This window comes from Schistosoma mansoni, chromosome 7 (assembly GCF_000237925.1).
Source record: "Schistosoma mansoni strain Puerto Rico chromosome 7, complete genome".
In the NCBI taxonomy this organism is placed as follows: Eukaryota; Metazoa; Platyhelminthes; class Trematoda; order Strigeidida; family Schistosomatidae; genus Schistosoma; species Schistosoma mansoni.
Window position 1 is genome coordinate 4051181 of NC_031501.1, and position 72089 is coordinate 4123269.

The window sequence follows — 72089 nt, forward strand, 5'->3', positions numbered from 1 at the left end:
ATAAAACCATACTTGTTCATTCGAACAACTTGATGAATATTTGATAATTCTGAATTTGATCACGTATAGTGTTTTCAGAACATGTTTGTGAAGGTTCTTTTTAACATTGAACAATTCTTCACCTGTTACATCTCTTTATGATAGAAAGATCTACTGTATAATTATACAGAATCTTTAGTAAACCACTTGTATATGTGTTGATATGACCTTTCCATGTGTACTAGTGTGTGTGTGTATACATATATGACCATGTTTGAAGTTCGTTGCAAAACAAATAAAAGTACACGAATACATATGATAGAGGCAGTTAAATGAAGATGGAAGTTATTACTAGAATAATAACAGCTGACTGTACTGTTTCTAATAATCAAATTAAAGTACAATAATAGTTTACTCTTTTTTGGAAGATGAATATATTTCTTTTCAGATTGTAAAATCAATTAAAGATAGCTGTTTTCATCTCCACGTTTTCCTTTTTTTGGTATAATCAACTTGACAGTGTCGAACTGATTAAAATATAACCACATAATTTAATCTAATTGGGGGTAGATTTACACATTAACGATTTATTTGATAAGAGTGAAATTAAAAAGAAAAAAGGAAGACCGTATCAACTTTCAGACTCATTTTTTCCCTTAAATTGTTTATGATGTTATAACTCGTGTGCCTGCCTGCTTGCCCAGTTTATATATGACGTGATAAGACCGTCAATTAGAGAGCAGTGGTTTATCGATCGGACCAGTGACACACGAACCTCGAACGAGCAGTCTAGAGCACTTGTCGGTCCTGCTTTCTGCCTAGCCCAACCAGTTAAGTTCAGAACACCAATAACAGCTTCTGCAATATGAATCATTATTCCCAAACATACTGAGTTTATATATCAAACAGACTGACCACAACGTACCGATAAAATAGAAAATGACATTTGTACAAGATTCAACGAAATGTGACTGTGAATGTGGAAGGCAGTAGTTAATAGACTGAGGATAACTCAAGAACGGTAAATCTCATAATAATAGTTCATAGGTCAAAATAAAGCTTATAATAAGAGGAGCATGAATATGGATACTTAAGTTAATTAACAATTAAACATTAGGAAATATACGTATCATATTGGTCCATAAATAGTTCTCTTCGGGATATAACAAATCCGTATTTTAAAAAAAATCTTTGATTATAATTAGTTGCTATATCAGAATAGAATCCCGACTATTGAATGCTGTGATCAGGTTCAAGATGGGATGTTTTAATTGATCCATTTTCAACCAGTCAGCTCTAGCGTATGAATCGATATTTTACAAACTCTGTTGTTCGTATTACGAGAATATATATAGTTGACGTGAACCGCGAAACAAGAAGCCTTAACAAACTACGGTGGCTAATTCATTTAATTCAAAGCTTTTAAAACTGTAACATTTACTTTTACCCCTAGTCTATTCTACAGATCATGAGCTTTCGTTTGATGTATAATTCACTGCCATAACATTTTCTGTTCCAAAGCTATTGTAATTTAGACGTAACCTTTTGTACTCTATTTTTTACTACAATCCCCCAGTTTTGGACATAATTGTAATTTCCTAATTATTGTACGTTGTGGTCAGGTTATTCATCTATTTATTCATGTATCTTTTGACACTAATCTGAATTCGGAATTCGAGTGCTAGATCGGGATTGGAATAAAGTGATTAGTGTTCCAGTTGTCCTTGTCTTCTCTCTCTCGCGCGCGTGCTTGCCAGCCAGTCAGGAATAGAATAGTTTTCGTCTCTCTACCCCAACATCGAACTCACGCATACTAGCCTCAAGGTTAAGCCAGTCAGCCTATCGTGTCAATGTCTTAATCTACATTACACAAGTTATACTCGGCACTAAAGTGGGTAGACAGATTCAAGGACGTAACAATAGTGTTCCGTTTTAATTATTTTTTTCTAGTATAGAAAGAATCGAACGAAGCAACAGGGTCAGAGAATATGAGCTAATAAGAGAAGATAACGTTAACCTTCGAATATTGTTTTCTCTTCAGTAATTTGAACATTAGGCTTTAATTCGATTTGGTTAGATCATTGTTTGGATAGTGTACTAAATATTGTTGAATTAGTCGGTTAATTTATTTAATTATACCGGCTATCATAAGGATAGATGATTTGAACGTTGACAAAATTAAGTAAATTAAAAATTCTCAATTAGAGAAACAATCTATTTAGCGAATAGTTATTTCATTTTAATTAGCTTGTCATTATGGTTTTGTAATTAAATTTTTTCTCATGTGAAGTCGTAGACTCTGAGATGTCCTACACAATTTTGGTGGAGTTTCGTTCTTTAAGCTGAATGGTTTGGTCGTGGGGCTTTCATTGTTCTACTGAACAATATCTCGATTGATTATTGTTAATCTTTAACCGGTCATTGTATCTCCCAATCGAGGTCCACAAGACAAGTTGTGAGTCATATGTGGAGAAATTTAAACAATTCACTTCTATATGAAGTTTGTGCTGGTGATGTTGTTCAATAGAACGATGAAAGCTCCATGGCCAAACCATCCATCTCAGAGCAAAATACTGCACCGAAATTATCCATCTGAGCTACCAATCTTCTCCACCATCTCAAAGTCCTACACAATTACGAAACATTGGTTTGATGTTCCTTGATAGTTGACAGTTTTCCAGTCTATTTCACTAGACTGAACGATCAGCACGTAACCATCCATTGTGTTTACAGAGAAGAGGTTGAGTAAGGCTAAAAAATGATGCTCATATCAAGAGAAAACTTGCTATCCGACACTCTTTTCATTGAATCATAAAAACACACCACTAACGAAGTTATCTATCTTTCTTCATATTAACCAAGTACTTATGTTTCACTCTATTTTACTGTATTCCCAATTGATTTAGAATAATTCATGATTAAATATAACCTTGAACAGATTGAGCACACAATTACTGAATACATCAGAAGTGTCTTATTCACTGATAAAGTGCATATTTGTGTAAAGCACATCAACGTTTCCAAACCTTTAACATTTGTTTTATGTTGACCTCTCTATCTCGTATAAGTTGGTCAACTATTTACACAGTTATTAGTGCTAATCAATAAATGTCCGAAATTCCTATCATAATAGAACTGAAGAAAGTAGTGTCATCTAGGAAACGATATAAAAAGAAAATGTGCACTTGTTACAAATGAGGGAAAAATATTTTCCACTACAGCAATTATATAGTGATAGTTTCATCTTTGCTTATGATGCTTGTGAATTAAGGCTATATCGAGGCATTACGCACAGTATGCACATATGCTAATAAGAGACTGACCAGTTGCAGTCCTAAACATCGATGAGAAGATTCAAACAAGTATTACAAAGTGAATTATATACTATGGTTGAGATTGATGAAAATTTTTTTTAGAAAAGCTAGCCACATGAAGCAAGAATGATGATCACCATAACTCGTAATATCTATACATGATTCCATATTTGATTGATAGTGCTATGAATTTTATTGAGTGAATGCAAGTTTCTTGATCGGTAAAAGTAAATGATTATGTTATAGATAGCATATTTTGGCATCGTCTGTTCTTTTACAATATCAGCTTATCATTCTTTCTTCCGTATAGATAAATTATAGTGTATAATCTTGATCGGTTGGGATTGGCGAAATGATAGCAATCGACGGTTAGAGACCTTGAGTGACATGGCTCAAAAACATTTACAATGGCGTAGGTGTATCCACTGTTCGTGTTCTCCCAAATCCTCCATGTCTCTATCTTTTTCTCTTTCCAAATTTATTTCACTCTTTCAATAACATCTTCAAACCCTAATCTTTCCGATTACTCTTACTACTTTTACCACTATGGGATTTAAATCAACAACTGCATCTCTGTGTTAATGTGTTATGGCAACTCGAACTGATGTACGTACGTACGAAGTTCTATGTTGTGACTGACTGACAATCTTGATTGAAACACATTCTTTGAAGTGAGATAGATCTAGTATTCATTGAAATTACTGAATTAATACTTCGTGTAACTCACCATCGTATGGTTTTATGTGTCGTTTTTTATCACTTTAATTAGTCCTAATATGACCACTTTTATGTGCTTAATGAACTTCACGGCCTATCTTGAATAGATCTGACAGATTTTTCCAAATGACACATAATACATTAGCAACACATATTTATTAGTACAGGGATATTTTGTGGTATGATCACTGTTTTAAGATAGGTTTTAACTGGTTGATTGATTAGGGTGTGCACGTGATTTATTACCTGGAGGAATCTATCATACTGGGAAGTAACTCCAAGAAATATCTTTTTGTGTTGGGATCTCTTTAGAATTTTCAAGATCAAGGTGGCAGTCGAATGTACCAAAACCAAACCCACAATGTTTAATTAGTCACAGATAAAACCTAAGCTTGGTAAGTCATAGCTGGAACTCATACTTCAAGATACGACAGAAATTTTCCCTTCTTCTGTTACGCCATTGATAGGCTCACTATAATACCACGACGGTCCATCTGAAATTACAGCATTCAAGATTTATTGACAATTTGCTAGAACGGTCTTATGATGAGTTTCCGTCGACAATGAAAACGAACTCAGTTCCTTAAAGCATTATATGTTTCATCGTTTTTTCTTTTGACTGATAATGCAAGCTATGACAAGTGCTTTTGTACTAACAAAAGAAAAACACGTGACTTGACTTTGATATGTATAACGAAAAACTTATTAGTATTAGCATCTAACGCATTAAAACTAATATCGACAGGTACACACTAGCAAATAATTATTTCCTATTGACAAAATCAAACCTGATACAACCTACACTTCGTTCATTTAAGATAGCCAATTTTTTAATCGCAATCTTAATCAATCATCTTTACATTTAAACAGCTAGTTTGTTAGCAGTGTTATGAGAATCTAGTCAACAATCCGGCTGCAGATATTCAAACCAAGTAGCGTGTAGTTATAGGAAAACTAACACAAAACAGTCTATTTCATTCGTTCTCGGTTAATTATCTAGTTGTTGATATATTTTCGACTAGATTTTGTTCAGTCTCAGTTGACATATGTGCATCCAGTGCGTATTGCCTTGATATAACCATTATTTCGTAAGTTGTGAAGCGAAAGTTACTGGGTTTATGTCCCGATATGAAGATCAACACACGGATGCTAGCCATTATCCATCTGCCGGCGGCCATTCCACGTTGAAAGCACCGGTTCTCATCTGATCACCGCAGTTACGCAACGTTATTATTTATTTATTTATTTAAACACATATATATTGGTACAAAAGGGCACCAGGTACATATGCGCCACACAACGCAACGTTGGGCTTGATCAGTACTTGCATGGGTGACCTGCTGGGAATACCGGGTTTCGCTGGCTAAGGTACAATAATTGGGACTTGGAGGAACACACGGTTAACATGGAATTCTCATCAAATAAAGCCATCAATATCTTACCTCAGTATGGAAATGTAAATGCGATTGTTATTATACATCCAGAAACTTATAATCCGACTTAAGTTTCACAAGTGCAACATCAAGAGAATAAAGCTCGTTTGATAAAAAAATTTTAAAATGTAAGTCTAGGAACTTTTTAACCATCTTTGTGGGAAGTTCCGTGAATCTTTCAGCGTTGTTTGACCACCAAAAATAGTACTTTCCTGAACCCTCTAGACAATAGTGATCAGAGTGTGCTTCATTAGGGATTGTTGTTTTGGAGTGACTCTGACTCTTTAGCTAATTGTCAAAGTACCGATGGTAAGCTATTCATAGACCCATAAAAGACGTTACACAATAGGAACGCAAAAATATAGCTGCTCGAATACATATTCGACATCACTTAACTATCATTCGATATCCTCTTTCTAGATTGAGACTACATAAGATCCCAACAGTAAGAGAAGATCAATATTTGCAAAAGGTTATAACCATACTTTGTTCTCTACTAACATGACTTATGTTAAGTCACTGATGAAATAACGTCTTAGATGTCAATCTTTGTGCAACCTTTTCATCATAATCATTGATCCGCATTATTCACCCCTGCCTTGGATTTTCCTGTTCGATTCACACTTCTGTTTCAAAACTGCTTCTTAACGAAGGGGCTATTTTCTGAGAATACACAAAACAGGCATGGAAATACGCACACAACAAACTCTGTTCTTGGTTGTAACTAGTGGAGACTTGTATGGACTTCATTTTGTCTATCATGATTACTTCCATAGATTCAGCCGTCTAAAATCCTAATGAATTACTTTAAGATTGTCTGAGATTATGAGCATATATACATTAATGGTGAAAAATCTAATTTCGTCGTGGTGTTAAAAATGACGAGGCATATTGGTCTAATAAAATCATATCATAAACATCTGGTAAGTATTTCGCGAAGGGCTAGTCGACCCTCAGTCCTATTAGAAGTACATACTGATTTGAATGTCAACTGAGATTCTAGTTTAGAAACTCATCTTTACATCAATTATATTCAAAGTAGATGAATGAGAGTGACCACTGGCAAATAACGGGAACTCACAACTCATATTGTGAAAAGGGTGTGTAGATATAAAAGCCACTTATAACTGTAATTAGGATAAGACCATTCACATGATTAACAAAGAACTATTATTTCAAACAAGATTTAAATCTGTTTCATAATGGGAAGAGCAAACGGATTAAATATGTCCTCATAGTAAGTTTGGATACTTGTCAGAATCCAGATTTATATCCAACATGTTGCTTTAATCGGTTGTTTTGTCAGGATGACCACTTTTTCTGTTGATTTTAGTCAACGAGATGAAATATTCTAACTCGAAGTTTATTGTGAAGCGAATAAGCATAGTCAATACTTATTTAAGTTTGAACTGAGAAACATAACCGACGACAGCCTAAACCAAAGTAGCATGTTAACCCAGGATTATATGGCTTAAGGTCAATCACCAAGCTATTACTCCACTGGGAATTAGTTTGAGCAGTGACTGAAAACAAACGGAAACTATTGACAAAAGGTATGGTGGCAGAAAGGACATTATAAGCCTATTGCATCCGAAGACACGAAAGAAATTAGACAAACATGCTTCATTATTATGTTAATATGTTTGCACTAGTATTAATTTTACAAAAAACTCAGAAATTGAATTATCATAGTATATTGACTTCAGAAGAGATCAGAAATACGCAAACAAGAGTATTTATTTTCACGTACTCGGAAGCTCAGGCTTTATGTTTCTATACATATCAAGTTAATTAAAGAACTGCTACAACAAAGTAAAATCTAGAAATCAGATATTTAGAATATTCTTATTTTGTTGCTTCTTTAAGGTAGGAAATGATATCATTGCGATCAGTGTCTTTCTTTAAACCAGCAAAGACCATCTTTGTACCAGGGATAAACTTTTTCGGATTTTCCAAATACTCAAATAGAGACTGCTCATTCCATATGATACCTAAGCAATAATGAAAGAATTAATACTATAAGTGGAAATAGTTAGTGGTTCACGAAATAAAGAAGCCAAAAGTATGTTTTCACCTTAAGTACTTGACTTGCTTTAATAAATATTAAATGAATTAGCAAACCTATTGATGGTTTATGCGATAATGCTGTTAGTAAAAAATCTTTCACAAGTTTGTACATGTGAAAATCACCAGTGTTATTTGTAATTTATAAAACACAGATAATCTTTGGAGCCTGACATGTTTGTAAACAGAGGATTGTTAAAGTGCGCAATGTTTGCTACCACTAGTAAATAACTTCCTAAATAAACATCACTTTTCAATCCGATTTACATCTTTTATACACAGCCTAGGCGGACATAATCTACTGGTAACTAGAAGTCATAAGAATAAAAGACGTCGAATCAGCGGGTGGGCAATACAAATATGTATAAAATACCAATAATTAAACATCATCAATTGAAGGGCAGTTTTAACAATGACAATGGTAAAGAAAAGATATTTTTCTGCTCGTTAATGACAAAAATGCGAAGTGGTACCCAGTAGCTAAACGCACATCCCATCATATGAGATGATTATATTGATTAGGAAGTCATGCAAAATTTAAACATCAGAAGTAACGTTTGGAATGATATAGAGGCGAAAGAAATTACGTCAATATAAAAGTTGCGTAGCAATATTTGGGCTGAGATATCAGAACCTCAAGAGAACCACAAATAGCTTCTATCCTAGAACATGAGTGGTCGCCAAACCACATTATCCCGCGAACTTATGAGTGAACCGTATCAAGCCAGGTGTCAACCCGAGAAGAACCGACTTGTCCCACGACTCCATACCGAGAAATAGCGGACTTAATCCCACGGAACAGTCATATACAAGGTTAAACAGATATGCATCAGTCAAAGTCGTTACAATTTGAATAAGTAGGTAAAGAAATTAGGAAGGCTAGCAAAAAAGTAGTAATTTTAATGGTGATAAGAAAGAGAGTGGATTTTTATAACAAGATGCTATGTGACACAATATTCGATCATGAATACAAATTGTCGGTCTCGAGCGAAAAATTTGTCTGTTTGTGCGAATAAGTCAACCTTCGAGATTACTGAACTGATAAGACTGTGACAAACAATGGGCTATAGGGTAGCTGTTGAAGCTTGCAACAGCTCACAACATATTTATCCATAAGGTTTAGACTCAGGAAACTTTCTGTTTGTTTCGTTGATGATACATTCACACAATGTGGGAATTCGTTAGTCTGGCTACTGTTAAAATATGCGAGCTATGATTCCTGGAAACTTGAACAATAATTTAATTACTTTAATTTTGATATTGAAGCATAGTAAAAAATAGTAACAAACAAAAGTTTTTGAAGATTACCTTTACTTATGTTGGCAGCAGTGTAGGTATACCCAGGAGCTTGACCAGTTTTACGACCAAACAGACCACTTAAGTTGGGTCCCACTTTGTGAGGACCACCCTTCTCGACGGTATGACACTGACTACATCTCTGAACAAATAGCTTCTTTCCTTTCTCAATATCACCTTCGGAGAACCCCATCGAGAACTAGAAGTCGAAACAGCCTCTTCAAGAAGAGTGAAGCTGACTAAATAATTTAAACAAGGTGTTGGATTTCAATGTGATCTTCATCTCAAAGTGTGTATAGCAAGCAAAATATCACTTTAACGTTTCATCTAAAACAATGCCTTTATTTTCTGAATAGCATATTTGAAAACATAACATCTTTCATCATTCCTTAAAGCATTGGATGCTACTAAATGAGTGTTAGAGATCACAATCATCACTTTGTAGTGATTGCATTCAAACACTTTATCTTGCCTTACAACCATTTTTATTTACAATTCTAAGAGTTGGAGACAAAAATTTCACACTAGTTAAAAAAATAAAATTACTCCGATATTTGGCAACTTTTGTTCACTGTGTGGATAACCATAGTTTAATTAACGTTTGAAAATACTTGAGAAATTTACGTAACCATCTCATGAAATTTTTGTAGAGGCCCCTGATTTTATCAACAGACACTGATTTATTTTCTAAATTTATAATATGAATTTATGCAAAGATTTCTGATAATGTTCCACCTTTCAAATATCAAATCTTAACAGCTGACTGTTTTTAAATTTTTTAACTATCAAATGCCAGCTTGGTGCGTTAAGGGCAAAGGGCCCTCTATGGGTTCCAGAGGTCCTGAATTCAGTCCCCAGCGTGAGTTGTGGAAGTACATTGTTGAAGAATCCCATACTGGAATTAAACACTTGTCAAAATCTTCCTGGTTTTCAGTGGTGATTTGATTACCATTTGTCCGTGATGTTAGTTATGAAATATCTAACTCAGATTATATTCTTATCACGAAAATATTGTTCATGTTTCGACCACTTCTCTTTAAGTCTTCAGAAAGAGTCATTTTAATTATTTTCAAATTAGTTCTCAGCAGTTTTGTTCGGCCTTATTAAGGATATGGAAAGTTGGTGCTTCCTTCTTCATTCCGAAAAGACAAGAATACCCCTGAACTCATTCGAAAGTAAGGGGTGAAATCATTTGAGAAGGTTAACTTCCAATCTCGTAAAGAACGCCACAACTCATCAGTTCCTTACGTATTGGAGTATAGGTGACTCAGAGAGGACCTTTGAGTGATACATAGCACCTCAAACACTCCAGCATATTCCCCAAAGTTCCTAAATAAACTCAGTCCCCAAGACAGTAGCTTCTGACAATACGTTACAGGAGACATTCCAGTTTACAGATAAGATAAAAAATTTGCAAATGTTGCACTATTTACAGCAATAAGCTACTCAGGCTGATAAGTAAAAAGATATACTGGTTATAGAAACATGGGAGTAAATTCGAATACATGAGAATATAAATAATGTCAGGATTAATCATCAAAAAAATTTTACAGGCGTAATCAATATTTCATAACTCGGGTTTACAGATGAAATATTACCTGCATAAGATTACGAAATAGACAAAATTTGTGGAGATACTTAAAATAGACTCTTTTTGTAACCAGTTATTGTTATTATTTGCATTTTCCATTAATTATTATAATTTTTACAACCACCATCGTTGATTGCAAGATTGTTTTCAAAAAATAGTAACTCGGCCTTTGACTTTTCTTCCCAATGTGTGAAAACACAATACAATCCACTGATTATTGCTCTTAAATACACTGCTGCGCACATAGGCTATTCCAGCTTCTGGACAGACCAACATATTCATTCCTCTCAAACAACATTCTGGCCTTGTCACTTATTAGCTTATCAACCTGACTGTTTATTTGATCATATGTGTGTTGACTGCTTATACTGATCATTATATCTGTGACTTATTTTTGGTCTGACAATAAATATGGAATGATACCTGAATAAATTGAGTTGGCTCACTTGCCTACTCCACTTCGCGTCATTTCGTTTCGCTTCGCTCTCTCCACTACTTCTCCCTGATTGTCTGTTCAGATCTCTTGTTCGACTTATTTTATTCCGTTATTCTCAAGCCCAGACTAAGTCCAAAATTGTAAATGTGGGTCGTTGAGATGTATATTTTGAAGGTTGAGGAACAAAATGGGGTAAATGTTTATTGACTCAGAAAAACTATCAGTGACAAAAATTATTTGAATTTTCAAATGACTTTATCACCATAGCCTTTAATTATTCACTGATCATATTTATTGTTTTCAACGAATGTCAACTATCAGCTCTGTGCTTATGCATCTGAAAGCACATGTTATAGGACGACATAGTGAAATAACAGAACCAAAATAAGATAGAAAACACGAGTTCAAGAAGCCACAAAAATAGATGAAAAACCTCGGTACCATAGAATGATTACCATATTGCCAAATGTAAAAAGCTAGAGATAACCAAAACGTACTGAAACAAATAGGGGTGAGTAGAAATCACCGTTAGGAGCAGCACACTTAAAACTACAATACGTGGTAGTGAACTGAATTTAAAGCATGTAAAAAAAACAGATAGAGTAGATAGGGATTGACCTCAAACAACCAAGTATATATCAAAACGATAGAGCTGAATTATCACGTCCCTATTTTGTGTGGGCATTATTTTTCCTATTATCTTGTATAGAATGGTGAAAGGCTTTGTGTGCTTAAACAGGTAACATGCCTCTCCACTGTGTGTCACCCACAAGCTAAATATGACCTACCCGCTACCAGTCTGGTTTCTTCCATCAGTATGACGAGGGATACCTACAGGCACGAAGGGCACCCCTTCTACTCCTTCCGTGCCTTGGAATTTGCTATCTTTTAAGGTGGTGCAAGCAAGTTTACAGTAGTTATCCAGAAGGAAAATGGATAAATGCTTAGCGACCCAGGACAATACTTCATATTTATTTTCGTATAATCCTCCTGTGCTTGTTGCATATATCTAGGTCTCTACTTCAAGGCATCGGTAATCCGGAGCTACTAAATGTGCAAGTGCGTAAGGCGGAAGCTTTTTCCATTCTGTATACAGTCATTTATAACATTCAGGAGTTGAAAGTATTCTTTTGATAGAATTCTCCTAATGTTGTAAAATGAGCATACAGGTTTTTTGTGAACAAAGGGCGTTACAACATTTCGAAAAAAGTTATCCAGCTGAGTCGGATTTGAATAGTGCCGAAAACTTTCATAAGTCATGACAAGTGCAATGCTTAAATGCACCCTGGCTTAATAGATGGCCCAAGAAAACATTATAGTACATAATATATTCCGTCACAATGTATCACTTTACTTTTGTCGAAACCGTGGGGAATCAAAGTTATTAGGCAAAGAATGTAACATCACTTCTCTAAAGTTGATACAAACTCTGTCAGTAACAACTGCGAAAGTCTAGGATATATTCGCAGAATTTCCAAAGCAAACCAAACCATCAGCCTTTCAAAAGTAAACTAAAATTAAGCCATACAATCAAAACTGAAGGGGCACGTATGTTTGCTTGACCCGGGCGACTAGAACCTGATAAATTTAAAATAGCTATAGCTGAATTCAGCCACATGCCACCACTGGGTATTATTCGTTCGTCTAATAGTCAGTGAGCATCCTCTTTGTATTTGGCCTCAAAGAAAAATGAAGTCGATTGAGGACTGTGTGGAGATTACGGATCATTCAACCTTCAAACCGTACTGAATAGGCATCCAATACATCATATCCAAGATCCTACAAATGGCTTACAGGGTATGAACATATTCACTGAAATTGACTTGGTCATGGTATATCAAAATATTCCCGTATCTGAGGAGGATATCCCTAAGTCAGCTATCACTATACCTTTTGGACTGTTCGAGTTTGTAAGCATCCTATTCGGCCTGAGGGATGCGGCACAAACATTTCAAGGTTTTATGTATAGCCTACTTCGGGATATGCCATTCGCACACAGGTATATAGACGATTTGTCTGCGATACTGAGTCATGCCATATGATTAATTGAATGTCCCCACATTCACCACTGTTGGCCTACTCTACGTGTTAAATTTTGAATATCTATTTTCCCAGTTCTCTCATGTTCAGCTTTGAAGATTGTGTGGATTGGATCAGTATCACTACAAATCTTCAGTCTTCACTTTTCCAGCCATGTAAACCAGAAACCTACAAGTGTGGAACACTTCTTAACTCTAGTGCCAGCTGGTGGCATTAACTTCTTGGTTGGTGCTGAGGAAACTAAGATCCCTGCTCTAAGAAAAGCCACTTGATGCTACATTTGCCTTATAATCCTGAAAAAGTACACGGAAGCCATAAGCACACTAATATATGACCTGTTCGGGCTCTCACCAGAGTAACAGTGACTTGTATATAATATACACGGGTCACTCCAATCTCCATAAAGTGAGACCTGTCCTGCTATAAACGGATAGAACTGCTCTCATTACGGTCAACATGAATGGAAGGACTGGTCAATGAACAAATGAAGGAAAACAGCAACAAAGACAACGTTCTTTCATGAAGCGCAACACAAGCTCAGAAAAGACAGATCCCTTTCGTTCAATCTTCTCATAGCATAGGACGCCTAGACAGACCTCTATGACCAAAAGGTGCCAGACCATATGTTCCTCGACTTTTGACAAACGTCTGACTCAGTATAACATCCACTCATCAAAGCGATGGTTGGGAAGATGGGTTTCCCGGACCCGCTTCTATGCTTACTCTGGTTAGCGAAGTGCACATAAGTGGGCGGGTTTCGACATGAGGGATTTCATGGGAGACCATCATACGTCCACTCCCCTCACTGATCTTTATTAATGGCCTCCCAAACAAAGTTAGCTTACTGACCCTCATGCATGTTGATGATGCCCAGGTTTAGAGATCGATCGGAAAAAAGAATTTCTTCGGGCTTCAAAAGGACTTCACAATAACAGGGAGATAAAAAGCTGACGATGTTGGATCCATTTTGCAAGTGAAAATCCCTCCATGCATACATTTGTGATTTCTTCCTTACGTTTTCTTTAATTGTATATGTCGTTAACTTTTTTGATGCTAATTAAGACTGTAACGGTCAATTTTCTTGGTTTTACTATTGTTTTTTATTGAGTCTCTATGTTTCTTACTGAACTGTATCTAGTTTGTTTTAATTGCTATTATTCTGGCGTCTGCCATATTGACTGCTCGCTATTTGATTGTGCGGTTTGATTTTGACTGGGATCGTGCATTTTTGGTTGTAATTTGTAGCACTTTCCCAGAAATTGAAACACTTTGTGTTATAAAACAGCCGCTCAAACTGAATCTTACTTGATCTATCCAGAAAGGATAGAATAACGCTTACCTTTTGGTGTTTTCGATTGAATATTTTGGTATCAATTGTTGGTTGAATAACCGGGTGGTAATATTTGTTTAGGTAATTTGTGCATTTGTATATATGATGAAATTTAGAACCGTGTTACCCAAATCACTTTGTTCTGATTTAGATTGGGGCACGAGTGTATAAAACTATTCCTCGGTTATTCGGCCACATCCAGACCTATTAGAATCTAGGTTTGGATCTTACAGACGGTGGGTTGGAACTTGAATTGTCAAAGTGTCACGTTATGAACATCCTGTGCCATGAGACACAAACAACTTATGTGTAGGCACAGTGAAACGTCACTGGGTCCTAGCCAAATCATACGTCAGGTGGGTCACTGAATGGCGGGTAGTTCACTAATCCCCATCAAGATCAAGGACAACCAACGCGAGTCAACTAATTACACGCCATAGACTGGCCCATGAGATGGTGGTCGCACTCTTTTTCTTGTACTTTTCTCATCGATATATTTCATTAATAACGTCGTTCGTGTCATGCGGTTTTCAAAGCAGCCGTAATACCCTGATACGACGAAAGAGTAATCCACGTTGGGTGCTGAACGCGAGGTGTGACTTCTAAGTTAGCTGGTTTATCACACCACTCCTGTCCAATTCCAGTAGGCCCCCAATCATTCGACAAAGATAATCTACGTTGATGATTTACAGATGTCTTTCATAGAAACCCACTTCTGACTGTCTCCAGAGAGCTCGATCTAGAAATACTAACTACAGAGTGCTTGGACACCAGCTGAATCTACACTAGGGATGCAGCTAAAGCAAATTAAACTTTCCAAATTTTGCTGAAACCGCTTGATGCGACCACCCCAGGACTGTTTATAACACTGAAACTTACTATTGGTCTCAACTAGACGTCCATACCATCGTTGAGCCCACACTCTTCAGAAGAGATACGAGTTTTAGTACATGGACGCTCGGTAAAATAGGTGATGGGGCTAAGAGACGAGTTTCACAATTTTGCAGATGCCTGGAATCATTCTCGTCGAGCATTAGGGAAACGAGAGACGATCTGATGGTAGTGTAAGATCAAAACTAAGTTTGCTGAAGAATAACGGCTTGGTAAAAGAAGATACTCGTGAACCCCGATTGAAGTCAGAACAAAGTGATTGGGGTAATAACGGTTCTAAATTTCATCATAAATATAAATTTTATCTAAACAAATATTACCACTCAGTTATTCAACCAATATTTGTTCCCACAATAATCGATCTAAATTACAATAAATAGGCAAATTGATAAGAAATATAAGAAAGTTAGCGAATGCACCAAAAAATGAGTGTTATTCTATCCTTTCTGGATAGATCAAGTAAAATACCCGTTCAAAAGATAATAGTTTGTTGCTTTATAACACAAAGCGTTTCCAATTCTGGAAAAGTGCCCCAATTCACGACCAAAATGCATGATTTCAGTCAAATCAAAGAGGGAACAATCAATATGGCTGCCGCCAAGATTAGATATCAACTAAAACAACATAGATACAATCCAGAAAGAAACATAGAAACTCAGTGAAAGAGATAGAGAAAACTATTAGGAAATGGAACATTACAACCTCAAATAGCATCAAAAAGACTAACAAAAATGTACAACTAAAGAAACCAATTCGCCAATATATGTCTGGATGGACTTTCACACACGAAACCTTCAAAATGGATCTTACAGGTAGCACAAAACATATCAAGTACACAAGGTCACGCGAACACAAATATCGTACCAGAACACCAGTACCAAGTAACTACTATGAAATTATAGATTGAAAACTCCAATTATGACGACTAATAATACCCCCCATTTGGAATGCCTTGCCGTTCGAAGTGATCACAAACACGTCAGTGGCTTACTATCCGTTACATAGACCAACTGTACCCTATTCACATCTTGTAGATTGTCTGCTATTATCATCATCACGTATCATTAACTTCCTATAATCTTGTTATTTTACCTTCCGATCATCTCGAATTGTTTGAATTACTGACCAATTTATTTATTTACTTCTTGAGACAATCGTCTTCTCTTGTTATCCAAGTTTTCTGTTCATTGATCACAAGATATATAAATTCATAAAAAAATAACGAACTGACTAAAATTAGTGCTTTCGAGTGACTAGTCTATCGCCTGTTGGACATTACCAAGGAACTAAAATTTTACGGAAGTCACCTAGTTGACACAAGCCCGTCACAAATAATAGCTGTTGCGGTTCACTGATATCATCAAGGCTTTGGAAATAGCTAGTACTCTACAAGATGTAAAGTTCAAAGAACGAAAGCTTAATCTCTTTTCAAGGTAAATGAGAAATGTACAGTTTACCAGAAGGAAATGAATATACTTCGTTTTACTATATAACTGGCTTCGATTATTGAAGGTTCGTACCCTACTTCAAGGTCATAGCGACTTCGACTTCGTAAGTGTCTTGCACTATTTAGAACATTCCTACTGTTTTTCTACGATTTCCCTAATCTGTTTACAAAGTCTTATATTCTTTGTGATCAGGCAATATGAAGGGAGTTTTGTAAGTAGAAGTAGCTGTTACTACTAGTGTTTAAAGACGGTAAAAAATTTGGGTGAATTCACCAACAGCTTTGGGTTATTGCAATCAATTTGATGCCTTAAAGGTGTTGAATGACTTTGCTTTTGATGCATTTGTCTTCCATTTTACTTATTGTCTGGCGTTGCTATCTTATTGACTGGGATAGTCGCTCATTCATTCTAATTTTATACACTGATAACTATGTTGATCATTGTGCTAAACCCCCTTAATCTCATAACATGCTTAACATTTTCAAGATGAAAAATTTATGAAATGTTTTAAATGTACTGAAACTTCGGAAGTTAGAAAATGGGACTTTCACTTGTCTACTGAAGACTTTGTTTTCTTATCATTCATTGTAGAATTCATGATAAAGTTAATATTATATCAGAATTATCGTGTAAATTCATTATAGACCGGCTTTCATAGAAATAGTTTTTGGTATTTTAGGTAAAGTGGTAGTCTGAAAATATGGCTGTAAAATCATTCTGGCCGAAAGCACTTTATTCTCATAAATAATGGGACGCAGGAAAATTGAAGTCCAAAAAATTGAAGATAAAAACAAGTGTGTGGTAAGAATTGGTTACGAAGTATCATTCTCTTTTTTAGGCCACTTTTCGCAAACGTCGAGATGGTTTATTTAAGAAAGCACTTGAACTACATCGTCTGACTGGCGCGGAAATTACACTCAGTTTAGTATACAACAAATCAAGATATTACTTCAGCTCCCATGGTGGTACAGATGGTGGAGAAGATGTAATTAACACTTTTCACTACACTAAACATTTTCAGTTCAAGGTCAGTTTGGGTGTATTCTAAAAATGATGCGTTTGTTTTGATTCAGGAGTTAGTCGTTTATGTGGCAAGCCAAAGTTACATTACATCACAAAACCTTTCTTGTCCAGTTAATTATCTCAGGTTACCTTTCTAAACTAAAAATTGCTTAAGGACACTGCTAGCTCATTTCCTAACTAGTCCCTAAAATCATTGTCATCAGTTTGTAAAATACTAACTATAGTTCCCAAATACTCTGGCACAGCCGAGAGTGGGAAGTTTTCTGTTCCTTTTTAAATGCTCTCATACGCCCATGAATTAAGTGCCTCTGCCAGGGAAATCTTAGTCGCCTGATCTAAGCTACTGGAACATAGTCTGTGAAGTCAAGACAAATAGCGGATACAGCTCTAAAACCGGGTTGGTGGGTAAGTAGATTCCGCCTAAGAAAGTCAAAAACCCTTATTTTTGAACAAGTGGTTTACATTGTCTCCAGGATCGTGACGGACTTAATAGCGCGTAAACCTGTTTCTGACTATCGGCATCTGTCGTTTTTTCCACTGCTTTACGGACTGTTATATCTGGCCGATTGTGAACGCTATATTCGCTTCCCTAGCTAGTTCCGTAACCCCCGAGCTAGAACTACTCAGCGCGACTTGAAGACCAGAGAAAAGGCACAAAGTGTGAGGGAAGCACTTTACTATAGGGTTCATTTATGTACAGAAAAATATGGGGATTTTATAGTAATTTAAGAGTCCTTGAGTTTTACTGAAAGTCCTAGAACACTGCTAAACATAGTAGCAGTGTATAAATCAGCCAATCAGGATCTCCACATGTGACTTTTCCATTTTCGTTAATTTAGTAACATAACTTCACATAACTTCTAATTAGTCGCTGATTAGTTGAAATGCTCCTTGATGACCCCTGAGCTTGTTATGTCGCTTGCGAGAAAAATGCAGGGTCATCCCAACACGGACTAAACCTTTAGGCTCGTGAACTGGAAAGTAGCCCTCTGTGGAAGTTACAAATCTCTTTGTGGCACATGGTACTTTCGGTGTTTAGGTCTACCCAATCTTTCCGCAAGTCAAATAACTTTTTCTGGTGTTTAGTTGTGAGCAAATTTTTACAATGGAAGTTTTGTTATGCGGTATTATACTAAATATTGGGATTTTCGTGGTGCCTTATGTAATTTAGGTGTTCACTAGAGAGCTTTTTAGTTATTTCGTACTCACATATACTTCCTGATTGGACTGTAGAAATTTTTGCTTAGGTTATTTGGTTTTATAAAGCTCCGGAAAAGTGACAAATATTTCTTAATATCTGTTGTCCCAAAAGCCATGGGAGATCAAAATGCTCTATACATCTAAGAATAGTGTCAGTAATTGTCTGATCAGTCCTAATGGGTTGGTGTCTGACGAAATCTCAGCACGGATTCAAAAAGCTCGTTCGGCTTTTGCCAACTTACGTCACCTATGGCGAAGACGAGATATCCGTCGACCAATTAAGGGACGAGTTTACTGCGCAGCAGTTCACTCTGTTCTACTTTACGGCTGTGAAACATGGCCATTAAGAGTAGAAGATACTCGTAGGTTACTAGTATTTGACCACAGATGCCTTAGAAATATTGCTCGCATCTGCTGAGATAACCGGGTAAGTAATAGCGAGATTAGGCGCAGGGTATTAGGGAATGATGGTAAATCAGTTGATGAGGTGATGAATCCTCATCGACTGAGATGGTTGGGCCACGTGTTACGTATGCCTGAACACCGACGATTACCACGACGCGCTATGATGACTAGTATTGGGGATGGTTGGAAGAGAGTTAGAGTTGGCCAAACTAAAACGTGGCATCAGTGCTTGAAGTCACTAACTTCTAGCCTGAGTCATGTTGGCAGATGCAGACTACCTGGTTGGGGTCCGCGTGACTATCGTAACCAATGGTTGGAGACTCTAGGTGACATGGCTCAGAATCGATCACAATGGTGTAGGTGTATACAGTTTCTGTCTCCCCTTAAACCTTGAGACTAAAATTGCTTCATATCTCTCTTCCTTCCTATACCATATCCTTATATACAACCTATAATTTATATACTACCATCACCACTAAATTAACTACTATGAGTCTGGTGTTGATCTTGTTGTGCTAACGAGGTATGGCAACTTGGACCGATGCATATATGTGCCTGGTCCTACGTTGTAGCTGACTGACTGAGTGTCAGTAATTGATGTAGCTAAAAAGCATCGTGTTTTCGGGGAAAGTGTGAACTACACATAAGATTAGTTAGCAACAAAAAAGCTTTTATTAAATACGGCTTTTCCCATTTTATTATTATTATTATCTTTAATGGCTTTATTCAATATTATAATCTGGTACAATATAGGATTCTCAGTACGAGTTGTTTCAACAAGTTTTTTTTACCAAAAAAGAAACAGAAAAGAAATGAAGAAAAAGGTTTAAGAAATCTGATTCTGTACAAATTATCAAATTTGAGACATGCTTAAGAATACAGGTTATTTACTAGGTCAACTCTAACAGCCTGTTCGTCACGAAGTATATTTGCTAGATAAGGTATTACAGAACTTTTATAGCTTTGCTTGCGTGCATGGATTTTTATGTATTTACGTCTCGTTCTACTAGAAGATATACAAGGAGAAAGATATGACTGAAGTGGATGGTTAGTATTTGATAAGATAACACCTGTCAAGAGTTTGCAAGACTTAAGATGTCTATCCACAAGCATATTAATAATGACCTCAAAAGATTCATCACACACCTTGCAAACTGCCTTCAGCACTTTCCACAAAACAGCAAAGTCTTTTCTCAAAAGCCCGGGAAAGAATAATAGAGAACAGTAAAGAATAATAGGTAATATGCAGGAATTTAAAAATTGTAAGAGTAAATGGTGAGTAATCCCAAAAGCATGCAGCCTCTTTATGTAGTAAGTCAAACGGTAAACTTTTTTCGATAACAGTAAAACATGAGAAGACCAAGAAAGATCAGAGGAAAAAATGACACCAAGATATTTGACCTTCGACACTGTGTTTATTAAGGAGTCTCAAATGGCACAAGCATTATGGGATCCCGAAATAGAGTATAGGTTCTGTCCATGTCTCAAGCTAAAGTTAACAGCTTGACATTTAGACGGATTAAGTAAGAGACCATTACCAACAGACCACCATTCAATGCGAGATAAAAACTCGTTCATTTCTATGGGATGTAAGGAAGTAGAAATTGGCATACACACAATGAGGTTGCCCGCATATTTTACAAAAGTGTTTTCTGTGGAAGATGGCAGATCATGCAGAAAAAAGGAGAAAAGGAGAGGTGAAAGAACAGCTCCTTGTGGCACACCTACAGTAGACAGCAGAGACGTTGAATACTTTCCTTCAAACACAGTGTACTGTTCTCTTCCAGAAAGGTAGGAACATAGCCAATTGGTTATCCACCTGTCAGTGTTGGCGCTAATCAGCTTGTTAAGTAAGAGGTGTCTTGGAATAGAATCAAAAGCAGAAGTAAAGTCCAGGAAAGCGCATTGAACATACTTCTTACCCTTTTCTAAGCCGAACACCTTATTGTGATGCAGAACAGCAATGGCATCTAATGTGCTTCTTTTGCATTTGTAAGCAAATTGATATGGATCACAGTGCTCTTTTATTGCAGGTTGAAGTGGGGGTATCAGTAATTTTTCCATTATTTTGAGGAAAGGTGAAGTTATTGCTATGGGTCTAAGTTTCACATTTTTATCACCAGATACTTTCTTTGGTATAGGGATTATCTTTATCTTTCTCCACATTTTCGGTAAGACATTAGTTGAAAAGGATCTGTTAAATATATTCGTGAATGGATAACATAGAACGTCAGCACATTTTTTAAAAAGGAGGTTTGGGATACCATCAGGTCCTAAACATTGGGATAAATTAAGTGACTGGAGACATTTTCGGACATCATTTTCAGTGAAACTAGGAACACTATTCTTCAAACCTGTGGATATAGGGAGCATGATGTCAGATGACTGACGTACAAAAGACTTATTTAAGTCACAAACATTCAGCTGGTTGTTGCTTCGAGTCTGCCTGTCCCCTGTAATTTCTTTAAAGAGTTTCCACATACTTGGAGAGTTTTTACAAGATAGGAGTTTCTCAGTAAACACAGAGTTGAGACGTCTAATCTCTAGGTTTATATGACCATTTAACTTACGAACTTCAATAGTGTTTTTCTCCTTGTACATTCTTTCTTTTACCCTCCGTAGTCGTTTTAGTTGTGAAGATGTAAGTCGACCAAAACTTAAAAAGAAGGTTTCGGTAGGACAGCAAATATCAAAACAGAATTTAAGATAACAAGTGATCACATCAGTGGTGTTTTCTAGTGAGTCATCTGTAAATAATCCCCAGTTAGTCGTACGAAACATGTTTTTCAGATTTTGTATATTTTCTTCTGAGTAATTCCTATATATGACTTTTTTGGTCTGGTGTAAGTGTGTACCCTTTCCATGTTTTCCATATACTTTAGGTAGAACATGAATTATACAGCGATCCGAGCTAGACAATGGAGAACGTTTGCGAGTCACATAGGTACCCACATCATTAATGAAAACCAAGTCTAGATGAGCATTCAAACGAGTAGGAAAATCTACTACATTTAGGTGACCTAGCGATGTAAGGAAGCTACAGTCACATGAATTGAAATCACCACATACAATTGAAAGTGAATCACTGAAGGCAGTAACGGCGAATTCAGTAAATTTATCAGCGAAGACAGATAGCGCTGATGATGTGCAGTCTGGAGTCGTGTAGATGTTGGTAACATAAATATATTTGTATTTATTCAGGTGTTTTGGACGGCACCTTAAAGTTAGACAGTTGATAAAGTCATTTGAAAACTTGAAACAAGCAAAAGTAGATCGACACCAGTTAACGTTTACAAACGTAGCTACTCCGCCACCACACGTCTTTTTATTGTTTGATCGATCCTGACGATAGATATTGAAATCACGTAGTGATACTAAGCAATCGTCCTGTAAGTCAGTTAACCAAGATTCTTGAATTGTGATGACACCACAATTACGATACATGTTTTGACTTAGTAGGAATTGGAGATAATCCACCTTGTTAATTAATGATCGACAGTTAGAATTCAGCAGCTCGGGAATCGGCATTTGATTAATGTTCATTCTTTTTAATGCATATTGCCAACCACCACGATGTCTCTTATTGTACTTGTTTGTAATTTTTGCAGCGAAAGGACGTAAGCTTTCCATAAACGCGCCTGTATAGGTTATGCGAATAATGGACATAATGAGGTGTTAAAACAAATTAAAAAAAAACAACAGATAAGTTGTTGAAATATTCAGATGTCAGAAACAGGTGGCCCAGGTATTCAAGCAGGCCGCCGTCATGAACTCTGACTTTGAATAAAGCATAAACAACGGTCGTAGCATAATAATATATATGCCTAATTATATCTGTTGTCTGACTTTTTGTTGTGACGGCAGTAAGGTTTTTCCCCTCAGACAACCAGCATAACAGCGATGCTGCCTTCCCACAAGGGAGGGTGGGGTTATAAAAGGTCTATCCTAAAAATCCACACCTCGCCTTGTCACACGGATTTCCGTCTCCGGCTGTACTGTACCAAAAGTCGAATGCGTCGACAACTTCACTTATCTTGGAAGTCTGATCAGCCCTAATCAGTTGGTGACTGAGGAAGTCGTTGCACGGATTCAAAAAGCTTGTTTGGCTTTTGTCTACTTATGTCACCTATGTCGAAGGCAAGATATCCGTCCATCAATTAAAGGATGTGTATACCACTCGGAAGCTCGTTCTGTTCCACTTTGCGGCTTCAAAACGTGGTCATTAAGAGTTGAAGACACTTGTAAGTTACTAGCATTTGATCGCAGATGTCTTAGAACTATTGCTCGCATCTGCTGAGACCACCGGGTAAGTAGTAATAGTGAGGTTAGGTGCAGAGTATTATGAAATATGGTAAATCAGTTGAAGAGGTTGTGAATCTTCATCGACTGAGATGGTTGGGCCACGTGTTACGTATGCCTGAACAGCGATGCTGACTAGTGTTGGAGACTGTTGGAAGAAAGTTAAGGGTGGCTAAACCGAAATGTGAAGCCACTAACTTTTGGTCTTAGCCATGTTGGTAGATGTAGACTACTTAGTTGGGGTCCGCGCGACTACCGTTATTTGTTATTTATTTATTTAAACACATAAACATTGCTACAAGGAGGCACCAAATAGATATGCGCCACATAAATCGTTTAATTTGTGTGAGGGTTAAAATAATGCCCGGTTGCCCAAACCGAAGCAGGTGGTTTTCCTGGGGGGGGCACATCTGGAGCCTTTGACCTAAAGGTCTAATCCACAAGTCAGTCGAGCAACGTCAGGAGATATAGTCCCATGGTAGTCAGTGACCAACGATTGGTTCATACACCATTTGTTCCATCAGGGTACTGGAGCCCATGCACACTATTGGTTTGGAATCAGGGTTTCCCAACTCCTCTACGTGGATTCTCTATGTCCATTAACGCGGTTAAAGCGCCAGACATTCGCTTTTCGTCCTCTCAATTTCGTTAAAAACAGTAATTCCACGAGAAGGCAGTGAGTAGGACTTCTCTGGCAGTGGTTGTATGCGCGCAGCCACGTGAGAGCATTTAGGGAGGAAGACGTGACTCTCCCCACTCTCGGCCATACCAGGGCATGCGGGGGCTACCGTAACCAATAGTTCGAGACTCTGAGTGACATGGCTCAAAATCGATTACTGTGGCGTAGGTGTATGCACTCTTTGTCTCCCCTTAAACTGTGAGAATAAAATTACTTTATGCTTTTCTTTCTACGAACTTATTCTTTATTCCCGTATTATATCCTCCTATTCAATCTTTCTTTTATATATTACTACCATTGAAGTAACTACTTCTATGAATTTGGTATTAATCTTGTTGCGCTAATGAGGTATGGCAACTTGGACCGGTGGATATATGTGCCTGGTCCTGTGTTGTAGTTGACTGAATTTCTGGATAGGTCTGTATACTAGAGAGTGAAGTACTAGTTTGGATAAGATTTGATTGAAGTAGTGGTTTACTACGTTCAGGCTCACTACGTTACAGGCTCGAACTGTGCTCCATCTACCTCGATCTTTACACCCATGTAGTATCACTGTACCTCAGCGTAGCTCAAAACCCAGTCAATAAAATTGTACATTATTAGTAGGTTTAAAACGGTTGAAAACGCCAGGTCAAAATAGTATTTTTGTTACATGAAATCTGTCTGTCTCAGTGGATAGTTATTGTTTTAGTCAAATTATTCTGCATTACTCTTTATTTACTAATTTCTATCAAGCGTATAGGCTGAGTATCTGCAAATTTCTTTTTCTACACTACTTTCATTTTATAGGCATGTGAATCTCATTTACCACATAGTTGCAATGAAACTAATTGTTCATCCAAGTTATCAAATAATAATCATTCAAGTCCAAAAAATGAAACATCTATTAAACGAAATTCATTCCCATTGATGAATTCCACTAACAACTGTACAAAATATAAATATAAAAATACAAAGTTAACTAGTGAAGAGAGATTGGCTAATATACGATATTTAATTGTTGATGAGTTATTTAAACAAGCGCTTATACGATTTCGTTCTTTAACCAAAGTATCCAGTTTGAATAAGGTAAATGCTCTGTCGGCGAGTTTTATTTTCCTTAATTAAGGAAGATCTCAACGTTTGCTGTGTATATTTATAAAATTAATAGGTTATTTTTACTGCGGTCGAGAGAGGTGGTTTATTAGTAAAAGCATCCGACTTTCAACCAGTAGATTTCAAGTTTTAGTACTGTTTCGCCTCTTTCGGCTTGGGAAACGTGTCAGTATCATTAGCACTTACATAATACCTGACTTAAAGTCAAATACACAAGTCTATACTTGGTGAGATATCTAGTTGTTGTGATTCTTAACTGGCCTGTATTTGTAATGAATGGAAGTTAAAGAACTGTCAGCTTTACATATAACTGAAAATGATCTTAATTGATCGAGGTAATTTGAAATATTGTTGGTTTGAGATTCATGCTATTTCATAATTATTACCAATATTTATTCTCGTGAAGTTTACCAAGTTTTTCTTAGATTGCCAATCTATTGGATCTCATTAAAACACCTTAATTGGATAAAATATATCTGCGTTTATAAACTTTTGAACTGTTGTGAACGTGTGTTTCCGTTTTATCCTAGTTACAAAATTTTTATAAAATTATAGCATACACAGGAATATATTTGGTATCCACAGTTTATCTTCGTTTGCTAACTTATCAGATGCCGGAAAATTCTGAGTATTTCTTCGTGAATTTAATTTAAATATCGGTTGAGTGTGACTTAATTGTCTATGATTGGTTGATCACTAAGTAGTGAGCAATGTCTTGTTTGTCTAGTTCTTCTTAGTATCGGTCGAATTTTACCGATCAAGTTGCTGGTCTAATTAGCTCAACATCCCGTGGTTGAATGTAGTCTACCGGAAAATCGACGTAGGTTTCATACTACTTGGTACTTTCCAACAAGGAATAACTATATAATCTTAAGGAAATTGAAATTCTCTGAAGGATCTGGAACCGTATTACTGAGTCGATAGTTCATGTAACTTATTGATCATGTACAAATTTCTGTACATTCAGTTTTAAGCTATACATTTTGCGTGACGACTAGTGATACTACTCTATGGGTGTCGAAACCTAATTAGATTGAGAGAAGGTATAAGTCAATATCGATTAATCAAATCACTAAGCAACAACCACTTAAAAATCAACGTTAACAATTGTTAAGTACACTTAGTAAATAGATTTTAATGTCGTATAGAAAGTAATCAGTCTTTCATGTGACAGAATTAAATAACATTAACTGGGGAATGCTTGTAGATTTATGATGGATGTACTTTTCTGTATTTAACTTTTACTCTCTTTCTCTTATACAAATATGTATCTTTATCCATTTTGTTTATTTGAATGCTTTATCAGAAACAGTCAATAGTTAGTCCGTGTTATAATAGTAGTGGTAGTTGGACTATGTTAAGTCCATCAAGTATTATTCCTACTTATGAAGTTTCATCATCTCATCTGGTAGATCAATCAGTAAACAATTTTAATGATGAAAATATTTTATCGATAGGTAAGTGTAATGAAAAATTTATTTTGCTTCAAAACAATTTCAGTTTGAGTTGTATTTTTTTGATCTTTCAATATGAAGCAAATATTAAGTAATTGCAAATAAAATGTATTGAACAGCCAGAATTAGTTATCATGGTTCTTTTAAGTAATTAATGTCAAGGATTCTCAACCGACACCAAGATCAGAATTTTCAATACGAAACTCAAGACAGTTCTACTGTATGGGGCGGAGACGTGGAAAACTATGAAAGCCATCATCCAGAAGATACAGGTGTTTATTAACAGTTGTCTACGCAAGATACTTCGGATCCGTTGGCCAGATACTATCAGCAACGAGCTACTGTGGGAGATAAAAAACCAGATCCTAGTGGAGGAAGAAATTAGGAAGAAGCGCTGGAAGTGAATAGGACACACTTTGGGGAAATCACCCAACTGCATCACAAGACAAGCCCTCACAAGGAATCCTCAGGGCCAAAGGAGAAGAGGAAGACCAAAGAGCACATTACATCGAGAAATGGAAACAGATATGAGAAGAATGAACAAGAATTGGATAGAACTAGAAAAGAAGGCCCAGGACAGAGTGGATTGGAGAATGCTGGTTGGCGGCCTATGCTCCATTGGGAGTAACAGGCGTAAGTAAGTAATGTCAAGGATTCAGTGGTTTAGGCCTTAAACTTTCAACTATTAGATCGTAAGTTCGAATTCAACTCCATTTATTTCCATGTGGATTGTTAAGTAGCATCATTAGTCCGCATACAATAATTGTGACATACACCTAAGTACATGGTAAATTGGTAAACGTAGTTTAGAAATATAATGAATAGTTTTTTTTTCAAAATTGAAATCATGAGTCAATTGAAGTTATACCACCATGAAAAACCTGGAAGCACTGGACGACCGTTTCGTCCTATTATGGGACTCCTCAGCAGTGCGCATTCACGGTCCCGCACTCGCGAGATTCGAACCCAGGACCTACCAGTCTCATGATTTGAACTTTGAAAAAAAACTGAAATCTCCACAAAAACCCCTTCTGATTATAATCATATGCTCACTAGTGACTGACTTCAAGATACATGTCTTGGAGTTCTAGTGGGAAGTAGTGACCAGTGGAGTTCAACCACGTCTGTCGTGAGATAACAACTCACTGAAGACAATTGGTAAACGGTTGCTCAAAATTCATGTATCGGTCGAAGTTAGACATTAACACCGTTGGATGCCGGCTCAGTGGTCTATCGATTAAGTGCTCTGGCTCGAGACTGGTAGGTCCTGGGTTCAAATCTCGCGAGTGCGGGATTGTGGATGCGCACTGCTGAGGAGTCCCACAATAGGACGAAACGGCCGTCCAGTGCTTCCAGGTTTTCCGTGGTGGCCTAGCTTCAATTGACTCATGATTTCAACTTTGAAAAAAAATACTGAAATCTCCACAAAAAACCTCTTCTGAATAGTGATTTGTAACACTGTGGTCAGTCGATAGGGTATCCATTCGAACAAAAAAGTGGTTATCGAAGGGATGAGTGAAAAAATATGCAATTGAAAGGGCTGAACATCAATAAGGTAGATCACCAAAAAGGTGTATATTAATAAAGATGAGCTTCAAAAGAGAAAATATAACTTTCAAGGATTTAAAATTTGGTCGATTTACTGCCTGTCTCTTGGCTTTTGCCATGAATTCAAAACATAATCTCAAACGTCCAATAAAGAGCTGACTTTCAACAAATAACATGATTTTTCGAAAGCGATAACCATCTAATATTCTTATGGCTTATATCATGTGACATCATACTTCTATTTTGATTAGTGAAGGATGAATCATTATTGAAGGATGTTTGTGTATGTTGGATTTCCAACCTTTCTCAGAGATTTTTCTATTCATTTGATAGGTAAGTGTTGCATATAAGAAGATATTTTTCACTGAAGCTTTCATTTTAAGCTCTAGTTGTTTTCTTCTTTCATTCAATATGTTGGGATATAATACAGTGGCGTATTCATAGAAGACATATATTGATAGCTTCTGATGATTTAAATGAAATCCTCAGTGAAAATTAATTCTCTTATATATAGTACTGACCTATTAACAGAACCCAAAAGTATACTAGATACTATTTATTTATTTATTTAAACACATAAGTACTGGTACAGAGGGGCACCAGATATATATGCACCACACAAATCTCATTTGATTTGTGTGAGGGCTTTAATACTGCCCAGGTGCCCAAACTGAAGCAGGTGGTTTTCTTAAGGGGCCACATCCGGAGCCTTTAACCTAAAGATCTGATCCGCAAGGCAGTAGAGCATCGTAAGGAGATGCAGACACATAGTACCCGGTGACCAACGATTGATTCATACGCCATTTGTTCCATCAGGATACTGGGGCCCATGTACACCATTGGTTTGGAATGAGGGTTTTCCAACTCCCCTAGGTGGACTTTCCGTGTCCACCAACCCGGTTAAAGCGCCGTACATTCGCTTTTCATCTTGTACCAAGGCATTTGGCGGCACCAGATACTATACTTCTCTTGACTAGTAAAAATAAAGTATGATTAACCTTTTACACCTTATTTTTTTCTCTTTTCACATTTATTGGAAATAAAATTAAACCCTACACAGTTCAAACGCACAAAAATTCACCATTATTTGAATCCAATTATCCATCATTACAATTTATTTATTCACCAAATCATTTGTCATATTCTTCATCAATTAATACTATAGATCAACAATTATCAAAAGAATTCAATTCAAGTCCATTAAGTCAAATTTTAGAGGTATTTTAATATTTATTTTTATATTATAAATATATTTATATACTTGTATTTGTTTATTTGTCTATTTTCTATGTTTGTTTCTTTTTCTCATGGTGGGGGTGTTGTTTACGACATTGAGAGAACGAAAAGCGAATGTCCGGCGCTTTAACCGGGTTGGTGGACACGGAAAGTCCACCTAGGGGGGGGTTGGAAAACCCTGATTTCAAACCAATGGTGAATATGAGCTCCAGTATGGTGTATGAACCAATCGTCGGTCACCAACTACCATGGAACTGCATCTCCTTACGATGCTCCACTATCTTGTGGATTAGGCCCTTAGATCAAAGACGCCGGGTGTGGCCCCCTAAGAAAAACATCTGCTTCGGTTTGAGCACCTGGGCAGTATCACAGACCTCACACAAATCAAATGAGATTTGTGTGGCGCATATATATCTGGTGCCCCCCTAAAATAATTCTGTGTGCATATCTATGTGCTTGTAGGCAATCCTATGCTTAGACATAATGATTTCTATCCAGAGATATTCATTTATATTTTCAAAGATGTATTTTTACCAATGTAGATGTGTATGTTGGCGATTTTTATCTTTTTTTTAAAAATGAAATAAAAACTCTAGGTAGTACTAAGTTAATATAGAATAAATGGAATGTGGCTAGCAATTGAATGAAGGAGAGGGTACTCATCAGTCGAGTGTACCTACATCACAGAGTTCATTTCCACTTTGGAACTCGAACCTAGTATACTTTTCGCTCTAAATGCCAACGCTTTATCCATTTATCTACTGAATTCAGAGTGCCGGTAGTTGATGAAACAGAAATGAATTTTAATTTATTTGTTTAAAAGTGCTTGTGACGTAATAGATTAATTCTCTTAGTATACACATATGCTAATGAGAGACTGATCTTACCATCAATAATGAGATAGTCCAAACCATTACAGAATAAATTAATTGATATTAAGTTTTGGAGATATTATGAATTTAAATTTCATTCTTTGTAGAATTTTATCAACAGAGATTAATTTTAAAGAAATTGTGATGTGTTCCAGTCAGCAGACGAAATGTCGATTTACACGAATATCTCTCCTGTTATTTCGTTTTCACTTCAGGAATAAAGAATAAGGGTTTGTGAAGATTGTTAAATTTTATCGTCTACATCACGAACTGACTTTAGACAATAAAACATTCTTCTAATTTATTCAGGATGTAGAGTGGCTGTAGCTTAGTGATGTGGAAGTATTTGGTAGTTTGGGTAACTAGGTAGTTAATATCACTAGTCTTCACAAAAGTAATTTAAGTTAAAGCTGATTACAGAAATCTATACTTGGTAAATAAGTCACATTACTCATCTCTTTAATATATATCCATAAATTAGAAAGGTTTCAGACTATCATATTTTTGATAATCTTGACTGAACTTCGATCAATCTTTGTTGCTATGTGTGCATCCTGTCCGGCTTCCCTCAATATAGCCATTTTTCACTAGTTCTTGTAAAATAGAATGAACTTGTGGTCATCAATGGAATCCAAAACACATGTTTTGTCATTTTTGGGGCTTGTCAGCTGAATTTATATGAACTCCATCCTTTCTAATAGTAATTTAAATATTATACTCATTGCATAAATAAATAGTTGTCTGAACTCAGTAGCTTAGTAAATAATACGTTATCAATTTGAAATGGAAAGTATTAGGTTCGCGTCCCCGTTTGAAAATCAACATTAGAATCCAGGCAAATTCAATCGATGCGTCTTAAATAGAACGAGACAAGCTTCCTGGATTCCAATACTATAAATAAATCCATCTATTCTACAGAATCATAGAGATTTCCTTTCCTATTCGATTGTTGGATTGAGTCATGTAGGTAGATGTTGACTACCTGGTTAAGATCTTGGTGATTATCATCATTACTGGTTGAAGATATTAAGTGACATAAATCAGAACCAATCAAAATGGCAAAGATTCATATCCAATCTTTGTCTTCTTTGATATGAGGTGTGGCAACTTGAATTAATGCATATATATGACATGATATATATTGCTTATAACCGTTTCAATCAATTTCACATTTATATCTTTATAAAGAAGAATACCAATTGTGTGTTCATTGGTGTTGACATTTGCAATCCCTAATAATATCGACTACTTTCATGGTGTAAAAATCTGATGAATTATTCTACGTGAAGTGTCAATTTTGATCCTAAATATGAATAAAATATAACCTGGCATTGTTATTGGTTAATATGATACAATTGGTTTTCCCTTATAGTCTATTTTCGTATCACATGACACATAAGATTGGTATGTTCTCCTGTCTGTCTGTTTTGTTTCTTTGTTTTTTTTCTCATCAAACCATATCACTTTGATCAATGAAATTTTCATATCAGCTAGGCTTAAATTGTAGACAAGGAAATTATCATTGAATATGATAAGAAAATTTTGTTAGCATCCAGATTCAATTCATAGTCACTTAGATTATAAACAACAATCATTGGGTTCGAGTCCCAGAGTAAACATCAACTCTGAGATGCAGGTACATCCAGCTGACGAATCCCAAATAGGACGAAACGCGCGTCCTCGATTCCACTGCTAGCCACTATCCATCTTTGCTTACCATGCTTGTGAATTTAGGCTATGTCGAGGTAATACGCACAGTATGCACATATGCCAATAAGAGACTGACCAGATGCAGTCCTAAAAACATCAATGGGCAGATTCAAACAAACAATACTAAGTGAATCATTGGATAGTTTACGAATTACTATTGAGTTACATAATTCAAATAATATATTTATTTGATTGAAGGTGTGGTATACTGTAAGAGCTACACACCTTCTATGGATCTTAGAGATTGTCCTATAATCTGAATTAGAGTAGGCGTTTATATCTAGACTGTTTGCTAATAGTTAATAAGGATAGTTGATGTGTGGGAATGATTATTATTATTATTATTATTATGAAAATTTCACATTTTTTTTCTATCGATTCTCCCTTCTCTGGACAGATTTCAGTTTGAAAATATATTTTGTTGAAAGCGTGCTTATGTTGCTGGTAACCTTTAGTGACCTTTCAAATGACCTTCAGAAAATAAAGCTAATTTTTAGCCAATCAAAATGCAGGTTTTAAAAAAATGAATATTAAACCACGTAAAAGCTCGGAAAACAATAAGGTTGGGATGAACATTTACATTTCAAGTTTGGGTTACGAGTTCAGTTTAAGTTCAGGTGTTAGGTTTAGGGCTTGGTATAGTCGTTAAAAATAGAATAGAAGGATGAATTGTAGTGGTGCAGATAAGTAGTTATACAGTTCTTTGATTTCAATTATCAAGAATACTTAATACACCCTCACTAATTCATAATTTTAGCCTTTACATGTTTGCCTATTTTAAACGTGTAAATAACTAAATATTCATAGGTTTCGCTTAGTTCTTACATAGAACTATCTATCACTACGTTTTGAATTTTGCGCAAAAGTCGAGGAGCCGCTATCTTTTATCTAGTTAGTTCCTCAGCAAACTTTTACTGATACTTCATTTGCTCACTTGACCATAAAATCGTATTCTAATCAGTTTACAGTACTTCATGATTGTTTTTCAGTGTCGCCAGTGTCTTTTGTCACACTTTAGACTAGGTTAATCCAAGAGAGTCTCTTATGTCTTGTAGTAGCTTTGAAAAGTTTGCTTTTTCGAGAGGTTAGTAATTAATACTACTATTCATTGCAATCACCAAGTTCCTTTTTTGTAATTGAGTTAAAGTTTTGTGACGTCCTATATATTTAGACAGATTATAAATCAGATCATAGCGTTTATTTTTATTTATTTAAACACATAAATATTGGTACAAGGAAGCACCAGATACATATGCGCCATACAAATCTCATTCGATTTGCTTGAGGGCTGTGATACTGCCCAGGTGCCCAAACTGAAGCAGGTGGTTTTCGTAGGGGGCCACACCTGGAGCCTTTGACCTAAAGATCTGATCCACAAGGCAGTGGAGCATCGTGAGGAGATGCAGTCCCATGGTAGCCGGTGATCAACGATTGATTCGTACGCCATTTGTTCCCTCAGGATACTGGAGTCAGCCCATGTGCACCATTGGTTTGGAATCAGGGTTTTCCAACTCCCCTAGGTGGACTCGCCTTGTCCACCAACCCGGTTAAAGCGCCCGACATTCGCTTTTCGTCCTCTCAATTTCGTAAACAACAGTAATGCCACGAGAAGGCAGTGAGTAGGATCATAGCGTTACGATTGATATAACAATAACATATTCTAACGGTGTACGATATCACACAATTTAAACATAATTGTTTTGTGTGGACATTAATTGATGTAGATTGATCTTTTGCCATAGGGAGAGCGTTTTATTCTCTCCACAAGAGTCTAAAATCATAATACAGTTCTGTCTATAGTCCATCTTTAACCTTGGAAAATAAAAGGATTTAGCGTTAAGTTGGTGGGATGACCAACAACAGGAAGGCAAAAGTTGTATATTAGTGAATGTAAATAGTTGGTCTATTGCGAGTTTTTTCTTCTCTTCAGGGTTAAAGATTCAGATTGTGTGAAATAAAACAAACCAAGATTTCTAGGACATCCTTAACAACAGGTTTAACCTGAAGTAATAGGTAACCTAATTCATCCTCAAACGGGTGACTACTTGCATATATTTTTAAATTTTGTACTTCATCTTGCTCTTCATAATCTGTCATCTCAGTTGTAATGTTTTCAGCATTTGACTTATGATATCACGATCTGACCTAAGTTGGTTGACCATTGGAAATCGGAAATCACTAGGTATTTATTTTGTTCTAGTATGGGACTAATTTCAGGAGGTGATTCTCATGGTTCTAGTGAGAAACTGTGATCAACATTGTCGGGTTTAACAGGGATACCCACCAAAGACATTAAAAATTAGTTGCTCAATATCGGAAATCGATTGCAGTTATATATCTCAATTCAGTATTATTATTATTATTATTAGCTTTATTCAATATTATATTTTTGGTACAATATAGAATTCTCAGCACAAAGTACTTCAACAAGTTTCCGTTTCTTACTTCTTCGTCCTTCCTGACGATGAATATTGAGTGATCGCCAGTTAGAACTTAGCAGCCCAGTCAATCGACATCTGGATAATGTACATTCTTGTCGCTGCATATTGCCAGCAACCACGATATGTCTGATTAAACCTTCTGTAACCTTTACAGCGAAAGGTCTTACACTTTTCAGAAACGCACCTGAATAGGTTGTGCGATTAATAGGCATAGTGATGTATTAAAACAAACGAAATCAGATAACTTGTTGAAATATCTAGATGACAGGAACAGGCAGCCCAGATGTTTAAACAGGCCGCCAAGGTTGGCCGCCTAAAGGTTGAGTGCTCGCTGTGAGACCTAGATTTCATGGCTTCAAACTACCCGTTAGGGTTGTGAATACGCACTTTTGAGTAATTTCATTCTAGGATGCAGAAGCTGTCTAGTTTGTTTATTACCAAGTGTTATATTATGTTCTTCTTTTAAAATTCTTTTCCAGTTTATTGATGAGAATATTAATACTACTACTACTACTACCACCACTACTACTAATACTACTACTGATAATATCAGTCATGACAATAATGAGTCTGAAGTAGACAACAACAACAACAATAAAAAACAATATTTGGATTTAGATAATCATACTTCACAGCTATCATATTTTACTGAATTACAAACACCGAATATGATTTGTTATTTAGATGAACCAGTCAATGATTATTATCATTCATTTAAAGATCCCCATCATAACTCCTTAACTGAAGAGAACACAAATTGATTATTAGTGATTTTATTGATTTATTTGTTTATTTTTTTTCTTGCACAAAGCTATTGTGATACATAATCTTACCTTTTTATATGTATTGATATACTTTTCTTTAACCTATTCATCATCATTATCATCATTACCACTGTCATACTAGTTATCCATTATCATTAATATGTCAACTCATTGTGTTATGTATTTATATATGTGTATGTGTGTATCATGACATTATTTAGGTATGAATTTTGCACTATTATGTAAGAGTACTATACAGATAAATATATTTGTCTTATCTCTGTTTCAGTGGTTCTAAAGAGTAATGTTCTTTTTATTATCATAGTTGAAATCATGAGTCAATTGAAGTTAGATCACCATGGAAAACCTGGAAGCACTGGACGGCCGTTTCGTCCTATTATGGGACTCCTCAGCAGTGCTCATCCATGATCCCGCACTCATGATGAAGTTATCATCAGCTTAAGGTCGAGTTTTACATGCAAATTTCCTTACTTTTAAATATTTTCGAGGAATTGTGTTTACAAATGTTTCTTTTGAATTCATTATATTAATAATCATTTGGATAGTAAATTGGTGATCAATAATACAAGAGAGATCGCATATACGTTCAATGTTCTTTTTAAAATAGGGGGGGGGGTCGATAGTCGTTCATAACTTAAATATTTAGTAGCATCAAGTTAAACTCCGCCTGTAGCTCTTTTAGAGTTACTGCCGGTCCCAAGCCCGGGTAAAGGAGGAGGGTTGGGCATGGGGTTAGCGCCCCCATCCTGTAGAAAAACTAACTCACTCACTTTACGAACTTAAGCATGAGAAGTCACTATTTTGATGATCAATAAGGATTCAGAATTGACTCAAGGCTACCAGTGCTGGTTGATATGTCATTGGTTTAGCACAGGAACAAGGTCATATAAGCCGGTATTGTGAGAGACGACTTTATCACGTGATAACTGACGGGCAAAAGTCATAACATTATAACTCTAGATATTCACGATATATGTGATTTAAATCGGGCGTCCAATTGTTTTGTAAATGAGTTCGTTTTCGACCAGGGTTGTGTTTTGGGTTTAATAAATCTTCACGTGTACCAGTCTTGGTATTCTTAATTCACCTTGTGCGAATTGCAGTGGTTTATCGTTTTTTCGAGTATAAGTAATAAGCGACGCGAATATAACAAGACTGGAAGCGGCAACTTAAAGTCCGGGGGCAACATATTACTGACTGTACATGGAGTATGATTGAAGTAAGCTTTTTCAAACAACCAGTATTTAGGTCTCAGCGGAAGGGGAGGTTAAAAGTAAGACCTCATCTTATCTTACGGGTTCTCGTCTCCAGCATCATGATCTTTAAGCTTCTGTATTTTACACGAGAACTAGAAGTGACTGATTTCAAGCAGTCTCTGTATCACTCTCCGGTCTCTAAGACCTACTAATTTAGTTTTCAGGTACCTCAAGATGTAGTATCCTTTCACGGTGTGGTCAACCTGGAAGTGGAAATCACCCACACACCCCTTACAGAACTTAATATCACCTTATTCACGAATATATATCTTCTATCCCTACTATCAACCCGTCTGCCAATGATTATCTCGTTGACTACTCACCTTAATCAGAAGATCTGTCCATTCATCATCACATTGGCTGTATTCATGTCTTAGTTTCGGTCGGCATAACGTCCTGAAGTCGGTAGATTTATTTTGTTTTACATAAATTATCTTATTAGCACTAAAAATTTTATCTTAGAAATCATTTTGTGATTGTGGATACTGAACATGTTCTTTTTCAGAGTGAAGTAACTAATTGTAACACCAATGATGATAATAAACAAACGAATTGGAAAGATATTAATATTAAAACCTGTAAAGTTAACAAAGAAAAAAACGAAGAATGAGCATATTTCATGTAGAAGAGCATTAAATTACGAAAATGTAATCCTGACGATTGTCTTATTCTATGGTCCCATTCAGTTATAAGATACACTGCCTACGATACATTTAATTCATCACACAGATGATAAAAGTAAAACGAATAATTAAGGTTTAATTACCAAACTAAATTATAATCTACACATGTTACAAATGATTGTTCTTCTGTTCTGACATGTAAGCTGAAACCTTGAATAGATAATAGAATGACTCTCTTTAATAATATCCCTAGTTTATATTCTTTTCCCTACCGTTCGACCTCCAGACAGTATGTAAGTGTAAGCACGTAATATGTATATGCTCGCCCAGCCTATTGTACGATCAAATGGAAATATAATAATTGTTTCATTTAGTACTACAGTAAGGAATAGTATTTTAACTTCTGCCTAGATATATGTACCTGATCTGTAACTACTCAAGAAACGTATACATGTATATATCACCAGTGTTATTGTCTGACATTCACTGTCAACTGTAATAGTTTTTGACCATGCGTACACTACATAATACACTTAATTCATGAATTCTAATGTATTTTCTTGTTTCTCAAAAGAATAAACAAGGACGAAATGGAACTGCATGTATGCGTTGTAGAATTTCTGATTGTATCTTAAGGAATTTAGCATTAAAGCAGGTTTTAAACGTTTTACAAAAGTGTATAGGTACATTTTTGTATTGAAATATATATCAATACTTGGTTAAAACTATCCTGAAATAGTTAAACTTAGTTGTAAGAACTATCATCTGTTTTAGTGTAGACAGGTCCTTGTGGTAAGTAAATATGACTCGAACTGTCAATTGTTGACCGATGTAAAGTACTGAAAAGGCAGCCAAGGGAAGATAAAGTTGTGAAGAATGATGAAATTAGTAGTTAATGTATCTTTCAAAACAGTGATTCGTTGTTTCTTATGACACCTATGTATTCGTGCACTTAATTACGGGAGCAGTTGATTATTGCATCAGCATATTGAATAGTTCTTTATTTTACTTATTAAACCAACAAGCTTCTCTAGGCCAGTCACCCAGTGATCATGAAGAAACGATCGATACTATAATTCTTATTGGTCCACGAGCTCCATCTAACCCAGTGTCTAATCAGAAGATGAAGTTAGAAATCAGATTCACTTTCTATTATCTAGTGTCATCCTGACTTAGAAACTCATAGGTTTATGTGAATTAATTACCAGAAAGTAATAGGCCATAAATAAAGAATCATACATTATATACAATCAAACTATGTGTAATGGAGAAGCGATTAAGCAGTGAATAATTAATTTCCATAGTTTGAAATCATGAACTGATCGTATCTAGATCACCATTGAGACTGAGTGATCTAACTAGGATCATCTCATGATTTCAAATTGTGAAAACTCCACAATCTCTACAGATCCCTCTCTTCTAATGATATTCAATTGACAATAATTTAGATATAGTAAGTCTTATGACAGCACTAATTTTCTTCTGAACAGTCCCATAAGTTTCATTCTACCCAGTATGTGACCTGATATAACTAGGCATAATGTTTTCAAGTCGGTTATATACATTCACTTGTTAGGTAGATCAATGTAGCTAAATCAAGAAGTATGAAATATGTTACCTATCGAAAAGTATTTGATTATTTATGTGTTCAAGAAAAAAAAACTAAAATTAGAAAAATCTAAACAATCTTGATTGAGATTATTACTTCAGTATCAAATCAATCACTTGCAGGTCTACAGCAGATGGAAATTTTTATTGAATAGGTTGACTACTGATAAAGGATTAAGTAGCATATTTTTTTAACGTTCAAGCCTCCGCAGAAAAACATACGATTTTATAATTATCAGAAGGGGTTTTGTGGAGATTTAGTATTTTCATAGTTGAAAGCGTGAGTCAGTTGAAGCTAGACCACCAGGGAAAACCTGGAAGCACTAGACGGCCGTTTCATCCTATTATGGGACTCCTCAGCAGTGCGCATCCACGACCTCGCCTCGCGAGATTCGAGAAGTAAATCCAGGAGTTCTAGTGAGAAGCAGTGACCAGTGGAGTTCAAACCACGTCTGTTGTGAGATGTCAACTAACTGAAGACAATTGGTGAATGGTTGCTCAACTTCATGGTTTGGTTGGAGTTAGACATAAACGCCATCGGATGCCGGCTCGGTGGTCTATCGGTTAAATGCTCTGGCGCGAGACTGGTAGGTTCTGGGTTGGAATCTCGCGAGGCAAGGTCGTGGATGCGCACTGCTGAGGAGTCCCACAATAGGTTTTCCATGGCGGTCTAGTTTCAATTGACTCATAATTTCAACCATATGAACTTACTAAAATCTCCACATAACCCCATTCTCATAAAAAAATTTCTCTCATAAATCATGCTGATCACTTAAGAACTGTTCATATTCTTTATCAATTACATATGAACAAGGGAAATTCAGTTAAACACCCACCCACTCAGACTCACTTCTACACACAAGGACTGTTCAATTATCAAATTAACGATCAGGAAAATTGACAATACGTTTTTCTACTTGGTAAACATTCATTAGTTGATTAAATTAAAAACTATTAGGTAGGTTTATGAAAAGGTAAAGATAAAAATAATCGGAATCGCTTTCTTTGTATACCTGGTTGATCCTACATACCAAATTGATATGATAGACTGGATTGTAATACTATCAGATCGAAGTTAATTCAGTGAAGAGTAAGCGATGTATAAAATTGATATGATCCTATCGATCATGATATCTAATCATATTAATTTTGTAGTATCATTCTCCATATTTTTACATATCCTTTTTGGCTTGTGCTTTTATCTTGGATAACATATTATTGGGTGGTTCAAAATAATATTTCGATTTCTCGAGAAACAGTCATCCAACCATGTCACATTATAGCGTATCATCTATCAGTTTCAGTTTCAGTTTGGAAAGGACAGGAGGCTTGATGGCCTGTGTTATTCCTGGCAATGATGGTCTCTGAATTGATCCATTTTTCTTTCGAAAGAGTCGACGGATGGAGCCTCAACCACGTCCTGAGGTAATGAACTCCACCCGTTGATGATTCGATGGCAAAGTTGATAGTCAGCTGACAAGTAAGTTGTTCTGGGCTTGTAAACTTTTTTTGGTGTGTCCTCGTAAATTTTCTGTTTTGAAAGACAAGAAAAATGAGGGTATATCAGGTGCAAATTTATCACTAAGCAATTTGAACACTGTAATCAAGTCGCCTCTGATTCTTCGATATGACAGCGGGAATAGGTTTAGCTTGGTCAGCCTAGTATCATACGGGAGCTTCGCTATTCCAGGAATCAGCTTAGTTGCTGTTCTCTGAACCCTTTCCAGGAGCTCACTGTCTTTTTTTAGTCAGGGGCTAGCTGCTTGTGTGTAGTACTCAAATTTAGGACGCACGAACACTGTATGCAAAGTCAAAAACGTTTTAGCGTCGACATGACTAAAGCCCTACGTATAGACCATAAAGTTGTAAAACCTTTGGCGGCTATTGCACGGCAGTGTGCAGTAGTTTTTAAGTCTTGACTAACGATGACTCCTAATTCATTGTGTGCCTGGACATTAGGTAGCTTAGTGTTATTCATCTTGTATGTATCTGCACCTTGATTACCAATATGCATCACAATACACTTGGAAGTATTTATCGGCAACTGCCAGGTTTGGGACCATTCAGATAATCTCTCCAGGTCATTCTGAAGTTCTAAGCTATCGCCCTTACCTTGTATCGCTCTCCACATCTTGACATCGTCAGCATATAGCAAGACTGATGACGACAGTAGACGAAGGAGATCATTTACGTACAAGAGGAATAACACTGGCCCCATACATTTATATATTTTTATGCTAACAATTGAAAATTCTTTCATCTAATCATCATATGCTCACTAGCTTTGTGAGGGGATCGTGATCAGTGTAGTTCAGCTGTGTTGGGTGTGGAGCAGTTACCCACTGAATACAATCAAAGATCGTTGCTCAATATCGTGGATTGATTGAAGTTGTACATTGACATTGTTGGATGTCGACTTAGTGGTTTAGAGGTTGAGCCTTCTCGCGTGAGACCGAAGGTTCTGAGTTCGATTCCTGCGTTTAGGATTGTGGGTGTTCACTTTCGAATGGTCCTATACTGGAATGAAACGGTCATCCAATACTTCCAGGTTTTCAATGGTGGTTTGAAATCGACTAGTTTATCTACTGAATGAATATTTAATCAAAAATGTTTAGTCCATAATATAACGTGTAATGCAAATAAAGCTTCAAAGTTATCTTTTGAATTCCATCCAATTAGTTTAATCCTTAAGATTTTGAATACAGAAGCTAAGCAATTTTAAGTGTATACAAAATTTTTATGATAATCAAATTCTTTTATTGAGAATAAACTATACGAAGCATTGTGTTAAAACATTCATTCAAGGACAAAAAAGAAACGTCATAAAAGCTGTTTCGTCTTTCAGTTTTGTTTTTCTCGGAATAATTATTTAACACAGAAGTGACCAGTGGAGTTCGATCGGGTCTGTTGTGAGATAGTAACTCACTGAAGGCAATGGTGATTGGTTGCTCAATTCTGTGGATTGATTGAAGTTAGAAATTTACACCGTTGGATGCCGGCCGCCTCAGTGGTCTAGAGGTTAAGTGCTCGCGCGCGAGACTGACAGGTCCTGGGTTGAAATCTTGCGAGGTGAGACCTTGGATGCGCACTGTTGAGGAGTCACAACCTGAGACGAAGCGGCCGTCCAGCTCTTCCAGGTTTTCTATAGTGATCTAGCTACCATCGACTCATGATTTCAACTATAAAATTGAACAAAGTAATTGTAACGTTTATTCAACTTTTCAATATTCAAAGTTTCCGATAAATTATATACTGAATTAATATAATTCATTCAGGATATTAACTATAAACAAAACATAAAAATCAACAGAGATGAATGATGGTTAGTACAGGGAATCCAGAACTCATGTTTTGTCCTATTTAAGACTTGTTAACTGAATATAATTACATCCCAATGTTGATGTTCATTTAGGGTGTTTTCAAGATATAGAAATGTGTACAAATCGGATTACTCCTATAAAAACTGTCATTTTTTAATGATTTAAAAAAAAACTATTCCAGATTAATAACGAGAAAAGTGTCATTCAAACGTTTCCTTTTTTTTGTTTGTTTGTTTTACTCACATTTTTTTGTATTTTGCCTAATGGTTTCTATGTAAAGTATATTTGCTTTAATGTATTTTGTTTTTCTTGGGTTGGATCAAATCAAAAATCGTTTTTTTCTCTTTTTTTCTTTTTTCTTTTCCCTTTTTACGTTTGAAGAATTCACTATGTCAGAATGATCTAGTCAAGATTGATAGGATTAAATTATTTCATTTATAGTTGAATGGAATACAATCCCATGAATAATTTATTAGTTTTATATTTCCTGTGAAATGAATAGTCATAATCAAATGTTTTTTTAGTGGGGATAGATATACTACTTAAAAAGTAAATCCTTCCAGGTATTCCACGGTGATCTAGTTTCAATTGACTCATGATCTTAACTATATAAAAATACATCTATTGTATAATTTCACTTAGTATTGTTTGTTTGAATCTTCCCATTGATGTTAAGGACTGTAACTGGTCAGTCTCTTATTTGGCATATGTGTATACTGTGCGTATTGCCTCGATATAGCCTTATCAATCTTTGCTTACAATATTGTATAATTTGATGCTTGAAACTTTTACGTTTTTATCTGTTATATCGAGTGAGTGAGTGTCCTGTTTGATATATATGACGTGATGATCCCCGTCAATCAGAGAGGAGTGATTTTATTGATCGACACGATGACACACGAAAAGCGCATGAGCAGTCTCGAGCACTTATCAGTCCTGATTTCTGCCTTAGCCCAGCCAGTTAAGTCCAGAACACCAATAACAGCATCTGCAATATGAATCATTATCCTCAAACACACTGGGTTTTATGTACCAAACAAACTGACCACATTGTACCATAAAATAGAAAATAACATTTGTACAAGATTTAGCTAAATGTGACTCTGAATGTGGGAGGCAGTAGTTAATAGACTGAGGATAACTCAAGAATGGTGAATCGTATAATAATAGTTTATAGGTCAAAATACAGCTTATAATAAGAGGAATATGAATATGAATAGTCAAGTTACTTATACAATAGGAAATATACATATAATATTGGTCCATGAATAGTTTTCAAACTTACCACGGGATTTGACATAATCACTTCTGGACTAATAATAACAAATAGACCTAATTCTATTTGAACCAAACATCATTGATAATGTTCAGGAATGGTAAAGAAAGTTTATCGGTGAAACTGTAGTGAACAAGAACATGGGTGCGGACAACCGAAGGTATTACACGCATAATTACAGAATATCTCACTAAAATTTGACAACCATACAGTAAACAGTTAATTTGCAAACTATCAATCAATTGTCTCAATCTTGACTGTTTCTTCTGTAAATATCAGTCCGTCGTCTTGGATTTTATTGTTCATGCATTTTCATACCAATTGCGTTTCGTTTCCATTCTTTCCTTATCGATCTTCTACTGAAATACATTCTATGCCTGACCATCGTTTTATACTACTTATGTGGATATAAGTAACCCACACCACAAAACGATTCAACTCAAAGCTAAAACTTGTATTGTTTCACGATTAACCATTTAAAATGGCATAATTAGGGAAGTCGAGTAAGGAGAACACAAGTGGGGGCAACCAAATGAATTTGGACACGAAATTACAGAATATCTTAGTAAAATCTGAGGATCATATAGTAAGTACTAAAGTTGCAAAATGTCAATCAATTGTCTAAAAATTGACTCGTTCTTTTGCAAATATCAGTTAATCATCTCAGACTTTTGTTTCCAAACCAATCATTCTTTTTCTCTTTCTCTTATCTTTGATCTTCTCATCTTTCTGCCTCCAGGCATTTCACTTCTGACTGATGATACATACTACTTATATCTGTCAACATCAGAAGCACACATCACAACTTGTTTAACTCAAATCAGTGGTCCCAATGAAAGATTAATAAATGACCGATTAACTAGTCATCAAAATAAGTCATATATGCTTAGTCTGTTCAAAATTTCACGCCATCAACTTTCCATTTAATTTAGTTTACTGTTGTAAATCTTTTGCCAGTGTCATTCGTTTTGATTAGTAAATGAAAATATATCTCATGTATTTAATTAATCATCAATTAACTTTTCAGATTCTTTCACACTTACTTCGCTGCACGTTTCTCCAATACACAACACACTTTGAGGTCATTTACAAACAACGGGCAAATGTTTTACTCAAATATGGGGCTCCTCAGGAGTCTTTATTTACGACATCATCGTGAAGCTAACCGGGAATTTCAGGTCTTCATGCAAGCCCTTTACGTGCAAAACATTAATCAGATATTCTTAATCATAATATCCCATCATGTTTTAAATGTCCGAAAAAAAATACTATACATACCTAAAGAAAATTAAGCTTGTTCTCTACTGTTGCGAATACACACGATGTAACTGAATCATTTATTATACAAAAACCTAGATGGTCAATTAAAGTTAAGATGTGAGGTTAGGATTTGATTCAGAGTTAAGAGTAGATGTTAAAATTAGGATTTACAGTTTATGTCGGGATAAATCACTGGAGATAGTTTGTAGGAATGCATTATAGTCGTATCGTTGAACATTTTCATATTGCTGGTTTTTCGATTTTCAATATCAATAACCTTTCGCTTAACTTTAAATATTCGTAAATCAGGGTCATTAAATCTCCTAGCCATTCAATATCAGTAGATTTTTACCAAGCTTTGATAGAGCTACAAGAAGTATGAGGCCATTTAGCCGTTTTCCATTGTTCAATAAGTGTGCGGTATCTAGTGTTTTAGCGGAGTTTACACTTTATTTGGCAAGTGGTTGTTAGGTTTAAGAATGATATTTTAGACAGTGATTTAACTTTAAGCGCTAACTAATAATGTTTTTTGTGCTAGTCATCTGGCATGTTGGGATATGCTACATCGGTATGTTCATAAAAGATAGATGTAAATTATTACAGATGCTTGAGATAAAATCCCCAATGAAATTTTGCATTCTTTTTAAGAAGCAGTCCCCAAATGAATGAAAGGAAAGATGACTGAAAATTCTAGATATGGTGTGCGTATTTAATGTATGACTTTTATATTTTATTAAGCCGGCTACCGTGTCATTGCGAGACAAATAATAATTTGGTATTTCCCACCTGACGTCGTTCACATCAATGTAATTATCAATTGAGCATTGAATGTAACTTACGATCGTTTAGAATCTAAAACAGATTCGAATTTACGTTGTTCTTTCGATCGATTCAAGGTTACCAAGTGTTCAGAATTGTGTTTACTATCCCCCTTGTACACATATTTCGAGATCTTTATAGACAGAAAAAAATTATGTGATTACGTCCATCATTTTCCCTGATTTTAGCGAATTTGTTCATGTATGCCATAGAAACTAGTGTAATCATGAAGGTAGAATTTCACTTCATGTTTAGTTCCAGTATATAGATAACCCTAGAGTCACCATCAAGCGAGTTGGTTTAGAAGAAATATTTCAATATATGAAGGACATATCGGATTGTATTAACAGGATTCACAATTACCCTGAAGAGTTTTTAAAGATAATTAAAAATTAAGATGTACTTTATATAAAGAGTATGAAAGAACATCATTGTCATTTCATACCGTACAGAAACATCGAAGAAAATTAGGAGAGCTCTACATGAACATGATATTAATTTATTTTGAAGTCAGCATAAGATCGACTTTAATTGAAGTTAAAGATGGGTTACCAAAGGAAAAACAACAGCACATTGTCTAGAAGAATAAATGTGATGAATGTTATGCAGGTTATGTAGGTTAAACATACAATCTACTGAATGGTACGTTAAGGGTGAACAAACAGTGCTTGAAACATATCCTAGTCAATCCTTGGTTAACCTTGAGAGAATTGAGAACATATCGGCAATAACGCTATATTTATTAGAAACCGTACAGAAGATCAAATTAGAAAGGACGAAATTACTCCAGAAACGGTTTGGTGCACACAAAGAAAGATTGACAGCAGAAGCACTACATATATAAGATGGAAGGAATAGCTGATCAGAAAAGATGGAATGCAACTAGTTCCTCCCTGTGAACTGCTGATTAACATGTAATTTGGATCTGATCTTTATCCACCCTGTTTATATCACACGTAGCCTCAGTTCAACAAAAATTAATTTCAATGTTTCAACATCGCAACTATGTATTTGATACCTCTCACTTCACAGGCGTTCAAACATTTTATTGATTGCATTTTTTTGCTATTCAATATTGAATAGTTTTTATTGAATAAGTGAATATTATCTGTATGACAGGTTTATAGAGATAGTTGAATTACACAGTTTACATCATGAACCGATCTTCATTAGGGAGCTGTTGAAAAACAGGAGACATTGGACAGCTGTGTCTTCCTGGTATAGAACTCCTCAGTAATGGTCATTCATAACCCATGTTGAAGAGTGAACCTAAAATCTTCAAATCAGAGAGCACGTACTTAACCTATAGATATTTCAGATGAAAACCAATGGTTCACCTTTTTAATTTCAATCAATTTTTTATTCAAATAATCATGGTTATTTAATCATTAGTGAATAATCTCGAGAGGTGGTTATTCCTGGATGTTATAATTAGTGAAGTTCAAGTACGTCAGGAGTGAAGCAAATACCCACGAATGGGAATAGAAGATAACCTTGTGATATCTCCAATCGATTGGTGTTGAAAATCTAAATAACTGAATTTCGAGCTAGTGTTTTTAATTTTAAGATCTCACGATGTCTCTAGTCTGTAATGTAAACTCAAAGTTTTTAAAGTGCTAATATTTAGTTTTATCCCTAGGCTATTCCACAAACCATATGCTTTCGTTTGACGCATAATACATTGCCATACCCTTTCCTATTCCTAAGCTATTGTTATTTAAACGTAACTTCTGGTACTCTATTTTTCTATTCTAATGCCAAGTTTGGATATAATTGTATTTCGGGTTGGTCATCTGTTTATTCATGTATCTTTTTACACTAATCTGAAATCAGGTACCAGATCGGAATTGGGAATAAATCGAGTAGTGATCCAGTTGTCTTGTTTTCTCTGTCGTGCGTGCCTGTCAGTCAACCAGGTGATAGAATAGTTTTTCGTTTCTCTACCCCACTTCGAACTCATATATACTAGCCTTAAGGTTAAGCCAGTCAACCTATTGCGTCAAGGTCTACGTTAGACAAGTTATCCTCGGTACGAAAGTGGGTAGACAGATCACGGACGTAACAGTTAGCTTAATTTGCATGACGAGTATTTCTTATATTGTTTGATTTTTCAGTAAACTGTTCATATTAATTAATTTTCTTTTCATTTATTCTTAATTGAATTTCTGTCAAAATGATTAGAAAATTAGATAGACTGTTGAAATTCATAACATGAAACAACAGTGTAATATGTATCACACAAATATATTGAGGTTATTCTATCATTGCATTTAACTATAATGCCCAAAAGCAGAGATGAATAGTGGTTAGCAGTAGAATCCAGGATGGGCGTTTCGTCCTATTTAGGACTCGTCAGCTTGGTGTACCTGTGTCTCAGAGTTGATGTTCAATCTGGGACTCGAACGCGATTACGTTCGAAGCGAACAGTACTGAGTTCAAGTCCCGGAGTGGACATCAACTCTGAGATACTGGCATATCCAGCTGGCGAGTCCCAAATAGGACAAAACGCACTGCTAGCCACTATCCAACTTTGCTTATAAAGATTGTTAGTAAAGTTAGCTTGGTTGGTTTTGTTAATTTTGAAATAATCACTATGGGATATAATTTGTATCAGGTTGTATGTTAATTGAAATGGAGAGATTTTATTTGACTTCAATTTGAATGAACGTATAAAGATGTCATGAACTTAAATTTCTCATTTAACTCTTTATACTGCCTAGACTAATCTCGTTTGTGTAAAAGAGGTAATAGGAAGCCAAATGCGGGTTGCGTTGGATGAATTTATTTCAAGCACTCATTTATACAGACAGATATTCAGAATAAGAAGCGGGAAATCAAAGCAAAGCGGAAAAAGCGAGTGTGCCAACTTATTTTTGATAGACCTTGACTCAATATTTATTGTCCGACATCAATAAGCTAGAGACAATCGATACATACACGTACGCTCATATAAAAACGGTCAAGGTTAAGAAGTAAACACTAACAAGGTGAAAATGTGACTCAAGATGAATAAATAAATTGGTCTGTCCAGAAGCCAGAATAATCCATACGGCCTTGACATAATGTTAAGCATTACAGCTGACATAGGGTAAGACAAATAAAATGTTATCAGTTTTCCACCATAACCATTGACAAACACAATAAATAATATGTGAAACAATATGAATTATGTAAACTATAGCTAAATGTAGTGAGTGTTCAGTACGCCCATCTATATTGAGAAGGTGTAATCAGCATAATTAACCATGTAGAATGTGAGAAAGTCATCCATGAAAGTGAATGAAAGATGAATGCACAATTTTGAGAATGGATTAATTTTATGAATCCAGACCATTGGGTTCTGATTTAGTGTCTTGAAGCTTAAGTGAACAACGCAAGACCTGATGGTCTTCAGTTCGATGAATTGCGGTGTGTTTGTGGATGCATGTTGCTATGGAGTTCTATGTTTAGACAAGACAGATGCACAGTACTTCCTAATTTTCGTTGTTTGTTTGACTAAAATCACTCAGTGGTTCAACCTTCAAGAACGATGGTGCTTTGATTCTTATGCGTATTTGTTCTTTGTCACTACTCGCAATTTTGAACGGCGTTGAAATAAAGCTTGTAGTGTCGGTTACTATGTTAGGTCCACAAAAGGTATTCTAGCTTCTGGACAGGCTTATCTATTCATTCTTCTTGAGTCACCTTTTGACCTATTTAATTATTCACTTATCAACTCCGACTTTTTTATATAAGCGTATATGTGTGTGCATCTTATCCTACTGATCAAATATCTGTAGCTTATTTTTGTGTGACTATAAATACTGATTAACGCTTGGTTAAATGGAGTTGGCCCACACGCCTTCTCCACTACACGTCATTTCGCTTCGCTCCCCTCTCTTCGATTCATTTCTTTGATCGTTTGTCTGGACCAACTATTGTATGAAATATACGTATTCGAAATTCATCCTAGTACTTGACTTATTTAACTCCGTTATTCACTAACGTGGATTAAGTTGTTAATTATAAACGAGGATAGAAGACATGTGTATTTCAATAACATTCATACGATCCAATAGGGGTCCGATAAAAGACCCACAAGCTATTCGGAATTAATTACAACTGATAGATGACTGGATGTTGATCAGTGTCATGTTATTCTAGTCGTATAGTGTTTATCAATTTCTATGGACAATGTTGCAATGGGGCACTGAAACATGAAAGCGATAACTACTCACTCATCTATGAGTTTTGAAGTAAAGTTTAACAGAAGGTTGAAGCTCAATAGTAATAATGAGCACAAGAGTTATGTGAAAAGACATTTTCAGTGTAGATTCAATGTTGATTGAGACTATATTCTGTCTATCTTATTGTCGATGTTATATTTTGAGGTGTAATTGTAATAACTTCTATTTAGACCACAACCATCGAGCTATCAAGATATTTAGAGCTTGCTATCAGTGTTCAGTGTGTCAAACATGTTATTTTTCGAAAAACAAAAATAGTTCACTGAACGTAAATACTATGTATAAAGTTATATATCTGTGGTCAACGAATTCTAGCACTGAAATATAAACTTCTTGTACATAAACACAGCCGATATACACGAATGAGAAAACCCGACCGTTGCTGCTATCTTGACGAGGTGGTCGGGCGTGCCCATCGTGATGAAGCAATCGAGCTATACTGACTGGAACAATCGTTCCTCGAGGTCCTACCATGCCAGACAGGTCGGTTGAAGAGCGGTGAGACTAAAAGCAGCAAACCCAAGGTCCGAAGGCGAAGTCGTACTGCTGACTGTACACAGGTGTGACAGCAGTAAGATGTTTCCTTCAGACAACCAGTATAACTGCGATGCTGCCTTCCCACAAGGAGGGGTGGGGTTAGGAAAGGTTGACCCTGAAAATGCACACCTTATCCCACGGATATCCGTCTCCGGCGGTAAGGTCCGAACAAGTACGGAGCTAACAAAAAAACTACCCACAAAAAGGTCGTGTGTGACCGACCTCAAGCAGTTGTCCCTTGGGCACTGCGGTCATGCTCTCAGGTCATTAAGACCACTTCTAATCCAATTTCCTTCTCAGGTACCTCTAGAAGAACCCTTCCACGGTGTGGGCAACCGGGAAGTGATAACTGCCCTCATACCTCTAACAGCACTCAAGACCACTGTATTCATAATCAATCTCCTTCTTCAATTCCTACTATTCCTTCTACCTTGACTTTCAACACTAAATTTCCTCTCTCGGTTTCCTCCTCAAGTGTCACCATGGCCAACGATTCTAGTGCGCGAAACGCTGTCCCAGGTCTACTAAAACCTCGCTCCAAACTACACATTGTAGCCTTCAATGTACGTACCCTATGTCAAATCGGTCAACAGGCCTCCTTAGCTAAAACCCTAGAATCTCGTACCATTGATGTATGCTGTGTCTCCAAAACACGCATACAGGATTGCAGTGTGGTCATTCACTTGACCTCACCTCGCCAAAATGGACGGCCAACGAAATACACCCTCCATGTATCTGGCGACCCGTTGGCTAGTTCTCGTGGACTTGCAGGTGTAGGCATAGCACTAAGTACAAGGGCAGAACAGGCACTACTAGAATGGATTCCCGTTGACAGTCGCCTGTGTGCTGTCCGGCTAAATGGCTCCATAAGAACTCGGAAGGATAGGGACACACGTCGTTGCCTTTTCGTCGTTTCCGCCTACGCTCCCACTGACTGCAGCCATGATGAAGTAAAAGATGACTTTTACAGAAAGCTCTCTGAGCTTCTTCAGAAAGCTAAGCGCTCAAACATAGTAGTCGTAGCGGGTGACTTTAATGCCCAGGTAGGCAGCTTAAATCAAACAGAAAGACATTTAGGTGGGTGTTTTAGTATTCCGGCTCAACGAACCGATAATGGTGATCGTCTGTTGCAACTATGCTCAGACAATCGTTTATTTCTAGCAAGCACTAATTTTAAGCATAAGGAGAGACATCGTCTAACATGGCGACCACCTGCACCAAACCAACGATGGACTCAAATAGACCATATTATCATCAGTCATCGTTGGAGAGGCTCAATAGAAGATTGTCGCTCGTATTGGAATACTTGTTTAGACTCTGATCACGCTTTAATACGAGCGCGCATTTGTCTGCGCCTCAATGGACGCAGGAAAAGTACACTAAGAAGACCCATTAGGATTGAACTGGAGGACGAGAAAGCCAAATGCGAATTCCAGAAACAACTGAGTTCACATCTAGGCAGTTCTGTAAACGAGACTGACCCAGATGCTGCTTGGAAAGACATACGAACAGCTGTGGAAACAGCAGTAACATCTATTAGTCATTTAAACTATAGGGTTCCAAAAAACCAGTGGATTTCCTCTAAGTCTATTTCACTGATGGATTCGCGTAAACTCATCCCATCAGGCTCTGAACATGACGAAGAGCGTAAACAAATTAGATCTAGGTTAACTAAAAGTCTAAGGAACGATCGTGAGCAGTGGTGGACAACGAAGGCAAAAGAGATGGAAAAGGCAGCGGCTGTAGACAACACTAGGCAACTATTCAGACTAATAAAAGAAACCGGAATTAAGAAGTCAACTGTAAGTGAGACAATCTCCGAAAAAGACGGAACCCTTATCTGCTCTCAACCCAAACGTTTAGAACGATGGGTGGAACACATTAAGGAGCAGTTTAGCTGGCCTTCAGCTACTGCACAACTACCCACTATTCCTAGAAAACCTGAATGGAACATTGAAATAGGCCCCCCGACCCTACTTGAAGTTCAAAAGGCTATAACTAATATGAAACGAGGAAGAGCAGCTGGTCCTGATGGATTGGTTCCAGAGGTCTTTAAATATGGTGGTCCAATTTTAGCGATTAGGTTGACTAATATTCTGGCTAAAATCTGGGAAACGGACGTAATCCCATCCGACTGGTCACAATCATTGATTGTCCCAATATATAAAAAGGGGTCAAAATCATCCTGCGATAACCATAGAGGGATCAGTCTGACTAACATAGCATCTAAAATACTAGCCTCAATAATTATCAGGCGCCTAACTAAGACTCGTGAACTGCAAACACGAGAAAATCAGGCTGGCTTCAGACCTGGTCGTGGCTGTATCGACCACATATTCACCATTCGTCAAGTTTTAGAGCACAGACACGCTTATCGGCGTCCGACAATGATAGTTTTTCTTGACTTGAAAGCAGCATTTGACTCTGTAGACCGAGAGGTTCTGTGGCAGTGTCTGTCATTGAAAGGTGTACCTGAGAAGTACATAAACCTTGTCAAGGCTCTTTACTCGAACACTATTAGTCGAGTAAGAGCTTATGGCGAACTGTCATATGATTTTACAACCTCAAGTGGTGTCCGTCAAGGCTGTCCACTATCCCCGTTTTTGTTTAACTTCATTATAGACCTGTTGCTGCAAATAACACTCTCTTCGACTGAATTTACAGGAATTGATCTTCTACCAGGGGGACCACTAAGCGACTTAGAATACGCAGATGACATAGTCCTGTTTGGTGAAGACGCTGGCAAAATGCAGAGTCTTCTGTTGGAACTCAGTAATAATGCCAGGATGTTTGGGATGCGTTTCTCCCCATCCAAATGTAAATTGTTACTCCAGGACTGGCCTGCGTCAACACCCGAACTAAGGATAGGGAGTGAAGTAGTCGAACGCGTCGACAACTTCACTTATCTTGGAAGTCTGATCAGCCCCAATCGGTTGGTGTCTGACGAAATCTCAGCACGGATTCAAAAAGCTCGTTTGGCTTTTGCCAACTTACGTCACCTATGGCGAAGACGAGATATCCGTCTATCAATTAAAGGACGAGTATACTGCTCATCAGTTCGCTCTGTTCTACTTTACGGCTGTGAAACATGGCCATTAAGAGTAGAAGATACTCGTAGGTTACTAGTATTTGACCACAGATGCCTTAGAAATATTGCTCGCATCTGCTGGGATCACCGGGTAAGTAATAGTGAGGTTAGACGCAGGGTATTAGGGAACGATGGTAAATCAGTTGATGAGATGATGAATCTTCATCGACTGAGATGGTTGGGCCACGTGTTACGCATACCTGAACACCGATTACCACTACGCTCTATGATGACTAGTATTGGGGACGGTTGGAAGAGAGTTAGGGGCGGCCAAACCAAAACATGGCATCAGTGTTTGAAGTCACTAACTTCTAGCCTGAGTCATGTTGGCAGATGCAGACTACCTGGTTGTGGTCCGCGTGACTATCGTAACCAATAGTTGGAGACTCTAGGTGACATGGCTCAGAATCGATCACAATGGCGTAGGTGTATACAGTTTCTGTCTTCCCTTAAACCTTGAGACTAAAATTGCTTCATATCTCTCTTCCTTCCTGTACTATATCCTTATATACAACTTATAATTTATATACTACTACCAACATTAAATTAACTACTATGAATCCGGTGTTCATCTTGTGCTAACAAGGTATGGCAACTTGGACCGATGCATATATGTGCCTGGTCCTACGTTGTAGCTGACTGACTGACTGAATCACGACTAAATAACTGTTCATTAATGTTTGATTTTCAATGATAATACAAATTGACATTCTAACGGTGGTAATACGTTTTTTTATAACAAACTCATATCCACAATACTATTTAAAATACCTTCACCGGGTCATCTTTTATTATAAATGTCTCAAAATGCGATGGTGGGGAGAGTCCGCTCTCCCTCTCTAAATGCTCTCACATGACCACGCGTATACAGCCATTGTCAGGGAAGTCCTACTCACTGCCTTCTTGTGACATTATTATTGTTTGCGAAATTAAGAGGACGAAAAGCGAATGTTCGGCGCTTTAACCGGGTTGGTGGACACGAAAAGTCCACCTATGGGAGTTGGAAAATCCTGATTCCAAATTAATGGTGCACATGGGCTCCATTTTCCTGAGGGAACAGATGGCGTATGGAACAATTGTTGGTCACCAACTACCATGGGACTGCATCTCCTCACGACATTCCACTGCCTTGTGGATCAGATCTTAAAGTCGGAGGTTCAGGGTGTGGCTTCATAAGAAAACCACCTGCTTCAGTCTGGGCACCTGGGCAGTATCACAGCCCTCACACAAATCAAAAGAGATTTTTGTGGCGCAATTTAAATTATATATTTATCTGATTGTAAGAAAATAATCTTGTGAGAATAAATAGTTTGAATATAATAATGGTAAATTACAGATTTATAAGGATATATATATATAGGGATATGTATATGTTGTATAGATATGCAATGATGAAGTGGATTATATACAAGAAATTCTTTTGTCATATAATACGAGACACCAATTTCATTTAACGTTTACATGAAAAGTATATGCATACGAGGATGCATATACAGATGACAAAATAGAGCACTCCGACGATCCTGAATGAAGTAAGTGAATAAAAATGCATCCTCAATGACTTAAGTGAATAAATGACAATAATAATGATTCAATTAGAAATGAACATTGAATTAGCAGTTAATTATTGTTTAGTAGTGGGTTCATGAGTCGGTGTGAGATAGACCACCACTGAAAAATTGGAAAGAGTAGACGGCCGTTTCGTTCTGGTAAGGGACTCCTCAGTAGTGAGCATCCACGATCCCATTCGCGGGATTGGAACCCAGAACCTTCGGTCTCACGTGCGAACGCTTAACATCTAGACTATTGAGTCAGCATCCAATGGTGTTAATGTCTAACTTCCATCAATTCATCAATAGTTACGCAACCATTTCCTGAGGTAGATACCTGTCTCTACCCAACACGGATTAAACTCCACAGGTCACGGCTTCTCACTACGACTCTAGGAAGTCATCTTGGAGCTAGTCACTAGTGAGCACATGATTTAGCATGAAATCAATTATCACGGAACATTTTAAAATAAAATTTATATTATCTATATACTTTTACAAATTTACTAGAAACACAAGTGCTTAGTGTATCAGGGCTTTGTTTATCATTGGATTATGCAGATAAACAAAGCTGGATTAGATATAATCCTTGAGTGTATACTGAGTTAATAAAAAGGTGTGTAGTGTTTTGTGAAGAGCTGAACATTTCGGGAAAAACATAGAATACAGTGAACACGTTGAAATCAAGTGATTAATTCAAACTTAGTTTGAGACTTAGTCTCTCTATTTCATACAAACTAACAAATGTAGACAAAGTCAGACAATGTAACAGTGGCCTCTACATTCACCAGTGGTAAAAGAACATCCTGTACAGCATCATCTTTAACGAAGATGATTCTGGTGCAGACATGAAAACTTGAATTGTTGATGTAAGGTCAACAATCTGACAATCGAATGAGGTCTAGAATTAAGGACAATTATTACCGATCACTAAAGTCAGCATTCTCATGACTGATGTTACAACAGTTGTATGACACGGAGTTGCCGTTTATAGAACTGCCACCAACATCTCAAAAATAGTACACGTATTGGTAAATCGCACCCTACACAGATAATTAGTCTGCCAGAGAACAAATCACTTAAGAATTGAGGAGGAAACCAGGAAAGGAGTGTAGAAAACCATCCTCCACTTAGAAATGTCAAGGTGAGAGGATGAGAGTGGGACGGAAGAACACATAGAATCGGAAGTCGGAGTCAGACATCTAGATTACTACTAACGCTTTAATTAACCAAAAATTGGAAACTAAAGTGATGTTTGAAGTATAGAGATGCGTATATATGAATTCTACCAAATGAAGAATATATACTACGTCATAATATTATCTTCACGACTTACACTGGTTTCCAGATGCCTTGAAGTTTTCATATAAAATAGGAAATAATAAAGAGGTTTTACATAAAATGGATGTCATTCAGATGACAAACTGAACACACATAAAAGCAGTCGAAACGTAATTGGTTATTTACTGTAGTGACATAGAACATCAAGTCCTCATCATAATCTACGTATGTTCAACGGGATTCATGTAATACGTTGTATTCTTGTTTTATTTTAATACCGATTATAATATTTGAATAATATTTAGTCGATAGACCTTGTTGAAACGAGACTGTTAATGTCCAGTTATTTGTGTTTACCAGCATAGAGCAGGGAAGTGGATTATAACAGATTTGACAAATGTACGAGATTTAGAAAAACTGGTGTTTCATGTTTCATTCAAACTGGAGTCACTCAGTTTCACACTTCGAGATGTCACCAATGATCAACCTCGTCCATGGAATTAGACTGGAGGTGACATTGCGATTGATCGGTGCAACTTAATCGAAACTAAATGAAATGGCAAACATTGCATTAATCAATATTCAGTGATGGGTGAATTCTAACCATATCACACATATAAGAGGTGAACAATGACACGAATATCTCAGTAATAACGCCACATTACATGAAGCTAGTTGAGTCGAGTTCTAATCTCACTCGCTGCATCAGTTCAATGAAGATGGTGTGTACAACTTATTACTAAGTGTGTTCAATCTGAATGACATTACGTAAATCAAATGTGAATGAGTGATGTTTTACATTTCTGTGATTACTATAACTGTTCCAAATCAAACCGAAATGTTGTCTGGAGTGTCATAAATAAAATGGAATTCGGTTTCCTTCACACGCATGTGAATTGCACATATATTGTTGATATATTCAACAAACAACTATCTCAGTATATTTTACATAATCTGGAGAACGAAGTGATTTGATATCCACAGTTCTATCCTATCAGAATGGAATATGTGAGGAGGTAGTAGTATGAAGTGGTTTGTGACGATTGTTGAATTTTCACAGTTAGCATTACAGATTGATACAATTTGGGCAACTGTTGGAATCTCGTATGCAATGGATTATTGTTTCGTCCTTGTATTGAAACTCTCACAAGTACTTGTCTACTACCACACCATAAACAGTACCAATGATGTGCTGAGGAGTACCGAATTCGTATGGAATAGCTTGCTATTTTCAGTGGTTTTCTGACATCAGATAGTGATGCAAAACATATAAAACTAATGGTCTATCTAATATCTTAAATATTTCATCGACATGATTTGTCATTATGAAATGATCATCTAAACAATAATGCGTATTCAACCAGATAACTAACCTGCAGCAAGTAGGTAAAACTTCTTGTCCTGTTTTTCTGTGAATGTGACAATGAAAATTAACGAAGTAAATTCATTTCCCTTTTGAATATGTTAATAAATAAATTATGTTCTGAAAACAATTACAAGAGTCATGCCAGTATCTGGGCATGATCATTCTGACACATGTAAGGTATACAATATGTTATGACCAATGGAATGAGGGTGAAGTTTTTGAAGAAACATAGTTCGTTAGTTGTTTTGCTGAGGAGTCCCACAATCAGACGAAACGGCCGTCTAGTTTTCTTCTGTGGTCTAGCTTCAATTGACTCATGATTTCAACTATATATAAATCAATTTTATTGATCAGTAGTTTGAAACATTCATTCACTTAACAAGAGTGTGAGCATGTTACGTTGGTAAATAAATAGAGTTGGACGATCCAATTTCAATTATATTTGATTTGAGTAATGGTTCACAAAGAATGTAGATATATTTCACTTATACTATTCGGTTTTTGACATTCTTCATATAAGGGGGTTTTCTGTGGATATTTTAAATAATTTATATATTTAGTTGAAATCATTAGTCAATTGAAGCTAGACCACGTGAATTGGTTGAAGTTAGACAATAACACCGTTGGATTCCGTCTCAGTGGTCTATCAGTCCAAGTGCTCTGGCGAGAGACTGGTAGATCTTGGGTTCGAATCTCGCGAGGCGGGATCTTGGATGCGCACTGCTGAGGAGTCCCACAATAGAATGAAATGGCCGTCCAGTGCTCCCAGGTTTTCCGTGGTGGTCTAGCTTCAATTGATTCTTCATATAGTTTACGACTGTCACCTCATGAATGACACATGATTTGTCATTTACTTTACTGTCGTCAAAGAACGAACTTTATAGTGATAAGTAAAGTATTCATTTGCATACTCTTAGATGATTGATGTATCATGAATGAGACATTGGAAATAAACTTTGAAAGTATTTGACTGGATAGCTGATGTGATGTCATGTTATCTATTTCACCAATCCAGAAACAGAATAATGGAAAGATTCAAATTGACTTAAATTAACATCCTTCCAAAAGTGAGGATGTTCATTCGATTTTCAGTGTCAGTGTCTAACAGATTTGTGGTATTCAGGATTTGACGGTGATTTGCTGCATATATTTTAGTGGTTTTGTGTTACAACTATCTGGAATGAGTACGTCAGTTCAGTGTATCTCGAAACGTACAATAAATCGAATGTACCATTCTTTTAAAAAATATTCACTCATGAAATGAAGTGAAAGATGCCCGAAAATATTCAGTACCACACAGTGAATAGAGGATACTTGTCCATTCATATGCTCTCATTATCATGAACACTAATAAACAAATATTCTCAGATCAAAATCAAACTAGTTATATTGACACACAAGCTGATCACAACACAAAAGAATACATATGATTGTGATGAATAATTGTCATAAATATACCTACCCAAATTACTATTATTCTTCACGTCCAGATTGTCTAAGTGATCTGTAAAGAAGGTAATCATTGGTTGAAATAATCAGTAGTTTTATGATAACTGAATAAGTCAACGTATTTCTCAATATGTTTAACTCTTGGCAATGATCAGATTTTCTTTGGTCAGATCCCAGTTATCTTACTCATCCAATCATGTAGAGTGAAATTCACAATCCCTGTCGAACAAATGCTTTTCATGAATCAATTTATGGTCAATGTGCCAAAGTCATATTCATTTTAAGTGAACATTATCGGGAGCTTGTTCTGTTAAATATTCATTCTATCAAAGATTATATTACATGTAATCAAACTACAAACGGTTATGATTAAAAGTATTCATATTTTCTATCATTAAGGTACAAGTATTCATCTAGATTATGTGAAGAACACACTCCTCCAGAATTTGTATATTCCTCAATAGACGGATATTCAGTGTCAGTGAGCATTCACGAACACTTCAGGGATGAATTGTGTTCTGACACGGCAAGTCCATTTAACGAGTTACGATGATCGAGATTTGTTTTCAGTGTGAATTATTGTTTAGCGATTCAACGTAGTTGAGATGAAGATTTAAAATCTGTAACCAAAGAGAATTGACTCAGTCCATTTGAACGGTGAATAACAGTGCACTGTGAAATGTGAGACTCCTGAGACTCCATCTCAGTATTCATGATCAAACTGATTCAAGCGTTATTACGTTATCCTTGATGATACTGTGCTGAAATAACCTCTGACGTGTTTAACGAGTATACAGTATGCAATTTGCACTATGAATTTAATTAGTAAAAGAAAAATGAAATTCAGCATTGAGATCCTCTATTTCTACGAATTTTGCACCAAATTATGCAATGGTATGTATTTAATTAGTGTGGGATATTAACTCTGTGAGAAAGTAAGGGAATTGAATAGAGATGATGATGATGTAATGACAGGATTATTGTACTGGATTATCTAGTGTGAATACTAGGAAGGAGATAATGTGTAACACCTTCAGGATATGTTCAAAGACGAATTCACATACAGACTAATACTTAATTCGTTGGATAGAGAACCCGCCAGTAACCACTCAAAAAAACAAATGATATTATATGTCATATTAAACTTACTTTTATATATCTGTGGAAGAAAAATACATAAAATCATGAAACTAGTGACTGTTCAAGAAAAGAACGTATGATAGACGTAAGTATAAACTAACGCATTTTGGAAATCCTTATAACTGTACGAGATTGTGAAAAAGAGGAAATGGATAGTGGACAACGATGCACCTGACAAATGAATGATAACATTAGCTACACCTCCGATTTAAAACGATCGTTCGTCTTGTATGATGGTTGTAAAGACAATGAAACTTGAAATGGATATTTGTGGAGAACTGTTCGTCCTGTGTTCAAGAATGAATATTGTTGAGTATCTCAATGCTATAACGAAACATCCAACCACTGCCATCTTCTTGGAAAAGATTATCTAATTAACATCATCATATATCCTAAGCTATTCGATAAAAAGTGTTCAACATTACAATTTATAATTAATAATATCAAATAACTTACAACTGTTCAGTGTTCGTTTTATTCGATGGTAAGATAAATAAAAGAGGGGAAATGGAAAACAGCAATCAATTATTCGTGTATATGTTTTAACCCATTCATTGCATTATGATATTAGTTTGATGAGAAAGACTAATGAATTCCATAAACTGTCATTTTAATATCCCTATCCAATTTTCATGCATTTTAAATGAGTGTAGTGAGTAGTGTGTTATTCTTCTACGAAAAACAAACATAATCTTTATTTTCAATGACAATGAGATTGACTATTTTGATGATATGAAAGTATTTGTTGTAGTAATCGACAATGTACTACACAATGTCAATAAAGACTTGTACTGTAGTCAACTTATTTTGTGTGCATCCCGATGAAAATCTCTTTACAGAATGTAGCCATTCAACTTTGGTACGTTTAATTAAAATCAGTAAGTATTAATATTTTAATAGTTGAGATCATGAGTCAATTGAAGCTAGACCACCATGGAAAATCTGGAAGCATTGAATGACTGTTTCGTCTCATTGTGGGACTCCTCAGCAGTGCGCATTCACGATTCCGTCTCGAGAGATTCGAACCCAGGACCTGACAGTTTCGAGCCAGAGTACTTAACCGATAGACCACTGAGCCGGCATCCAACGGTGTTAATGTCTAAACTAAATCTATTTGAACACACAATCATAAAATCTCTTAGTAAAATCTGAGAATCATACAGTAAATAACTCATTTGCAAAATGCTAAACACTTGTCTTATAATTTGTTGTTCCTTCGTTTCCATACTAATCACTGTCTATTCTTGTTCATTTCTCTTCGACTTTCTCAACTTTCTGCCATCAATCATTCCACTTTCGATTGATAAATACATACTACTTATATCTCTCGACATTAATAGCACACACCACAGTAGTAGTAGTAGTATTAGTAATATAAATATTTGTTTAAATTAATGTAGTTATGTGGAATGCTTATGAAAATTTACCTAATTCAGATAAACCAAAACTATTTTCATGATAAGTAGTCATAATAACATGTTCATCATTATGTAATTCTTCCATGAAATTAAAATTTCTCTCATTCACAGTTACAGTATACATTCGATGAAATCCTGATGAATCCTTTTTAAATATAATGATTAAATCTTCAGTTGAACAAATTTCATCTTCAATTTCCCATATTAAATTAATAGATTTATCATTGGTTATTGTTAATGTACCATGTTGCACTCTGAAAACTTTGATCATAATGATCCAGAACAAAAAAATATTTAGAGATCATAATAATTCAACTGAATAAGATCAATAAGATCATAATATGTATAAGCGAAGTGAACGAGAACACAAGTGGGAACAATTGAATATTATCTGAACACAAAATTACAGAACGTCTAAGTAAAGTCTGAGAACCATATAGTAAATACTTTATTTGTAAAATGTCAATCAAGCTCCAAAATGCCTTGGTATGGCCAAGAGTGGGGAGAGTCCGCTCTCCCTCTCCAAATGCTCTCATATGGCTACGCGTATATAGCCTCTGTCAGGGAAGTCCTACTCAATGCCTTTTCGTGGCACCGGTGTCGTACACGAAATTGAGAGGACGAAAAGCGAATGTCCGGTATTTTAACCAGGTTGGTGGACTCGGAAAGTCCAACTAAAGGAGTTGGAAAACCCTGACTCTAAACCAATGGTGCTCATGTGCACCAGTATTCTGAGGGGACAAATGGCGTTTGAACCAATTGTTCGTCACCGACTACCATGGGACTGCATCCTCTCACGATGCTCCACTACCTTGTGGATTCCACCTTTAGGTCGAAGGCTAGGAGTGTGACCCCCTAAGAAAACCACCTGCTTTGGTCTGGGCATCCGGGCAGTATGATAGCCCCAATACAATTAAATGAAATGACAATTTTTCGTGTGGTGCATATAAATCTGGTGCCCTCTTGTACCAATATTTATGTGTTCGAATAATAATAATAAATCATCTCAGACTTCATTGTTCCTTCATTTCCGAAGTAATCGTTCTTCGTCCTCGTCGTCTTTTCTTCGATCTTCTTAACCTTCTGCTACCAGTTATTTCACTTTCGATTGATGGTACATACTACTTATATCTGTGGACATTAGTAGCACACATCACATAATGACGTGATCGTATTATGTGAAATGGATCAGTCAACAAGATTCTGTAAGACATCAGTCGATAGAAACCATCGATAAAAATTGTCATATTTAGATTCACATTTAAAGGATTAGAGAATTCTGATGTCGTTAACTTCAGTTTATAAAGATGATCAATTAAACAATAATTTTTCAAATACATGACAGTAATTTTCCATGTTTCCCATAAGTGGTAAGGGGAATAATGCCAGTTACGTTCAAAATGTTCAATCGTATTTAGTCAATTTAAAAATAATCAAACTCACTTCGCTTGAAATTTAATTCTCTTAATTCTTTATCATAATAACCAACGATCGCCCGGCCTACTGATTGCCTAAGAGAGTACGTTTGGACTTCACATGCTGGACCAACAGTCTTTAACGTTGCCTCTTCTACATCATCTGGCATTTGTCGTGAAACACCATCCTCTATTTCAAGAAATAGAGCACCGTAATATTCTCTTTTAAATGGATTCCATTGAAAGTATAAATATTCTTTGCTCTCTTGTAATAACCGGAACGTTGAATCTTCTGATTCTTCTACAGATATGGATAAAATGGTTCAAGTAAACATTTATGCAGCATATATATATCATTACGCAATGACAAGTATTGTAAACGGGGAATCACAGTTGTTTCATCCTAATATGAAAGAAATAGAGTGCAACCATGTTGTATGTGAGACAAGTATCTACTTCAGAAAATGGAATTTGGTAGTGCTATATTACTAAATAATTGAGGTTAGACGTGAAAATTATAAGATGTCTGTTCAGTTCTTGAAAGATAAGCAGTCAGTTACGAAGAATGACGGCGCTATGTTCAATCCATTGTGTTGATGCCATGAATTCATCATGGTAGGGAATTTCAAATCAGGATGAAACAGTAGTTCAGTGTTTCCTGATTTTTGATAGTTATCAATGGATAATCAATCCATAATATATCAAGTGTTCATTATTAACTGATCAATTCGAAGAACATAGTGAACAGTTGAAATGTTTACAAATTCAATAGAATTTAATCGATTTAGAAATATAGTTATTTTCATTGTGTAACTTACGTGGATTCTCATTACTGGATAGGTACGTATTTCCCATGAATTCACTATCTGTCTCTAGTATAACTACGGTTATAAAAGAATAAAAGAATATATACCGAGATGAAAAGAAATAATATTGTGTAAGGTCAGATGAGAAATCACAATTGATGAATAGATATTGTTTGTCTGTGATGAATAACTGTCGAGATGCACTTTAAGAATTGTAATTGAATTCAACCGATCTGAAGTGATTTGACTTATCTCTGTTTACGTTACGTACTGTAATGGATTGAACTCATCTTGTCATACATGTATGATAATAGGATAATCTGGATGGTATCATTTTGGTCACAAGTATTTTTAAAAATATCATACTTCCTAATGGTTAGTTGTGGTAACCAGCACTTATATCTTGTCCAATTTCATTATATTCGCCATATATAGATGAACTAGCAATGAGTTCAAGTTTCAATGTGTAAGTCAACAATATTACACGGTTAACATTCAGTCAACTCTTACAATCATCAATAGTAATATGAGACATAAGATGTCTATGAAAGATAAGTTCTAATGTGACATAATTCAATTAATGATTATATAGGAAACGCCGATTTGAATTTCATCCTTACACGAATGTGACTGATATCAAAAACGTAACGTCATGATGATTATGTAATAATAGATAGATTTTATCAGAAGGGGTTTGTGTGGAGATTTAGTATTTTCATAGTTGAAAGCGTTAGTCGATTGAAGCTAGAAGACCATGGAAAACCTGGAAGCACTGGACGGCCGTTTCGTCCAGTTTAGATATTTCATATTATTAATATAATGTTGGATTAAACGAAACCTACGTCCTTGATCCCAATGTTAGCCTCCATCCATCTCTTCTTAAAAAAAGGCTTATGACTCAATAACAATATCAAGGTAATTTACACAGGTTATAGATATTGCCAAAATAGACTAATTCATTGGAATCTTAGATACCCATAGGAAGATTTAATCAACCAATGCAAATGAATTAAACATACAAATGGTTTCGAATACAGGATGAGGAAATAGCGCATACATATTTGAATGATAATGTCTTTTATTGTCATGATCTAATCTAATCCTCGCATCAACCTTAATTCATATAACCAATACATCTCTGTAAATATTATCTTTTCTTATTTTCCCCTTCAAACAACTTCTTCACAATATAACTACAAAGTTTGGTTCCAATATTTAAAAAAACTAAGGGAGGGGGTTTCGAATCGGACAATAAAATATTTACACTTACTGCATGAAATAATAATGATAATAAATGAGTAATGGACATTATTGAGCTTCATATTTGAAATATTCACGAACGAGAATGTATCTGTGGTACGTGACAACCGGTAGTTTATATATTGGTTTCTATGTAGCATAAAACATACGATCGTTCGATCTTTCTCTTTTTTTGTATTTCTTATAAGTTGACTGTCTAGAGAGACGAAACAATAGATTCTTTTCACAAAAGATGTAGATCAAACAATGATTGAAAGTTGTGTTTCTTTTAATGAGAAAGCTGTATTGTTATTGCTTAGAATGAGACAAGAACGAAGTAAATCATTAGATGAATAATTTTTTTGTTTTTTTAAACAAAAGCATATGCCTACACAGTGTTTGAGTTTATGTCTATTTTCAATGTAGGTGTATTTGTTGTTGTGATTTTACCATTGAATGTGAATGAATAATCTCTCGTGATATTCAAACCTTCTTTGACGATTAGCTTGTTCTAACTCTTTTGATAGACTTTTATTTCGTATAGATGAAATATGGCTAGTAGTTGAATCCAGGACTCACGCTTCGTTCTCTAATCCTTGTAGCATAATGATATGATCATATTTCAAGAGAGGCTGATCAAATACAGTCTTTCAAATCAATGAGAATATTCAATCAACCATTACAAACGGGGCAAAATTCCTTCTTCCACTTCTCACAAGTCAGTGAGTGACTGAATTCAGTAGCTATGTGAGTAACGTGGTGGTGTTTGAAAAGAAAGATGCTGGTTCGGAGTCTTGGAGCAAATACGAACTCTAGGATTCGGGTATATTCAGGTGAAGAGTTTTAACCTGGAAGAAATGCTTGTGCTGGGTTCCACTGCTAGCCATCATCCAGCTACCCATACATACATAGTTATAGCACACTGAACATGAATCCCAAGATAAAGGAAAATAGGTTATTTTATTCTCAAATATTGTATATTTTATTTTGAAGTGGTTTGTGTATCGTCTCGTTACAATATATTTGATAGAAAGAGGATTGGCCATGGGATTAGCAACGCCATCTCATAGAAAAATACAACCTTACTAAAATATCTCTGATTAAAAGTATCGTTTATGCAAAGTGTTGGAAAGATGGAATCAATAGTCTCATGTTGAATGATTTGTAATATCTATTTTGTCGAACTTACGATGTCGAGAACAAGATGGAAGAGAGACAACTGAAGGTTAAGAACAGCTGAACATATGGGTAATAGGTCTTGAAGAGTACTTTAATTGACAACGACTTCTGAATACTCCGAATATCACAGCAAAGTACACAAACTTCACTGTAGGTGACTCCCTACCACCAGTAGATGATACCGTCAAGGACGTCAGACAAGTCAAGGATGTAAAGGAATTAGACCAGGACTAGACAGCGCATCAGGTGAATAAAGTATACCAATGGTCCTCATTTCAAAGCTCTATCATTTAGCTTCTTCCCCATCATACATAGTTTACTCTCTATTAATTGAAAATTCAGTTTCAACACTGTTATTAATCGGAAGTCAGTAAATAGTTTACCTTGTATCTATCTGAAGAGAAATTACAATGGATTCATAACATTCTGTAAATATTTTCGTTCTCTTATTTTTCTTTAATTTGTGAAAGCAATCGATTGTATAAATTTTCTTAGACAATAATTCACGGGTCAAACGAGCATATAACTCGATATCTTTAGACCATTACGATGCGAAATATTGAGAAAGATCATGAAAGTCAAATGTTATGATAACTGCATTCAAGCTGATTGTTATCTACATCAACTCTTCGAATTGCTTCAATCTATTATACTTAACGTTTCTCTCAGAATTCTTCATCGCATCTTCAAATTTCATAATGGATCGTCTCATAGTCTTTAAACAACTAACGGTCATTTTCGAAAAATTATTCGAAAAGCTGATCATAGGGTATCGTATGTGGAATATATCAATTTTCTTCAAGATGTACAAATGAATACAGTTTCATCAACATAGAAATTATCTAAAGATTTGATGTACAATGAATTGATAAAGGAATTTGGAGACAACCCAGAGGCACTGATAATTAACCTATCAAGGTATGAAAAGATGATGATTTAGTACTATTGAAACCAGATGAAAACTCTAGGGTTGGGTTGATGAGTGAATCCGGATGCTTATACAAAAATGATGCTGATTCTAGAAGATCCAAGCAAGTTAATAGTAGAACGTTCAAACATAGATTAAACTGTTTTTTCGGAAAATCGAGTCGCCAAAGACGTGAGCTCGAACCTTGTAGATCATACCTATCATCTGCTTGCACACAGATCAAATGACATAAATTCAATGTATCAATGAAACCAAGTATATCAATGATTAGATTGCTTTGCCATACATGAAATGGCTAATCTGTTAGCTAGAAAATTGAGACCGATCCGTAAAGAACTAGATGTATACAATCTTAAGGACAATGTCGAATATGCAGAAGTAATGGGTCAAATTGATCCATTAAATAAAATTGCAATTTTCATCTTTTATCAGTATCCCTTTGAGGGAATTAAGCGACATTATTAACCAATTTTTGCCATTTATATCCGTTCTGAAAACACAACTCGTATGATTACTGAGATCATATATTCGGAACATTTGGTTTCGACTTAACCATAAATCGTATCGTCAGGGAGATAGAGAGGTGATGGGCAGTCTTTTAAGATCTATTCATTCGATAAGAATGATGTTACTTTATGTGCAGGGAACAAGAACACCAGTTGGAAGAACCAAATGTATCTCTTAGTAAAATCTGAGAACCACACAGTAAATACTTCATTTGCAAAATGTCGATCAATCGTCTCAAACTTTATTGTTCTTTCGTTTCCACACCAATCATTTTCTGTTCTCGTTCTCTTTCCTTCGATCCTTTTAACTTTCTGCCTCCAGATATTTCTTTTTCCATTGATGTACATACTACTTATATCTGTGGATATCAGCAGCACACATCACACATATAATTAATGAAACTATACTTTAAGTATGCTGAGAAAACTTTCGTTTTGTGCGATAACGAAAATCATACAAGTAAATTACTTGAAACTTTTAACCACGTCCATCTCAATAGTAAATTCGAAATTGAACATGAAAGGAAAGATGAGCTTCAACTTGGTTATTTTCAGAAGATGTAATGACATCCAACAAAAGAAAGTACATCGAACAGAAACTTGGGAAGGAAATTACCTAAACTTTCACAAATTTCAGTAGCTGTTTTCACTAGAAAACGAAGCTCAAGATGAAGTATAACATTACAAATAATCATCTGTGATTGAATGAATACCCGAATCAATTATACTGAAATATAATTATAAGTACCGTAGTAAGATCGAAGTAAGAATGTAAACCCCAGGAAAAACAAAATTTCTACTCAACTGTCATTCAAAGATGATCAGATAATGAACGAAATAATTTCAAGTACACTTCCCTGAGAATTTTATATCACTATGTGCAACTTTACACTCAATAACACGAACAATTATTATTATTTATTATTTAAACACATAAATATTGGTACAAGAAAGCACCAGATACATATGCGCCACACAAATCTCATTCGATTTGCTTGAGGGCTGTGATACTGCCCAGGTGCCCAAACTGAAGCAGGTGGTTTTCTTAGGGGGCCATACCCGGAGCCTTTGACCGAAAGATCTGATCCACAAGGCAGTGGAGCATCGTGAGGAGATGCAGTCCCGTGGTAGCCGGTGATCAACGATTGATTCGTACGCCATTTGTTCCCTCAGGATACTGGAGTCAGCCCATGTGCACCTTTGGTTTGGAGTCAGGGTTTTCCAACCCCTCTAGGTGGACTTTTCGTGTCCACCAACCCGGTTAAAGCGCCGGACATTCGCTTTTGCTTCTCTCAATTTCGTAAACAATAGTAATGCCACGAGAAGGCAGTGAGTAGGACTTCCCTGGTAGAGGCTATATATTCGCTGGCCATGTGAGAGCATTTGGAGAGGGAGAGTGAACTCTCCCCACTCTCGGCCGTACCAGGGCATTTGGGGGCCATACGAACACGAACAAAAAGTAAATAGATATTGGCCAGGTGTCACATTCACAATTATATATATCAATTTACACATACATGTAAAAGAGCTCACACAGGAAGGGCAATTGAACAGTCTTCTACTCATTTTATCAAATATATTCCAAAAACTCAATGCCGCATAAAGACAAGGTTTAAAATTTTTTTATATTGTTGAATTCATGAGTCAATTGAAGATAGACAACCATGGAAAACCTAGAAGCACTGGACAGTTGCTTTGTTTTAGTATAGAACTCCACAACAGTACTCATCTGCATGCTCCTGCATGCAGGACTCGAACCCAAGACCTTCGGTATCGAGCTCGAATGCTTAACTTCTAGACCACTGAGCTAGCATCCAACAGTGTTAATGCCTAACTTCAACCAATCCATGGTGGTAGTCTAACACTGATCAGCGCATGATCTCAATTAAAACTCAACAATCTTTATAACTCTACACTGTGAATTATATATTTGATCAAGCCAAACCAATAATAGGGAAGTATAATTCAATGTTGATAGTAAACCATATACATATAAGGGAGAAATAGAATTGTATCGTAGGTCATTATCTATCGACAAACATATATATATATATATATATATATATATATATATATATATATATATATATAAACAATATTCACCTAAGTTGCACACCAGATATTCTTTTGTTATGAACTATGAAAAATATTTATTTTATTCAATGTTTCACTGAAAAATATACCCACTCCGAGATATACATACAGATTGTTATATCTAGAGCTTTAGATTCTTGCCATGCCGCATACTACTAGACTACTTGAACGATAGAACCCGCAACGTAGCAAGAGAGAAGACAGAAGACTAGTAAGTAGGAATGTTATTCCCAAACATGGTCAAATATAGTACAACCATCTCATATGTTTATAGTGTTTTGGCTGAAAGTAAATCATTATTTCGGACAACCGAAAGGCACATGAGGGACCGTTCTTATTCATCCAATAGGAAAGCTACACGTCAACATCCTAGAATGTTCCTCTGACGGTGATTGGATGGAATGTCGTTGACTCTTTCTGGGCTTCTTGAGGTTTCCTTGAGTTTGCCGATGAGCCATCCTTACAAATATAATAAAATAGGTCATTGAGATTAACCGCCTAAATGAAATAATGAGAAAAAAAGAGAATATTAAAAAAATTATGTAATAAAATAATTGACAATAATATTGATGATACAATTGACATTCAACATTGAATTAGTGGTAAATTACCATTTAGTATAATGAAATTAGTTATCAGTGACTATATAGAAAATAAACATTGTATTCATACGTAGACAATAGTACTTACCTACTTACACCTGTTACCCCTCGTGGAGGAGAATAGGTCGCACACTAGTATTCTCCATCTATTCCTGTCCTGAGCAATCCTTCCCAGTTTTTTCCAGTTAACATTCATCCTTTTCATATCTGCTTCCATTTCCCGGCATAATGTGTTCTCTGGCCTTCCTCTTTTCCGCTTCCCTTCACCATCCCAAGTCAGGGATTGCCTTGTGATTCAGTTTGGTGATTTCCTTAATGTATGTTTTATCCATTTCCAACGTCTTTTCCTAATTTCCTCTTCAACTGGAAGCTGGTTTGTCCTCTCCCACAGTAGGCTGTTTCTGATGGTATCCGGCCAACGGATATTGAGTATCTTGCGTAGACAACTATTTATAAATACTTGTACCTTCTTGATGATGGATGTAGTAGTTCTCCTAGTTTCAGCTCCATACAGTAAGACTGTCTTGACGTTCGAATTGAAGATTCTCATTTTGAAAATAGTTGAGAGTTGTTTTGAGTTTCATATGTTCGTCAATTGTAGGAATGCTGCTCTTGCTTTAACAATCCTCGCCTTTACACCTGCATCCGATCCTCCTTGTTTAGCAATTATTCTTCCCAGGTACGTGAATGTTTCCTCATCATTCAGAGTTTCGCCATCATGTGTGATTGGGTTGGTGTTCTCCGTATTGTATTTGAGAATCTTGCTTTGCCTTTGTGTATGTTAAGGCCTATTGATGCAGACGATGCACAATCCTCCTCCTTTATCTGGGCTTGAGACCGGCAGTAATTCTAGAAGAGCTACAGGCGGAGTTGTAAACAATAATAAATTTACTATAAATATTCATCTTTAAATAGCGTAGTTAAACAAAACATTAAAACATATAATGAGATGACAGAAGAATGAATATAGATAAAGTTAATCCCTTTACGTGAGAAAGTATCTGGTGATAAGAATTTGAAATTTAGACCCATAGCAATAACTTCACATTTCCTCAAAACAATGGAAAAATTATTGATACTCCCACTTCAACCTGCAATAAAAGAGCACAATGATCAATATCAATTTATTTACAAATTCAAAAGAAGTACCTAAGATGCTGTTGCTGGTCTGCATCATAATATAATGTTTAGCTTGGAAAACAGTAAAAGGTATGTTTGATGCTCTTTTCTGGACTATACTTCTGCTTTTGATTCTATCCCAAGACAACTTTTACTTAACAAGTTAATCAGCGTCAACGCTGACGGCTGGACAAGCAACTGGCTATGTTTCTACCTCACTGGAAGGGAAAAGTACACTGTATTTGGAGGAAAGTGTTCAACGTCTCTACTGACTCATGAAGTTTTGCTATATGGAGCTGTTCTTTCATCTCTTCTTTCCTCATTTTTCCTGAATGATCTGCCATCTTCCATAAAAGACACTTTTGTTAAATATGTGGACGATCTCACTGTATGTATGCTCATTTCTACCTCTTCATATTCCCTTGAAATGAATGAGTTCCTGTCTCTTATTGAATTATGGTTTGTTCTAAATGGTGTCACACTCAATTTTTCTAAATAGCAAACGGCCAAATTTAGTCCTATACATGAATAGCACTTAAACACCCCGTTGAAAATTCGGAAAGCTTACAGTACCGAACATTTGTTAACAAAAGTCATTTAAAAATGAACAATATTTGAGCGAACAATTGTTTTCAATAACTTTATCATCAGGCTCTACAGTTATAAGTCCATAATTATTGTGATATTTTACAAAGTCC

At 36.1% G+C, this 72089-nt stretch overlaps 3 protein-coding genes across 3 annotated transcripts; 1 reads left to right on the forward strand and 2 right to left on the reverse strand.

Moving 5' to 3' along the window:
• Positions 1–7123: 7123 nt before the first annotated feature.
• On the reverse strand, positions 7124–9041 carry Smp_033400 (putative cytochrome c). The gene is made up of 2 exons (XM_018798648.1): positions 8816–9041; positions 7124–7434 (listed from the first exon to the last, which is right to left on the reverse strand). Exons 1-2 carry the CDS (start codon positions 8994–8996, stop codon positions 7289–7291), a joined length of 327 nt encoding a protein of 108 aa, XP_018653569.1. The 5' UTR covers positions 8997–9041; the 3' UTR covers positions 7124–7288.
• An 8245-nt stretch (positions 9042–17286) lies between these two features.
• On the forward strand, positions 17287–30571 carry Smp_140200 (hypothetical protein; the record flags this gene model as incomplete). Its single annotated transcript, XM_018798649.1, has 6 exons — positions 17287–17340; positions 17378–17566; positions 24935–25213; positions 26547–26697; positions 29303–29460; positions 30566–30571. The coding sequence occupies 6 exons, from the start codon at positions 17287–17289 to the stop codon at positions 30569–30571; spliced, it is 837 nt and encodes a 278-aa protein (XP_018653570.1).
• A 30927-nt stretch (positions 30572–61498) lies between these two features.
• On the reverse strand, positions 61499–63773 carry Smp_033380 (hypothetical protein; the record flags this gene model as incomplete). Its single annotated transcript, XM_018798650.1, has 3 exons — positions 61499–61764; positions 62947–63219; positions 63737–63773. The coding sequence occupies 3 exons, from the start codon at positions 63771–63773 to the stop codon at positions 61499–61501; spliced, it is 576 nt and encodes a 191-aa protein (XP_018653571.1).
• Positions 63774–72089: the final 8316 nt, after the last annotated feature.

Excerpts from the sequence above, each read along its gene's own strand:
- Smp_033400 (XM_018798648.1), bottom strand. The coding sequence starts at position 8,996 with ATGGGGTTCTCCGAAGGTGATATTGAGAAAGGAAAGAAGCTATTTGTT. Across the intron at positions 7,435-8,815 it reads TGCTGCCAACATAAGTAAAG|GTATCATATGGAATGAGCAG; the intron begins GTAATCTTCAAA and ends ATTATTGCTTAG.